Here is a 72,089-nt window from a genome sequence, read left to right on the forward strand (position 1 = left end):
ACCTTCCTTAGGGACAGCAATAGGAAATGTTTACTATAGTGAAAACATATTAAACCTAGCTGATATATATTTGGGAACCTGTCAGAACTGGGGCATCAGATGTAGCACCATGGATTTATTTTACTTTGTCATTAAACAGAGAATAAATCTGTGAAGGTAATTGTGCTTTGAGCAATTTAAAAAAGGTTACATGAAAATAATTTTTACTTAATGGGAAGTGCTTTGCAATAGATTCCCCACTCGATAGCATGACCCATTTTGCAGCTTCTCAAAACAAGCTGATTAATTTTAAAGACAAAGCCAAAAAAAGTTTTATTGTTTTCTCCCTTCAGTGCTTGGAACAAAGGAAAAATTATGACTGTACTTTAATTTTACTGCTACTGAGTCTTTCCTAAATATGAACTGGCAGTCACCACTAGTAGGTTAATTGATTTAATAATGTTCTTATGAATTTCTGACTTAGATTGCTTTTTCAATTGATTGGTGCTCTAAAGTAGGATCCTGTAAAATATATGGAAAGAACGAAAATGAATTAAACTCTGGCTTTTTTTTCCAGTTGTTTCATTAGTAGTTAGAAGTCCAAGAAAATTATCGCATTTTCAATTTCTTAAACACACAGCACTTGTTAGTAATGATTAGGTACTTGCCTGGCTTTTTACAAAGATTCCTCAAGATGCAGCCTTATAAAAGTGACAGTAAAGAATTAAATATGCTAATAAATTAGTACTATATTTATTTTCCAATTGTTCTCACCTTGCAGGAGTTTGCAAGTTGAAAGAAATCAATATTAACTACAGTAACATTGAGGACAGTATGGACCCCGAGAAGAGGAAAAAGAAAAGAGTTTCATAGTGTACAAGTCAAAGGATGGAGTGACTGCCTTAAAAAGTCTTCTCTTTTTTTTATTGGATATTTTTATTTACATTTCAAATGTTATATCCTTTCTCAGTTTCCTGGACGTAAACCCCCTATTCCCTCCCCTTCCCTTTTTCTATAAGGGTGTTCCCTCCCCACCCCAACCCCTTCCCACACCCCAACATTCTCTTACACTGCAGTTCCAACATTGGCAGGACCAAGGACTTCTCCTTCCATTGGTGCCCAACAAGGCCATCCTTTGTTACATGTGCAGCTGGAGCCATGGGTCAGTCCATGTATAGTCTTTGGGTAGTGGTTTAGTCCCTGGGAGCTCTGGTTGGTTGGTTTTCTTGTTCTTATGGGGTTGCGAGCCCCTTCAGCTCTTTCGATCCTTTCTCTAATTGCTCCAATGGGGGCGGGGGTGTGGGTCCCGTTCTCAGTTCAATGATTTACTGCTAGCATTCACCTCTGTATTTGACATACTCTGTCTGTGTCTCTAAGGAGAGATCTATATCTGGTTCCTACCAGCATGCACTTCTTAGCTTCATCAATCTTACCTAGTTTTGGTGACTGTATTTATATGGGCCACATGTGGGGCAGGCTCTGAATGGCCACTCCTTCAGTCTTTGCTCCAAACTTTGCCTCCATATCCCCTCCTATGAATATTTTTGTTCCCCCTTTTAAGAAGGAATGAAGCATCTGTACTTTGGTCATCCTTCTTCTTGAGCTTCATGTGGTCTGGCGATTGTATCTTAGGTAATTTGAGCTTTTGGGCTAATAGCCACTTATCAGTGAGTGCATACCATGTGTGTTTTGTGTGATTGTTTTACCTCAGTCAGCATGATATTTTCTACTTTAATCCATTTGCATATGAATTTCATGAACTCAATGTTTTTGATAGCTGAGTAACATTCCATTGTGTAGATGTACCGCAGTTTCTGTATCCATTCCTCTGTTGAAGGGCATCTGGGTTCTTTCCAGCTTCTGGCTATTATAAATAAGGCTGCTATGAACATGATAATTATAATGATAGATATAATATTTACAATAACAGTAACTTTTAACAACAGGCCTCACAATTATAGAATCTGTAAATTCTAAATTCCTGCTTTATCTTTTAATTAAAGACCTTTGGCTGTGGAGGGCTTAATGGCTGGTCTGCTTTATTATAAACTTTGTTGGAATGTTAGGAATTCATGGAATATGTGGGATACCAACTTGCAAATAGAGGATAGAGTTATATTCTCCCAATCTTCCAGTTAAAGAGAAAGATTAAAAATATTAAGCCATATTGCCTCAATAAAAATCAATTTTCTAAATTTCAATTAAAATATAGCTAGCTTTATAGCACAGTCATATACCAAAAGCTTACTAAAGCCGTCCATCCTCGTAGTTTATGGTTTGGGCATTAGAGGCAAGATAAAGCAACACATCAAACAGGTACAAGAGGGTCCTGCAAAGAAAATATCCACCATAGTATGAAGAGTCTCAGGAACTGCCCATGTCTTTGAAGTACAAAGATAGGACAAGGAGAATGTAAGACTTTACTACAGGTACAACATTTAAGGAGAATCCCTTCTACAAAGGAAGGTTCTACCTTGATATTTTAAAAGGACAACATCGATAGTATTCCATGAACAATTGAGTAACAAAATGAGAATGTGTGTAACTTGGAAATATTAGGAACTGAAGGCATAGGGAAAATATATTAATAGTGAAATTATTGTCACATTTTTGTATGTATTTGTCTAAATCCTAATATGTGTGCATTAATCTATGTAGAGGTGTGCATTCATGGCTATTTAAAAAGCATGTAGAGCTTCATATAGAATATCTTCGTAAGTTGATCTCTATTCTGATAAGTATTTGACTCAAGATCTGTCACTTCACTTAAAATATAATGATTCAAGTAGACAATCTGCCCAGCAAGACCTAGGGATCTCACTGATGAAATTTTTGAGATAAATAAGCCATTTGCCAGAAACTCAGCAATGTACTCTTCATTTTCAATTAAGATTGAAATAATAATCATCATTCTATGTATTCTTTAATTTGCTCATATTTCAGAGAGCAGAGCAATGGTATGGCAAGACAACACTCTCTGTATGTGTTGAAATGGAGACACTCATTTCTCATCTGGAAATTCCCAGAAAAATATTAAAAGAACTCTTTCACATTTGCTGGCCCAATCCACACCTATGCTATTGTGGCGCGAAGATGTCTGTTTATAGTTGTTACCTATGTTCTTTGACCTTTGACACTTCCATTTTCAAGCTACCAATAATAGGTAGCATTCCTATGATGTCTGAATTTTCTTGTTAATGGATGAAGGAAATCTCCAGTCTTTTGGTCCCTTTCTTTTTGATTATTTTAGGGATTATTATTTAATTACAACAACCCTACCTTCTCTTTCCTTCCTCCAAACCCTGACACCTTATTAAAACATCCTAAGTCTGTGAAGGGCTGGTGTAATTTCCATTCCTTTTAGTGAACACTTTTGTCTAATCTAATCTAATCTAATCTAATCTAATCTAATCTAATCTAATCTAATCTAGAAGTAGAGTTCATCATATTCACTGATTCATTGGTTAGGATTTCAAACTCTGGTAACACACTTTAGAATGTGGTTCATGATAGTGTACCCTGACATTTCTTGTTGGAAGGCTAATTCCTTGTGAGTTGCCAGAGCTCTATCGCCATTTCTGATCTTTCCTTAATCATTTGACACTGTCACCAGAAGTTCTTGTCTAGTCATAAATCATCTTCCAGCAGTCCCAGTGAGCATCTGTCAACAAATGTTTTCAGGGAAGGAGAAGACCATTATTTTCTCTTTTACTTGTATAAAGAAGGTATAAGTTATCTAAAGCCTCAATCAACAGCTATTAAGTATAGGGGAAAATGTTGCTTTGGCTGAGAAGATCTGAGATAAATTGAGTTTAGGTCTTAAGAAGAAGGCCAGTTTTCATAGATATTGTTTACCTCACTTAGAAAATTTGTATGGGATCAATCTAGTCTCCCACTCTTCCAAGTCAGGAACTACTTATCTCTAGCTGTCATTAATTGAACATTTATGCATGATGCATGTCACTTTTAAACATGGCTTTTCTATCTATATTGGTTTACTTAACCAAACACCTAGACCAGTTAACTTACAAAGAGTAAAAGTATACTTAGTTTACAATTCTTTTAAGTGAAATTCAGTACATAGCCTTTTATGTACCTTGTAAAATTCTTATGTTGGGACTGAAGACATAACTCAGTGGTTAAGAGCACTGATGGCTCTACTAGAGGTCCTGAGTTCAAATCCCAGCAATGGCATGGTAACTCACAACCATCTGTTATGGGATTTGATGCCCTCTTCTGGTGTGTCTGAAGACAGCGACAGTCCACTCATAGACATTAAATGAATGAATGAATGAATGAATGAATGAATGAATGAATCTTAAAACAAATAAGCAAACAAACAAAATACCCACATATTGCATCCTAACATGATGGAAAGCCTTAGAATTCCAGACCAAAAGACAGGCTATTGCCTACTTTTTATGTCTCTAAGCAATGACTATCATCGTAGGCCCTACACTTATGGCATCATCTATCTAATGGCCTGACTACTGTATGATATTACAGATTTAGAGCTTTTCTTCTCAACATACAAATCTGAAGACTTCTTTCAACTATAGGTTTATGACTTTGGCTAATTGTGATCACAACTGGGCATTGCTTGGCTGAGAGGAGAAAAATTATGACTTTGTTTTATACAGACAACAGAATGGTAAAGAGCAAGTCAGACTTCCATTTAGATCTCATGTGCACTGCTTTCTGTGGTTTCGTTGGAAAGAAAGAAGGGTTCTGTGGTCACACTGTATAATCAACAAGACTGACTCTTAAGTGAGTAATACAGTCTAAGGGAGAATTGTGGTGGCAAGTGGAGAAACACGGAGTTGGATGCTTATCCGGAGAAAAAACCCCACACCTCAGAGTTTGTACAAACTATGTCCAGAACTTGCAGAGGGGCTCCTTCTCTAAAGTTTAAAAGCTAGTAATCAAGTATCACTGCCAAGAAGATCCATTCTTGGGAAAGATGTCATTCTACTAAGAAATAAGCACAGGGATCTAAATATGATTGTGTATGAATGACCTAAAAACTGCAGTAAGAGCAGGGAGTTGACATTATTACATGTGTTCCTTAAGAAAATAGCTGTTTTTTTCTGCTTTTTTGGGACATAGACTTAGCTCTTGGGAACTCAGGATCCTCTAATATCAAAGCTGATGATCTAGTAGGGCGAATTCAGATTCTGTTTTTTTCTTGCCTATTCTGCTGTTAAGAATGACATTAATGCGTGTGTTTGCTTGTTTGCTTTCACTCTCTCTAAGTGGATCTTTAGTATGAGAGGGCAGGGTACACCAAGAATGGGAGCAGTGGCAGCTGCATAGGCCTTTTTTCACTCTGGCTGGACTGGGGGGGAGGGTCATTTCTATGAGGTTGCTAAAAGACAATCCCCCAAAGATATTGGAAAATATTCCCCGTGGCTAGACCAGTTTTTTCCCCATTACTTGGTCTTTCATTTCCTCAGGAATCAACTCCTCAGACCACTGGGAGGACTAGTTCAAGTTGAGACGTAAACACAAGGTTGTTGAAATGATACAAATTTCAATGTATAGTAAGTTCATAAACATTCTGATATGGTTGAAGAATACAGTGCCAAAGAGTTTTAACTTACTGATATAGAAATAATTTGTATAGGTTTTAAAAATATCAAGTGAAAGAGAAAACTATTTACAAATGGTGAAATGCTTTAAGATTCTGGGTAGAAGGAATTCATAATCATAACAAGCCTGTATGAAAGGCACATAACCCAGGTATTTTATTTCCAAGCTATAAGCCTAAATTGGGCAGATCAAACACTATATTTCGTTATTTCCTAGTTATAAAGTCCCTTGTTAATTGCTATTCCTCCTGTTCTTGTAGCCCTGGTTCATTGCAATTTCCACCATCTCCACCGTTCTCTCCTGTCTTCTACCTGCAATCCCCTCACTCGAACCTCCAGTCCCACCTTTCTTCTCCCTCCACTGTCCAACCACAGGCCCTAACCTTTTATTTACTAGTTAAATTGGGAGGAATGTACACAGGGCACAGCTTTGTATAAGTGTGGCAACCACATCTTGTGAAACCAGTATTTAGCAATAGAATTACAAGCAGCCTCGGACCAACCCAATACATTTTTGTTTGGACAGATCCTTGTATATAGTGATAGAAATTTAAGGTTGGAGTTTCATGTGTGGACTAATTGACAAGGGTATAATAGAACTTTAGGTGACACATCTCAAACTACTTTTTGTTTTTTTCAAATAAACTTAAGTAGTTATTTATAATTTGTGAATGTTGCTGCTCTAATAAGTGTAATACTTCAATAACCCTAATTTTAAATGAATGCTAATTGATAAGATATGTAATTACTTTATACCTTTAGGTGTAAATAGATACAATATAATGAAATATACTATCTTATCTTCAATATATACTTGCACATTATTGACAAGAAGAATTTATAAAATCCATGACCTTGAATAATTAATAAAATGTTGTTTATGAACAAAAAACTTTTCTTCTATGATCATTAACCTTGCATAAAATTTTGATTGCCCCAATTATGAACTTAATGAAAACTAGAAGTATGTAATTGACCTTGAATATGTTATAAGTGAATAGAAAATATTCTTCAGTTAACATTGAAAAGAATTAACTGGAAATATAAAAAATAATGCCACTGTAAAATTCTAAATTATAAAAGATCTTTGTAAGTGTCGTAGAACCTTCTGACTGTATGTCATCAATGAGGACCATTTAAAAGTAGGAATTATTATTCTTAGCTAAATATTAATATTTCATTGGCGTTGTAACTAGGAAACTTTTGTTTTCTCTTTCAGACTTTAGGAAAATATACCGATTAATTATAAGAAACACCATTTATACTAATAAAAACGAATTATAAACCTTGAGAAGAATGTCACCTGTTCAATTTATAGGCCTGTTTCAGTTTTTAATCAGAGCTTCACTTAAATGATTCTTTTTTTTCATGGTTGAAGAATGAAGGAATTGTTGGGAATTGACCTTGGTAATTAGGCTCTAAAGATGAAAAATTTTACTGATGGCAGGATGACAGGATTGAATGATTAACAAAAGAAAAGCAAAGTTTCTATTAACTTGCCGTACTTGAAAATTTCTCACTCATAAACATGTCAGTTTACTACTAAACAAGAATTATGGTTGAGGAAAATAGAATGCTCTGTGTTATTTCCCCTGTTAACCTGAGCACAGATAACAATATATCCTGAGAGGACAGAATATTTGTAAAGTTAAAACAGTCAAAAGAGAGGAAAATGATAGGGATACTAACAAGGAAAAGAAATACAGGCATCTTGTTTGGAAATGCAAAGAAACACAGGGAAAAATAGAGTTGTGTATCATTTTAACAGTACACTACTTAGCAAATAACTAAAATTTATTATGATCTTTAAAAAACAGCTGATTAATTTTGCAATTTAGGAGATAGCTTAGATAATAAAGAGCTTATAGACCAAGTATTAAAACCCAACTTTATATCCATAGTCCTCATGCAATGCCCATGTATGGTAGAATTTATGTGTAATCTCAATACTTGAGGAGTAAAGTCCTGAGAATCTTTTGGGCTGACTGGCCAGTTTGTTCAGAAATGGTTAGTTCCAGGTTCATTGAAAAAACTTTCAGCTCTGAATAAGATAAAGAGTGACTGAGAACTAAACCTGATATCATATTCTGGAGTACATACACTTGCATGTACACACCTGCACACATATATGATAATATACAAACATGTATGCTACACAAAACATACATGGAAATACAAGACACATATTGAGCTATGCAGTTTAAAGTCAGTTAATTATTGAAACCATGGATAATACATTAAAATGAACATACATCTTTCCCTTTAGGCTAAGTCATTTTCAACATTTCAAATCAATATTGAGGTAACTATTGACATATGACTCTCCAGAAAAGAGCCTGAAATCTCACTATGTAAAGCAATATGAAATGGGACAAATCAGAATAGTGAGAACCAATTTATGTATTCATGAACTCAACAGGATCTTGCCTGTTGAACTTATAGGCAGCCTCATCCAGTTTTTTTTTTTGTTGTTAAACTACCTTTCTCCTTTAAATAATTGACCCATAATACTACTCACTACTCACTGTCCTAATTATTGGCTAGTAATTGTAAGATATGATTTGTGAAATGGATAATTCATTGTTTAGAAGATAATTTTGTGTCTGAACTTCCAATTATTACTCATGATCATTTCTTTTTGCTCGCACTTAAGAAGTCTAAGGATGTATTAGACCTCTTGTAGAATTGACAGGATAAGTACGTGACCCTTTGGTCAGTTTGCTTATTTTACGTATAGAAAGGCACGCTCGGAGTCTCTAGTTGAGAACTTCCTCTCTGTGCACCAGCTGGCATCAACAGAAACTAGTTATGGTTTAACCGCCGCCTAAGCACGACTTTAAAGATCAGTGTTAAATCAAAAAATATCTAACTTCAATAGGGTAAAACTAAAAAAATAATTGTACTAGAATCAAGTTAGAGTTATCTATGAGGAATTTTCTGCAGCAAAGTGGAAAAATATCATAGCATTCAAAGTAAAAGTGTGCCCATTTCTCTTATGTTAAGACTATCCAAGAATTAATCCAAGAATAAGTAAGTTTCTCAAGGAGTATAATTTTAAATAACTTATAAAAATAATCTACACTTAATTTGACAGAAATACATTTTTACTCCTTAACTTAAGCCTATAGTTGTATCAGCTTTCAAAAGATCAGGATATGGAAAATGAAAAAAAAATACTACCAAGTAATTTACTACATTGACCCAATGACCCAGGTTTAGCCTGAACAATGATTTTTGGGGGAAAATATGGTTGATAAGCATGAATAGTGACATTTTATCTGTGCATTATTTTCCCACAGAAGTCTTATTTATCCCTATAGGTCTAATCATAAGAGAAACAAATTCCAATTAAGTGACATTCTATGCAATACCAGATTAATAGTGCTTATTTTAACAAGGTCCTTAAAACTAGGCCAGACTGATTAAACCCTTAGTCAGAAATAACTTGAAAAAATATGAAAAACCTTTTACAACATAATATTTGGCATGAAATTCTGGGTGAAAATCATGCAAAGCTAAAATAAACATGTTGGAACCAAATAACGATAAGGTTTCAATGATGAATTATTAATTACCACCAGACACAGGAGTAGTCTAAGACTTGTATAAGGAGGGGGAACTTTGCAGTAGAGATCTTGGAACTTCATTCTCTTTGTAGTTATTTTTTTTTTTGAACAAGTGAGTATGCCTCAGTCCCACTTGGGAGAGAGAAGAAAGCAACCACAAGGTGGGAGGAAAGGAGAAACCTGGGAGGGAAGGAGAGGGGGGAGAGGGAACAAGATCTGGTATTGGCTAGGGGAAAAGGACTAAAGCCCTGAGGGCCAGCAGGGAAAATGGAAACAGGCAACTTCAGGAGGTAGGAGGTTGTACCACCAGAATGTACTCTCAGGACGCTAAAAGAGGGACCCTAGATGAAATGCCCTACAATGAGGGAAACTTGTAGAGCCCATCTCCAGCAGAAAGAAAGGGCATCAAGTGTGGGATGGGGTTGCTATTCCTCAAAACCCTAAACCATAACTGTTCATGTCTGAAAGAACTGCAGGGATAAAAATGGAGAAGAGACTGAGGAAAAGGAGGTCCAGCAATAGGCCCAAGGTGGGGTCCAGATCAAGGGGAGACCCAAAGACCTGACCCAAAGGCCTGACCCAATTACTATGGAGTGCTCAAAAAAAGGGATCTATCATGACTGCTCTCCAAAAGACCCAACAAGCAGCTGAAAGAGTCAGATGCACATATTTGCACACAACCAATGAACAGAAGCTGCTGAGCCCTTTGGTTGAATTAGGGAAAAGCTGGAGGAAGCTGAGGAGGAGGGCAACCCTGTAGGAGGACCAGCATTCTCAATTAACCTGGACCCCTGAGATCTCTTAGACACTGGATCAGCAACCAGGCAGCTACACCAGCTAATATGAGGCCCCAAACACAAATACAGCAGAGAACGTCTGGGTTCAGTCAGAGAAGATGCATCTAACCCTCATAAGACTGGAGGCCCCAGGGTGTTTAGAGGTCTGGTGGGGTTGGGGGTGTTGGGTGGGGACATCCTCATGAAGACATGGGGGAGGTTATGAGATGTGGAATAGTCAGAGGGTGGACAGGGAGGGGAATAACATCTGGAGTGTAAAAGTAATAATAATAATAATAATAATAATAATAATAATAATAATAATAATAAATGTACAGAAAATCGTGGGGAAAACTATTCTAAAATAAACATTTCTAAAAAATATCAGTTGACTACTTCCCAAAGTTAACAGTTAGAATTTGTGTAGAAGATTTGAAGATTTGAGGTTTAAAAAGCTAAGCAATACCTTTTCTGTTATGGAACAAGTGAACTGGAAGAGATCGTGCTGCATAATTAAAGTAAGCACGGAGCAAGTTGGAAAATTCAGTTTGTAGTCCAAAAAACTTTGTTATTTCGCTAGTAGCATATTCTGCCCATTCGTGTATCCCGGGAGCACCAAAGGAGGCGTCTTATTATCCATTGCCAGTTAATCAGTTGGTAGGGAGTTAGTGGTGCTTGGGGTCTTAAGGAAGAGAGGTAGAACTTAAAGGACATGCTATTTAAGGCAGGAAAATACCTGAAGGAGTGGTAGTAAAATCCCAAGTGATTTTGATTTAAAATATTAAATAAAATGGTAGTGTAGATGTTAAGCATTTTAGATTCTATAATTATCAATATAAACATGGTCCACTTACATTTGCTTTCAATCTTAAATTTAGTTCACTATTAATGTTGACATGCATATTTAACAATATTGGATCTTTCTTCTTCTTATTGACTTGTAATCTTGTGGACATTATTTTATACAACATTTGAGAGTCTATATCTTTATTTTGGCAAGGTAGAATTCTATTGAGTTCTCCCAATGTAATTCTCACACTCAGCAATCGAGGACAGGTGAAGGTTCTATTAAAAAATGTGGTTGTGAGGCTTCTTGCTTTATTTAGTGGTAAGAAAAAGACTTTTCCTTTGTTTTGGCTTAAGAATTATGTGCTTCCTTTTAATGTACAATTTAGCTCATTATTAACTTTGAAATACATACAAGTAAAATATTCATATATACACATATATGTACACACACATATATGTTCATTGTATAATTTTTAGTGACGTTACTTACTATATTATTGATTTGGAGTAAACAATAGGGAGTATCAACAGTAGAAGTATAATTTTAATTATGTACATATACATAGGAATTCAAATAATACCTGAAGCTCAAAGAAAGCACAGGTATTTACTGCCACACTACCACCCTGCGTTAAAGAAAGGAAAAGATGTGTGACTTCTAATGGTTCAATGGTGAGGAGGTGAACATTGGTAAGGAAAATGGCAGGAAAGGCAGAAAGCAGTTAAGGTTGTTCTGCTAAAGGCATACCAATTAGGCAATAAGACTGCCTAACAGTAATTACCTTTCTGACTAGATTATTTACTAATGCCATTCCCTTTATATATGTAAACCTACTTGACAAATAGGAGACAGTTATTCTTTTCATAGTGGAGAGAACATTCTTTGAGCCATATTGCAGGGTGCTAACATCATAAAACCTCCTAAAGAGAATGTCTTTTTATCATATGCTATATCTTTAAGTAGTACTTAGTAGTAAGTAGTCGTCGTCATCGTCGTCATCGTCGTAGTAGTAGTAGCAGTAACAGCAGCAGCAGCAGTAGTTGTTGTAGTAGTAGTAATAGTAGTAGTAGTAGTAGTAGTAGTAGTAGTAGTAGTAGCAGTAACAGCAGCAGCAGCAGTAGTTGTTGTAGTAGTAGTAATAGTAGTAGTAGTAATAGTAGTAGTAATAGTAGTAGTATTAGTAGTAGTAGCAGCAGCAGCAGCAGCAGCAGCAGCAGCAGTAGTAGTAGTACATAGTATGACTTTTTGCTATGTGATAGGCTTGTTTGTAGATAACTATAGCCTAGTAGTTGACATGTAACTTTGGAAGAGATAATTATGTTTTTAAAATAGCACTCCTTAGGTGTAAGATCCCACGTACGTATGAACACAAGTCATCACTGTCTTCACATCAACATCAGTGCGTAAATATGTCTATAATTTAAAGAAATCAAATGATAATACTGTCTGAAATACTGTGATTATTTCTGTGATTATAATATGACAATTCAATATAAAGGAAACATCTGTTGTTTCTAATTATACCTGTTCTTGAACGTTTTCATCACACTAATTTCAGTTACTGTGTTGGTATAATTGAATTTGCCTTTTTTTTTCCTATATCATTGTTTTTGAGCACACTACCTGAGGTTTCTGCCCACAGGGAAAAGTATAATGAGATGATTTAAGGATATAGCATACAAGCAAAGCTCATTTTCATTTTTTCCCTGTCACATTTCTCATTACTTTCTCCAGAGTCAAACCTATTTTCTCCACTCCACCTGGATATTATTAGGGAAAAGAAAGAGTAAACTGCAACATAAACACTTTCTGAGAAAGTAACTCTCACAGTAAATTAAAGGTGACAGAGGCAAAGGAATTTTCAGAAAATAGTTTTGCTTATTAGTTGTTATAGATTAGGCAAATTATCTCTTTTTGGATGAATTGAATCAGTGTTAAGATCAATCATATTGCCACTCAATGGAGCTCACTGTGTTCTCGCCATCATTGTAGGTCTAATGCATTCAGTTTTAAATCAGTCTGGAATCTAGTTGAGGACAGATGTCCTAATTGTATGTAAGACACTAATACTCTAAAGTAATTATCTGACTGTATGTTATACAAAACCAGTCATACCCTTTTTTTTTCATGAAAGGATAAAAAACTTAATTACATATATACATTTTTAGAATGAGTAAAATAAAGACAGACCCAAAGAAGTGACAAATATATATCAATTGTCAAACAGAGATGTAGGACAAGAAGAGCATGGACAAATACACAAGTAAGGAACTAGATAGAACCTCACATTCTTCTGCTCAAAATTCATAGTCAGTGATAATGACAGGAGCAAAACTCTTTCACAGATGGGCATTGGAAGGTGAGATTATTATAGATGAAGACCGACTATAATGCAAATCAATTTAACTATGAAAAAGGTAAACGAATACACACTACATGCATACCTAGTAGGGACGTAATTGTTAGATCAAGTATGAAATAAGAAGAACCGTTCAACTAATGCCTTCTTGGGCCTTGTTACAAATATATTTTGACTTTAAAGATGCCTAGATTCCACCTGCAGTAGATAGAGTGTGAGGGACAGAGTTACTAATCCAAAGTCAAAATTTTCCTCCTTTCTAGAAGAACTGCAGGGACAAAAACAGAGAGGAGACTGAAGGAAAGGCAGTCCAATGAGCAACAGAACTTGGGATCCCTCTCATTGGGGGACACTAAGGCCTGACACTACTATGCTATCGTGTGCTTACAGACAGTAGCCTGGCATGGCTGTCCTCAGGGAGGCCCTTCCAGCAACAGACAGAGATATCAGCAGATACCTGCACCCAACCACTGGACTGAAGTCAGGGACCTGTCTGGTGGAAGTAGGAGAAGGGTCAAAGAAACTGAAAGGGAGAATGATCCCATAAGAAGACCAACAGTCTCAACTCACCCAGACCCCAGCGAGCTCCCAGAGACTGAGTCAGCCATCAGGAGCATACGTGGGCTGGTGCGAGTCGCCGGGCGCATAGGTAATAGAGACCTGGTTTGTCTGGCCTCAGTAGGAGAAGAAGCACTTAATCATTGAGACACTGAGGCCCTAGGAAAGTGGGAGACCTTGAAAAGTACCCTCTTAGAGGCAAGGAGGAGGAATGGGATGAGGAACTGTGGGAGGGGGAAGAGGGGGCAATGACTGGAATGTAAATAAATAAAATAATTTAAAAAGATGCCTAGATCCTTTCATTTCACGATTAACTACTAAGATGGCCATAGCCCTTGGCGGGTTCTATAAATAGCAGTCACCTCATTTAAGCTTGCACTTCTCTGAACAGCTCAATAGATTTAATACCTCAGAGAAGCAGAACCTCAGACTCCAATATTATAGTTGACTGCCAGAATTTGAAAACCAATCTTCCAAGAGAACATCTGGTCAAACTTGTTAAGAATAAATTTCTATAGTTAGTTCATATGACCATGTTCTGTTGTAGGAGTTAGCATAACAGAAAGAAGTTCTAGAAACATTTTAAATGAGGATGTTTTGTTCCTCCCATAAATAATCCTCTGTTTAAACAGAAACCAGGAATATGAAGAATTTTATTGATATCAACTCAATACTTCTTCAAAAATAACTTATTTTAAAAAAATACAGACTGCTTATTTTATTTGCAATAAATACCTTGAACATCATGGTATGACCTCAGAAATCCCCTATGGGATAACAGATGTATTCCCTACATAGTGAGAAATGCTTCCCAGTTTCCTTTCCAAGTAGACGTCTACCTCATGTGGTACCTCAAGCAAGGTCGCACTTCCTTTCACAGCAGCCATGATATAAGAATTGGCCAGAGCAGGGATAAAGGATACGTCTTCCTCCACATTATGGTAACTCTATAGTTTCACCACAAGTATAGAAGCCTGTGCTTGTGTCAGCAGTGTTTCTTACTGGATCTGAATTACTAGGTCAAAAGCTACACCTAGTTGTATATTGTTACTTCATTAACTACATGTGTGTTTATGACAGGTGTATGACTTAATATTCTTTCTGCATCAGCTTTCTATACAATATAATAGGTGATTTCTATATTTATGGATGTATATGAATTTTAGAATTATTATTTTATTTTGTTAATTGGGCTGATTAATTGTGGTTGAATTTCATCCCCAAATATCTTTTGCTAGAAAGATTATCTTCACAATGTTAAATCTATAAATCTACGAGCCTGCAAAATGTTTCCCTTTTCTGGTGTGTTTTTCTACCTATTCAGAAAATTAAAGCTTCCATTGTCCAGGTCACTCACCACCTTGTTTGGGCTTATTCTTAGATGTTTTGTTTTCTTAGAGGCTGTTGTGAAATGGGATGTATCTATGTATATCTGATATATTTCTATATGATTGTTGTTGTCTAGAAACATTAGTTATTCATGCAAGTGAATTCTGTATTATGACACCTTGCTAAAATTATTATTTAATAATATTCTGATTGAAAATATTATAATATTTTGGTATTCAGATAACCACACAGGTAACAACGAATACCTACTTAAAGCAGGTTTTTAAAGAAAAGCTTTGATAAGAAATTGCCAATTAGATACATCTGAATATCAAAGGAGTAAAATGCACACATCTGAAGAAAGTGAATTTTAAGGAGAAAAAAGAATGCATGTCATGTCTCTCGAGTCGGGGATGACCTTGACGTATTTGTAGAGAGAATATCCGTGCTATTAGAGCACGGAGCTTTTCAACTTCTCATCTCATTTCCGAAAAATTAACCTCAAGGAGAGATTGATGTAGAAATAATTCATTCATGAAGGATCCCCAGGGTTTAGGACCATAGATTTGAATGGAATAAGAATGTTTTCTACAGAAGGAAAGTAGGACATGAATGTAAGACTTAGAATGAACTTAAAGTACAGCATACATTTTATTTGGTAGAAATCTTTTTGCCATCTTTTGGTCTCTATATGTAGTCCTTGATCTCCTGGAATACACTATGTAGACCGGGAAGGCAGATCTTGAACTCACAGAGATGGTCTTAACTCTGTCTCTCCTGTGTTGGTATCAAAAGCATGACCATCTTAAGCAGAGCTGTAATCTCATTATCAGAGTTGTACTTTAAAAGTAACTTTAAAGACTGATGACAAAGAAAATACAGAAAGGCAACAGGATAGAAAAAAAGGGATGGCCGAAGAGAGACACAGGGAGTTAAAATAAGGAGAGAGAGAGAAAGAGAGAGAGATAGAGACAGAGAGAGAGAGAGAGAGAGAGAGAGAGAGAGAGAGAGAGAGAGAGAGAGAATAAAAAGGCAGGAGATAAATAAAGAAGGTAAAGTGAGGTGAGGAAAAGCTAATACAGTGACAAGAAGTAGCAGAACAAACCTAATCTAATGTGAAAGAAGTGGGCTCTAAGGGAACTCAGTTGATCAAATAAATAAACATGTGCAGATGGGTATTTAGCATCTGAACATACCTGATAGGTTTACTTGACACAGTTTGTTTTCTGGGTATATGTAGGCAATTTACCTACAAGGCCACAATCCTAAACAACAACTGCAGGCAAAGAAGGAATGCTGAGAAGAGTAGAAACAGTCTTACCTAGTAAAGGGCTAATGAAATTGTTATTCAGTACCAAATTCCTAGCTGTGAAAGTATCCATACAAGTATCATATATTAAAACAGATTATATTTAATAATATGTATGTGTATATAGATATAATAAAAATCATAAAAAGATGATGAATATGAAAGAAACTAATGAGGGCTTTCTGGAAAGGTTTGAAAGGAAGAAAAGAAAGGGAGAAATGTAATTATACTATAATCTTAACAATAAAAAGTAAAAATATTTGTAAATATAATATTTAGGTATGCATAGCAGCTATGGTGTGATATTTATAAATGACTAAGGTAAGAAAGTAAAACTAAGAATTATATTTTTAATAGGTACAGAATGGGCAGAGAAGTTCAGAACCTCAACAAAACCTGGTATGGCAAATATATTAGAATAATGCACTCTTGAAAAATATCTACAATATGTGATAATACAATTTACTAGACAGAAGGGTTAACATCATTGAGCAGAGTGTTAAGAAAAAAGTAACTTGCAGAAAATAGACTAAAGTGTTTTTTTAAAGGATATAACAGTAATAAATGATACTGAATGAATAAGAAATTTGAACATTTGTACACGATTACATTTTAAAATAACACAACAAATACATAGTATTAAGAAAAGATCCAGTATTAAGTACAGATATTATATAGAGAACACTCCTTTGATGGTGTAGTCTTTGCCAATAATATCAATCTAATTAAAAATAATGAGAGGCGGGTTGGGGATTTAGCTCAGTGGTAGAGCGCTTGCCTAGCAAGCACAAGGCCCTGGGTTCGGTCCCCAGCTCCGGAAAAAAAGAAAAAAAAAAGAAAAAGAATGAGAGGCTAATTAATAAATTACTTCTTGTATTTTTCTAGTCCTTAGTTTCATAATAAGTTCCATTGATAAAGAATCATTGAAATTATGTCTGTTTTCTGTGTCTTAAGAAGTGAAACAGAATCTCTCTGTCTCTCTGTTTCTCTCCTGCTATCTCTGTCTCTCTTTCTCTCTCTGTATCTCTTCTGCCTCTCCCTCTTTCTCTGTCTCTCTGTATCTCCCTCAGTCTCTCTCTCTCTCTCTCTCTCTCTCTCTCTCTCTCTCTCTCTCTCTCTCTCTCCCATTTTCTGTATCCTGAATTACCATCTTTTGTATTTTCTGTTTATCTCTTTGAAAGAACACTGCACTGTGCTGCTGTAGTTGGAGAATCAGAATTCCAGAGTCCTCACATGGCCATTGTGTGGTAGAACTGTGGCTTGCTTTTCTGTGTCTGATATCGTCAAAGAAATGTAATGAAACCATAATATCCAAACTACTTGTTCTCATGATAAACAGTTGAATTAATAAACAAAAAAAACCCCATACTGATTTACTGTTGGTGTAATATATTGAGTGCCCCTTTCCCCTGGTTAGTAAGTTTCCTTCAAGTCATTCCAGAATGTGGGTCCATGAACTCTTTTCTTATTGTCAGGGTCACAGCTGGTTCTTCTCTTATAGATCTCTTTTCTCTGTGTTTTCTTTTATATTTTGGTTTGTTCTTACTGCATATATGTCTGTCCAGAAATGAACTATTTCTTTGGAAGCATTACTATGTTACTATTCTATCTCCTGGCGTGAGATGTAGCCACCCACACTACACCAAAGAATGCAATGTCTGTTATCAGTAGAATCAAGTGGTAATTGTCAAAGTATACTTGCCTGAAACTAGGATTCAATAGAAAATTTGAGTGTTTTTCAGAGGTTCATGATTTTTTTTGTAGAAAAAGAGTATGTTTATACATTCAATCATCATATTATAGGATAAATGTTATCAATGCTCTTCTTCAGACCCTAGGTATTAGGCTGGGAACAACAGTACTTACATAATAAACTTACCTTATTACTAAACAGGAAAACATCTTGTTAGAGGTATGTGATACCATCAAGTCTTTGTAACATTCTTACTGTATCTGCTATGCACTATTCATTTGTATGTACATATCTGTATTTGAAATTCTGCCAGAAACAATAGCAATATGTGTATGTGAATGTGAGTGTGTGTGTGTGTGTGTGTGTGTCTGTGTGCTGTTATTGTAAAATTTTTACAATTAGCTCTGAATGCATAGACAAATATTTGTAGATTGTTGTAAGGAATTGGTAATTGTAGATTCTACTGCAATAACCATGAGTTCACTAGTATTGAGTAGTTGGTTTTCTAATACCAACATATGATTTTTTTCTTGATTAGTAGGTGTTAAGATCAATCAGGGAAAACTTTTTTGTGCAACAGATGGAGACTGCTACAGAATACCACAATCAATTAAAAGCAGAGCTGTGGATCCCGGGCCCAATGGATATGTCTACAAAAACTAATAAAGGCTCAGGGACCATCAAAGGAGAGCATGCAGCAAAAAGATTGCAGGAGCCAAAGAATCAGGAAATGTTCTGTTTGAGTTTGTGTCTTAATTGTGTCAGAAGCTAAACCCATAAAGTCTTATGAACACGATGGTTCGAATGGGAGATAAGTATGATACCAATAGCAATGGACTTGCCTAACTGAGACAGAAAGAGCCTACAAGTGTCAAACCTACACATAACCTATTGGCAACTGAGGAATAACAGGTATGGCGAGGTAGTCTTCCTTAGGGAAGAGAACACCAATAGACTGTCTGGTCCCAAATGGTCATCTCTAAAGAAATACATACAAGTAGTATCATACAGACTGCCCAGATTATATTTAGGAACCTATATGCATACAATATATGCATGCAATAACAATTAATGGAAAACAGAGGCTGTGGAGCATGGAGAGTGGGGGTATCTGAGGGTTTGGAATGAAGAAAGGGAAGTGAACACGTGTTGTAGTTATAATCTCACAAGTATAAAATAGGTTTACAGAACAAATTAAATAAATTTCAAAATTCTGGTTGTTTTTCAAGAGTTTTGGAACTAAAAGTATAGATGTAGACTCGTTTATATATTTATATATTTCTTTTAAATTTATGAGCTGTGTCTTTAAAATAAAGACAGAGGGAAGACAAGTTTGTTTTTATCACAGATACAAAATGATTTAAAAGCATTTATTAAAATCAAAGACATTTAAAAATCTAAAGAGACTAGAGAGACGGTGATACTGGTAAAGTTCTCATTATGTAATTACAAGGACATGCATTTAATCCCCAAAACCTACATAAAGAAAGGCAGGTGTGGGAGTTCACTACAGACTTGTAATCTCAGTATTGAGGCGCTGGAGACAATAGGAGCCTTGGGGTTTACCAGCCAGTCAACCTAACCTACTTAATGAGTTCTGAGCTAGTGGGAGTGCTGTCTGCAAAAACAAACAAAACAACTTAAACAGTGCCTGAGGAAGGACCCCAGGCTATATTGTGAGCTTCATATACACCATTGTACACACAAAAACAAATACATTTATATAGTACCCTTACTACAGGATTGCTTTCTTCAGTGAGCAGATAATTTCAAGTAGGTAAGGCACTCAAGGTACTACTAGTGTCCCCATGAAAGATCACAAGTTTCAGATGTAACCCAATCTAATATAATGCACAAAAAAGAAAAGACAATGGTAATGTCATGACCAGAACTATGGGCAAATTCCTTGAGTCCTTAGTCAAGTGGATTTTAGATTCTCTGTAAAAAGGGAAAAGGCAAAACTGCTAATTTGTAGACCTGCTCCTCATCGACCATTGGACTGAGCACAGGGGCTCCAGTGGAGGAGTTAGAAAAAGGACTGAAGGAGCTGAAGGGGTTTACAACCCATAAGAAGAAAAAAACAATATGAACCAACCAGATGCCCCCCTAACCCCCGCAGAGCACCTAGGAACTAAACCACCAACCAAAGAGTACACATGGAGTGACCTATGGCTCCAGTCACATATGTAGCAGAGGATGGCCTTGTCACACATCAGTGGGAGGAGAGGCTCTTGGTCCAGTGAAAGCTCAATGCCCCAGTGTAGGGCAATGCCAGGATGGGGATGCAGGGGTGGATAGGTGGGCAGGGGAGCACCCTCATAGAAGCAGAGGGAGGGGGATAGAGATGGGGCTTTCTGGAGGGAAAACCCAGAAAGGGGATAAAAATTGAAATGTAACAGAATATCCAATAAAAAGTAAAGACTGGTAAAAGTATGTTCTGTCAAAGTCAAAAGAAACATCTTCCATGTAAAATCACCATTGATTTTCTTGACAACAACAAAACTAAACGAAAAACTAAACAAAAACACCACCACCACCACCACCACCACCACAACCACCACCGAAGAACAACTTGACAGACTTCTTTTACCTCCACATTGCAACCTCCACATACTGTTTCTGGATTTCTTCCCTGCAAGTGACAGTGATTTTGTTTGGTTTTGTTTTCTATATCATTTTCTCTCAGGAACTGGGGTTGGGAATTGCTTTTTCTCTCAAGTCTTTGTGGTTAGCTCAAATCTCCTCACACTGGCCTAAAGTTTTGTAATAGAAACTCAATATATCAAACCTGAACTTTGTTAAATATGTGAATGACTGTAAATAAAATGTATCTAAGATGTCATTCTCCCTTTGGGCTCTTAGGATCTCCCAAGCCAAAGAAGATTCCTTGTATGTTGAGAATGCTGTGAGCTTAGTTTCATTATCCTCAGTGCCAAAAGTGTCCCAGTGAACTAAGTTACAAAAAATGTGCTCATCTTAAATTTTCTAATATTTCAGATCATTAAAATATATATTTGAGAATAAAATTATTTCACTATGACATTACTTACCGAGACTTCTTTTACAAACTAAAATCAAAGTGCAGTGCCCCTTTAATTCAGTAGTACATTTCTCTTTGTTTCTTCTTTCTGTGGTTGCAGAAATAGAGGATTGTTAAAAAAAAAGAAAGAAAGAAAAAAGAAAAAGAGAAGAAGCAGTTTGCAGAAGAAAGTGTTTATTTTGTTAAAACTCCAGATTAGAAAATGTTACAGCAAAATCAGCCACAGTAGCAAGAGTGGAGTGAGCTGCCTACATAATATACAAGGTCCAAAAGAAAGAGAGAATGACCAGTGCATGCTTGCTAGTGTACACTGCTAGTAGCTCTCTTCTCTTTTGTTCATCTAGGGGACTTGGGCTCAGAGAATATTTCCCCACACAATTAGAATGTAACTACTTATATCAACTAATGTAATCAAGATAAGCCTCCACAGACAGTCCCAGAGGCTCCAAAGCCCAGGTGATTCAAGATTCTGTCAACATGACAGTTATTACTATCAACACTTTGAAAACACTCTTTCAATGAAATAACCAATGAATTACTCACACAGTTTTCTGTACCTAGAGTACAATAGTGTATAAAATAAATAACATTCTTTCACTGAGCATAGAATTGAACCTTAATTGTTTGTTTCTTGCAATATATTTATATTTAAACTATTTCTAACTTATAACTATTTGCAAATGAAAAGTTAATTTTCTCCAAAGGAGTTATGGAGAGTATACACAGCTCTACTTTTTAATCTTTATATTAAATTATTTTATGTATGTATACTCTGAAAGTTGTCCCCCTTTCCCAAGTTCACCCTATCCACCTCCCAACTCTGAGAGGGTGCTCCCCTAATTGCTCATGCAATCCCACCTCACCAGGACCAGCATCTGTCTTCCCTGGAGCATCAAGTTTCCACAGGATTAAACTCATCCTCTCTCACTGAGGGCATTTAAGGCAGTCTTCTGCTACACATGTGGCCAGGGCCATGAATCATCCCATGTCTGTTCTTTGCTCTTTTTGGCTTAGTCTCCAGGACCTCTGAGAGGTCCTGGGGTCCTGGTTAGTTGACACTGTTGGTCTTCCTAAGGGATTGCAATCCCCTTCAGCTCCTTCAATCCCTCCTCTAAGACTTCCATATTAGTCCTTGACCTCAATCCAATGGTTGGCTGTAAGTACTTGCATTTGTCTTAGTCAGTTGCTGGTAGAGCCTCTCTGAGGAGACATGCCTGGATCCTGCCTACATGCACAATATGGCCTCAGTAATAGTGTCAGGATTTGATGTGTGCACATAAGATGGATTCCATGTTGGGCCAGTCCCTGGGTGGCTTTTCTTTCTGTCTCTGCCCCATTTTTGTCCCTGCATTTCCATTAGACAGAAACCATTCTGAATCAAAAGTTTTGAAGGCAGGTGGGTGGCCCCATGCTTCAAACTGGGGCCATGTCAATCTACTGGAGATAGTCTCTTCAGGTTCCATTTTCCCATTATTGGTCAGTTCAGCTAAGGTTATCCCCACTGAGTCCTGGTAACCTCTCACATGCCAGGTTTCTGGAACTTTCTAGATTTTCCTCTTATCCCCTAAACCCCACTGCTGTTGATTTGGGTTCATTTTCCTAGCCTTCTGGACATCCCTCCTGTCTCTCCCCATACTTGATCTTGCCCCTCCTTTTCTCATCCCCCGTTCCCTCTCCCACTTAGTTTCCCCCTCCCTCTGCCTCCTGTGATTATTTTGTTCTCCTTCTAAGTGGCTTTCAGGGATCCACACTTGGGCCTTCCTTCTTGTTAAATTTCCTATGGTCTGTGAGTTATATCATGGGTATTCTGAACTTTTTGGCTAATATCAACTTATCAGTGAGGTCACACTATGCATGTTCTTTTGGGTCTAATTTACCTCACTTTGAATGATATTTTCTAGTTTTATACATTTGTCTGCAAAATTCATGATATTCTTGTTTTGAATAGCTGAATAGTATTCCATTGTATAAATGATCCACATTTTCTGTATCCATTCTTCGGTTGAGGGACATCTAGGCTTTTTCCAGCTTCTGCTTATTACAAATATGGCTGCCATGAACATGGTGGAGCATGAGTCCTTGTGGAAAGGTAGGGTAACTTTTGGGTATAGTAGAACAGCTGTAGTTCATGTAGAGCTATTTTCAATATTCTGAGGAACCACAGATTGATTTCCAGAGTGGTCTTACTGGTTTGCAATCCTATCAGCACTGGAAAAGTGTTTCTCTTTCTCTACATCCTCACCAGAATGTACCAAAATTTGGCATTTTTGTCTTAGCTGTTATGATTGGTGTAAGGTGGAGTCTCAAGGTTGTTTTGATTTGCATTTCACTGATAATTAAAGATGTTGAACATTTTTTAATTTAATATCTTCTTAGCCATTGGATATTCTTCAAATGAGAATTTTTCTGTTTAGCTTTGTACCCCATAATTTAATTGGGTTATTTGGTATTTTGGAGTCTAACTTCTTGAGTTCTATGTATATTTTGGATATTAGCCCTCTATTGGATATAGGGTTACTAAAGTATAAACCACTCTTAAGGGCTAGTCCCATGCCTAGTAGAGGGCCAATGCAAAACCAACTCAATGGTATTTTTGAAAACTTTCTGTTATGGTTTGGTTTTGTCTTATAATACCTTATCTGGGCACATTTTCCTGAACTTACATAATTTTTCCTTATATATTATGGTTTCTGAGTTTGTGTTTTTATTGAATTTCCTTTTTCCCAATGAATGTCTACACATTTCTCTTGTGCCTTTTCTTTGATTATTTTTTTATCCAGAATTGTTGATCCATATTTCTATTTTCCTCTTTTTCTTTTTTAGATGCATATTTTTATTCTAATTTATAGAAATAAAGGAATAATATGGATTTTGCTGTGTGGGAATATCTAGGAGGATTTGGGAGAATGGGAAGCATAATCAAAATATGCAAAATCTATTTTCAATATGACTTAAAGTATAATAAACCATTTGTGAAAATGTTTTGAACATTAGAAAATGTTGTAATATCATGACAGTGCTAAAGAATGTCATTTACATTTTTCAAATGAAAGTCATTCTCTTCGTTTCTAACCAGATACAGAAGATGAAAGGTAGCGGCTGAAGCATCTTGTTATGACCATTTTTATTTTCAAGAAATATTATTTCATAGGAATATGATTTAAATTTATAAAATACCAGGTGAAATAAAATTTATACTTAAATGTTGATAATGACAAAACAGTGTTATATGTAGCATATATAATATTTCATAGCATTTATATGTATAGATGCACACATACACACATATGAAAACACTTCCCAAAATATCTGATATAAAAAGATTTAATTTATTTTTACATGTATGATTACTTTGCCTGCATGTATGTATCAGAACCATATGCATGCAGTGTTGATGCAGGCAAGAACTAGGTGTCACATGACCAAGAATAGGAATTACAAGTAATTCTGAGTCTCTTTGTGGGTGTTAGTAAGTGAATCTGGGACCTCTACAGGAGTAACAAGTGATCTTAACACCAAGCAATCTTCCCAGCCCTTTGGAAATTTCTTCTTCATGAATAAATTCACTCTTCCTTAGAAAAATATAATACATTACAAGAAATGTGAAACAATGTTCACATTTAGAATCAAATGTAATATTTTAACTGTTAGTGTGTGAGTAGCATTCTGTAATTTGTTAGGAAAACAATGAAATTTACCATAAAAATCACCATCCTTGGAGTTCACCTGCCTTGCAACACCAGCATCCTCATGTATAGTCTATCCTCTGTATGGAAAAAATTGACATTTTATGGTATATGATGTGACAACTTGGTGGAAACATTAAGTATTCTAATATTCTCTAGTGTTGATTTGTTTATATTAAAGTGGATTCAAAAAATATTCTTGTGAACAAGGAGAAGAAATTTGGAAATGAAGCAGAACTTACCTGCTTTCTTCCTGAGGGGGATGTTTTAAATGCTTCACCTCTGCCTTGTAAGACACACTGCTCTCTCGATACACTGTTCTCTCATTCTCATTTCCTCTTCCTGATCATTTATAGACCTGTGGGGTTGAGACAGACTACAAAGACTAGAGGGAAAGGAAGGAAACAAAACAATTTTTGATTAATAAAACTGGTTACATTTTAGAATTTAGTATAGAATTATGTGTCACCCTTGTCTTTAGGGATCTGGGAACTCTGTTGTTTAAATTATTTTGTTGATCAAAAAGTAAATACCATAGCCAAGAGGCAGGAGATTTTCTTTGGAAATTTTATGGAGGAAGGGCCTGTGGCCAAGAGAATCACTTTTCATACCTCGAATATAATGTAAGTATAATAAGGATCCTGGCAAAGAACATTAACCTAGAGGGTTAACCAAGAAATATCCAACTGTCTTTTGAGTTCACTAGATTCATATGACTTTCTTCATGAAATTCATAGGCAAATGGATGGAACTAGAAAATATCCAGAGTGAGGTAACCCAATCGCTTTCTCTCTCCCTCCCTCTCTCCTTCCCTCCCTCTCTGTTTCCCTCCCTCCCTCCCCCCCTCTCTCACACAAACACACACTCACACACGGTGTGCACTCACTGATAAATGGATATTAGCCCAAAAGTTCAGATTACCCTATATACAATCCATAGACCACATGAAGCTAAGAAAAATGACCACCAAAGTGCAGATGCTTCAGTTCTTTTTAGAAGGGGAACAAAATATTCAGGAGGGAGATATTGAGACAAAGTTTGGAGCAAAGACTGAAGGAATAGCCATTCAGAGCCTGCCATACCTGTGGATTCAGCCCATATACATATAGCCACAAAACCCAGACAATGTTGCAGATGCCAAGAAGTGCATGCTGTTATAGCTGTCCCCTGAGAGGCTTTGCCAGAGCATGACAAATACAGAGGCGAATGCTCGCAGCCGACCTCTGAACTGAGAATGGGGTGTCCATTGGAGGAGTTAGAGAAAGGATTGAAGGACCCAAAGGGTTTAGCAACCCCATAAGAACAACAATACTAACCAACCAGAGCTTTCAGGGACTAAACCACCATTCAAAGAGTACACATGCACAGACCCAGGGCTCAGCTGCATATGTAACAGAGGATGGACTTGTTTGGCACCAATGGGAGGAGAGGCCCTTGGTCCTGTGAAGGCTGGATACACCAGTGTAGGGGAATTTCAGGGAGAGGAGGCGTGAAGGGGTGGGTTGTTGGGTGGGGGAACACTTTCATAGAAGAAGGGAAGGAGAGATGGGATAGGGAGGTTATGGATGGGAGATGGGGAAAGGGGATAACATTTAAATTGTAAACAAAAAATCCAATAAAAAAGACTTTAATAGCTGAGGTAAATTAACATGGTTATATAATAGTCAACAGGTTAGTCTACTTTGACTAGTCTTTATGAATGACTTCTTTAGTTGGCCCACTTCTTGTCCTTTCTTTATGCAGTACCTTTATATTCCAATTTGTCAAATATCCTGCTAAACCCATTTAGACATGTAATCAAAGTTTCTTTTCCCTACTGGGGATGTATTAACCTCAAACCTGTCTTCAGTAGCTATCATCTGTAATAAGTTCAACATGAATATGCTACACTGCACATCTCCTGTCATAAACTTCTCAGTCAGTTGGCCACCACATCCCTAAGTTTCTCCTTGAGTATAAATCTTAACAGTTTAAAACAACTTTAACTGATTCTTTTCCATTTGACAACTTTGTGTGTTTGTATAAAGTGCATCTTGATGATGGTGGCTCTCTTCTTTCTAATGTCCCTCTCACTCATCATCTCCATCCATCTATCATCTATCTGTCTGTCTGTCTATCTATCTATCTATCTCTCTATCTATCTATCTCTCTCTTTATATCCTATATGAGCATATATTTCACTTTGAGTAAAACATAAATTCTCATTTCACAAAAGCTACTTGGAATTATTATTGTTCATGATAATAAATTTGTTAATTTCTAAATTGAATATAAATTAAAAGTTTGAAATTTGTTAATTCTACTAATTTCACTTTGTAGAAATTTATTAACTTGTCTGAATTTCTGTATAGAATAAACAATAAAGCTTTCACTTGCTCTGTTAACTCCAAATTCACAGCATTTTCTACTTTATATTTAAAAATATACACTGTAAGGATCTTCACTCTTGCTCGTCCTCAGGGGTTTGTGTGTGCCTATGAATATATTTCTCTCCATGTCAGCAATATTATGCCTGTACTTTGAAATATATTGAAAGCAAAGCTCTGGCATTTAAATGGAAAATACCACAGATAAATGGATTTTATTAAAGGCTATCTATTTTGTCATATATTTTAATTAGAGAAAATTTATCTTTGGTGTATGCTTAGGCAGTTCCAAATGCAAATGTTAATCTGATATCAGGAATCTCTCACGCATACATCCTCTATTGAGTGTGGTATTCAGTATAATTGCTTAAAATAATTATCCTGTTTTTTGCTGATTAACACTATTTAGCTATATGCTGTACTTTCAAATGAAGGGTAAAAACCCCAACTCTATTATATGTATTTTTACCTGCTCAATTCTGTCAGCCCATTCCTGTTTATCAGTAGGTTCTCTTAATCTAGCCTTCCCACTGCTTCTTGTTCCAATAAGCTGAGACGACAGCAGCACCTGTCTGCTGCAAGGATGCTCAGAATTCAATAATAGAATCTGATGAAAACCAAACAAGGAGAGAATACAATGTGAAGATGAAAATGCTCAAATCTTTTTTTCTCAAGTAGCTCCTGCACGATTTTCATTCAGTCAATACAATAAGAACTGCATTTCACACCACAACTGGCAAAGGTACTACTTATGATTAAACTTAGCTTCGTGGCTTTACAACTAAATATGATTTGAAGTCAAGTCTATTATGAAACTAAAACATGCAAGGAGGCTAGGCTTCAAAATGTAAATCTCCAGATTTTGTTATTATTTAGTGAGAATGGTTCATATTCTTTTGAATAAAAATTAATACCAAGATTTCAAAAGCTCACGAGTTATTTCTCACAGATTGGATTCCGTATGCTTCTCTTAGTATTGCATTAACAGCAGAAATTTCCATTTCAGCTTAGCAGTCGTCTTGCTTATATTTACCGAGTGCTTTTCAAGATTCACTATAAATATCCTCAGGTTTTAAATATGATCTTCTTGAAAATATTCAAAGCAGATTTCAACAGAAATTATATCCTCTCATCCACTGTTTTTGGTAGAGTCAGTAAGCAACACAATGCTTTTTTAAATAAATGAGGAAGCTGCCTACTTCCAAAGTTTCATCTAGGTTGAGTGTACTGAATAATCCAAATTCTGATACACTAATTAGTAATCATTAGCTGTTTAATAATTTGTTATTAACAATTCAGGGTTGATATGAAAAATAAGGTGGTAGAAATGTACTAGAGTCTGTACTTTAGATGAGACAGAGTTGAGTAGAAAAGACATTATCAGATGTTTTATGTGGAAAAAAGAAAAAGATCTTGAGCAAAGCTGGAAAGATTGGTACTTTCCTTAACTGACATCCTTTGTATATATCAGAAATTAAATACATAATATTAAGATCTTCTATAGATGTCACTACATTGACTTGATTTTATTTTTATTTTTAACTTTCTGTATTTTGTTCTATGCTTGACCATACAAGGTCTTCCTCTGTAGATGGCAACAGTATGCTATTAATCAGTGTAGTCTATATCCTACATTCATCATCCAGCCTCATAGGGTTTTGAGATTACAACTGTCTGTCAGAATGCAATTAATTTATCTTTTCATGAGATATAATACTGAGATAGATGAATCATTACGGCAACAAAAATAACGTGATCTCACTTCTATTTTAAAACAGAAAAAATGTTAAAATCAATTTGGATAACAGGGGCTGAGAAATGATTCAGAGTTCAAAATACTCCTGCAGAACCCAAATCCTGTCTCCACAAGGATGACCCCACCCTACCCACCCCACCAGACCTCTAAATTTCCTGGGGTTTTCTAGGTACAACTTCTCTGATTGAACCCAGTGCTAGGAGTCTTCTGCTCTATATGTGTAGGAAGCCTCATCACGCTGATTTACGCTGTCTGGTTGGTGATCCAGTTACTGAGAGATCTCAGGTGTCCAGGTTAATTGAGGCTGCTGGTCCTCCTATAGGGATGTCCTTCTCCTCAGCCTCCTCCAGCTTTTCCCAAATTCCACCATAGGGGCCAGCAGCTTCTGTTCATTTGTTGGGTGCAAATATCCGCATCTGACTCTTTCAGCTGCTTGTTGGGTCTTTCAGAGGGCAGTCACAAAAGGTCCCTTTTTGTGAGCACCCCATAGCCTCAGTAACGGTGTCAGGTCTCAGGATATAGCCTCTTCTGGCAGGCATACTAGCTAGTAGTCTGTCCAACAGAAAAGACCACGTGGAGGGCTCCGGTGCTCTTATCCAGTGGCTCACGCATAAATTAACTCCAGTTCTAGGAAATCAGATATGCTTATATGAATTCTGCAGGTGCTCCTGAATATATGCTCTCTCTCTCTCTCTCTCTCTCTCTCTCTCTCTCTCTCTCTCTCTCTCTCTCTCTCTCTCTCTCACACACACACACACACACACACACACTATACATATTTTTAGCTATCAAACAAATATTCAAACATCAAAGTAATGAGCCCATACTGAATTCTCAAATTTTACAGTTTGTAAAGCCTTGGATTTGAGTCATTACACACAAAATCCTGAGTGAAATAGTCAAGTTTCATTTGATTGTATTTCTGGGTTAATTTGTAAACTTATTTAAGCAAAGATTTGAAAAGGAAAAGTTTTAAATATTGAGTGACAGAGACAGAAATATAGTAATATGCTATACATGCTTGGTAATTCTCTCTGTCTTTCTGCCATTTGTCTGTCTGTCTGTCTCTTCCTTCTCCTCCTTTAATTATTCTCTGCCTTATAAGTTCTTGAGATATAGGAATAAATTTAAAATACTCCCTTTATCTACAGCTATGGAAATATTTTTTGTAATATAAGCTACCTGATAGCACTGTCAAAGAACATATAGAAGTTGTAATATTTATTTCAACTATCAATTTTGTTAATTTTTATAAGAGAACATCAGTAGATGAGTATAGGTAACGTTTACCTGCATATAATGTAGTTTTTTTTGAACACCAAATTAGAAAAAGAAAATGTATTCTGAGAAGAGGAACTACTCACAGTTTCAGTTTTATATCTTGGTACATAAGTCTTGTTATAATATAAGAGCGAAATAAATGTTTTCTTATAATATGCTACATTGTTGCAACTTTTTAAGTTTCAGTTCACATATTCTCACCATCTAAGAAGTTATCTTGCACAGATTATCATTGCCTTACTCTGTTCTGTATCCATGTTTAAACATTACTTGTCATACTCCATTTTTCTATATTATAAATCCTAGAGGGCACATTAGCTATGCCAAAAGTGATAAACTTATGTGATAGAAAAAAAAAAAGAAATGCCTGAAGTACAATTAAAATGCTTTTAAGGATCATCCGTTAAAACAATATACCACCCCCATCCCCAATACACAGAGTTTGGCAAAATAATGTCTTCTATATTTACGTCCTTCCTTCCAGAAGGCTTTAGAAGGGAAGTGTCCGGTCCCATCATTACTTTCAAAATTGGCCAAGATATACTTCCTTAGGCTCAACTGAATCTCCTAGGGTCACCAATTGGACCATTCCTTTAGGAAGTACTTCTTAAGAGAATCCATTCCCAAGCACCTCCCTAAAGAATGAAAAGAAAAGCATTTATTTTTGAAAATTGATCAAATTACACAAGTTCCCTTAAAAGAAAGAATTTAAGTCACAAGTTCAGGAACGAATATCTTCAAAAGAAGAATCCCAACTCTTAAAGATAAACTCAATTTCAGCATGCAGATGTCTTGTCTTCCCCAAAACCTGACAAGTGCAGGTTTGAGCAGCTTATTATATAGTTATTTCTGCCTCTTCAATAACTCATTTTGATATTTTGTAATTTGCCAAAGTGTGCCTTTGTGGTCCCACAGGCTCTTAACTACTTTGTAATGAGTGTGTATGAACAGATGGAAAATGTTTTCAATTTCAGAGAAAACCACTAATGGCTGTCACCAGCTATTAGGAAGGCTCAGGAGGCTCTGTTTGCTAAGGAAGGGTGTTGTCCTGAAACTCTTCATTTTTTAATGAAATGTTTGCTCATTTATACCTAGACTATAATTTAAGACTTCACGAGTCTAAACATCTTAGAACTATAGTTGGAAATTATTCAGTGCTAAATAGCCTGGAAATCTAATCTCTCAAATATCAATTGAAAATGGAAGTTCTGACCTGGGTCATTTGACTAGAACAATGTGAACTGCTATGAAAACAGTTTCACCAAAGAAATAGATGGATATAGTTAAATAGAAATGTGAGATGAATCTTTAAGCTTTGATTGTGATCTTGAGACAAAACCAAGTATGTCTTATCTTCCTAATCTGTATCCCAAATAAATGAGTCTTTTCAAAGAAAACCACATCATAACAGAGGCTCATAGAAGAGGCTGTCTACAAAGCAAACTGCATCCTATGTTCACAGGTATTTCCTAGTTTCTCAAAGTATAGATCCAGTATTCTACATACATACATGTGCATACTTACACACGTGTGTGCATACACAGATGCGTGCATGCACACACACACACACACACACACAGAGATATACACTATCTTGGTGAAATGTACTGTAAGACAAATAGGTATAGTTTTGATCGAAGTAATTATTTTGGTCACTGTTACCTTCTGTTTTACCTATTAAAATTGTTCAAAAGCAGGCAGTTCTTTGTGTTTGAAGCCTGCAATTATATGAGGCTCAATCCAGCACAAATAAGCAGAAATTACATATGTTATACAGATACACACACACACACACACACACACACACACACACATTATAAAAAGGCACTTGCTTTTCTACAAAGAACATTCTGTTAATTATGGTAACTCTATGATGATATGACTTTCATAATCAGAATGTGTTTCATTATTATTAGTGACCTTCCCTTTCTGTCAAATAGGTGGCTAAAACCGTCCAAAAGTCAACAATTATGAATTATGAACACCATGTGAATCTTTATAAACAGGATTGTTGACAGATAAATGTGTCCCTTAATACAATTTTTTTGGTATAGGTATAACAAACACTAAGAGATTTAAACTGGTTCATTAATCTGTCACGGGTAGGCTAGCTGTTATTCAAGCCACCTCAGTGTGAAGACATGCCCTGCACAGTGGTGTGGCAATGCTTCTACTAATACAGAAAATAACCACAATAAAATCTCTTTTGTTCAAATATTTCTTTTGCAGGAAGATTTAGTTATTTGGAAAAATATCCTCAAACAAGATACATTTCATGGAGAATATCAACTGATTATTCAATTCAAAATAATCACTCCTCCAAGTAGACATACAATTTTTTTTTAAAAAGAAACCATACAAGTAACATTATACAGGATGAACTCAACTTATTTGGAATACACATGCATATACATATATGTAGGCAAAGAACACAAGAAATATACTTATAACTTCAAAACTTAAAATATAAAAATCAACATTAAAAATTGTACATCTTTTATATTTAATTACTTTTCAAATGCAAAGAATGTTTTTATTTAATTTTTCTAACTTCTCTTTCTTCATTTCGAAACTAAATTTAGTATACTTTATTTTTTAATGATATACTTGGTAACGTATATCTAATATTGCTTGTAAATTTTAAATAGCATTTTACCATTTTGTTTATATAAGGCTGGAGTACAGTTTAGATGAATTTATTCTTTATATGTTGAATTTTCTTCCCTTATAATATTTTAACTACTTTACATAGAGAATGAAATAGAAATAATAGAGACAATGTCCAAGCAAAACACAATAAAGTTGTGGAAAAAATTTACATTGGTTAATAAACATGATATTGTGAGGTTGAGGTAATTTGAAGAAATAATATTTCAAATAAATGAATGGAAGTTTCTGAATTGCCAATAAACATCCCCACATCCAGATTTCGACCAAACTCAAATATAGAATAATGTAGAAACGTATTCTAATTATGTCATAATCATGTATTTCTGGTATATTATGTGGTGAGAAACAAAGACATGAATATGTTAACAAATTTCTCACCATAAACAATGTAATTGAAAAGATAATAGCATGATGCTCTTAAGTGGTTTTCTTTATCATCCTTTTGCACATCCTTTGATCATATTTTTCCTTGTCTCACCTGATTATTTTTAATACAACAAACTTATTACATAAATGTGTATTTGCAGTGAGCTCTCCTGATATCAAAAGTCCACTGAAATATTGTATATTTGTGCCATGTCCCCCCTAAAGTGTCTCCATTTTCTGAAGCATGATAGCATCCTCACTAGGGATACACAAGCTAACTTTTCAATAACAAGGCTCTGTCACTCTGGGATACTATTCAGCAAAAATTTCTTTTCAGAAAACAGAGATAATAAATATTTTTTAGTCAAAAGAGATAAAAGTGTGTTATATCACACGGTAGCAAAACAATTGTCAAAAGAATAGCAAAGAAAGAAAGAATCACAGAAGAAATGTTTGTTATGTCAGATCGTGTATCCAAATGTATCCAAACTTGTACACTGAGAACTTTAAAGAACAAAAAAGGACACAGGAGGAGTTGCAAATTTGAGCAGCAATGAAACATCACTAACCCCTTTTTACAGATTGAATTCAAGTCACTAACAGAGGTGAGTGTACCACAATGTCACTAGATACACAATTGCTAGTTCATTTCTTAATTAATAATTAAACCTGAAATTATCCCTTTTCCCCTTACCCCATTACATTCCTTTTCTAAACAGCAACCAGTTTTGCTTTTATACATAGGCTAGCAGGCTTATTTCATTGTGTGTTAAAATGAAAGTACTAATTGATTTACAGATTTTAAAATCATTTATAGAGTGCTCCAATAATTGTCAAATCTACGTAGGAACAATCTGGTGAATGAAAATGGTAAAGACTGAATAAGGCTATCTGATTACCTCATCTTATTCACATACAAACAATGTCCAATAGTAAGGAAGAGACCGAAATAGAACAAATACTTAGAAATGTAAAAATTACACCTATGAATTTTATTCTGTAAAATGAGACATTTTAAATAGTCCTGTAGCCCATGCCTGTTATTTTTCCTCAGGAAAACAAAAAGCTGTATTCATGACATCTCCTCATTTCAGATTCAAGAGACAGTGTCTCTTGAAGCTTCAGAATCAGGACCTTATTTTTCAAAAAATAAAGAAAGTAGCCCCTGAAGTTAAGCCCTCCCCAAATCCCTCTAGTTTCCAGTGCCAGGTTACATGATCAGCTCCCACCTCCTGGGGTTTCTGTCCTTCTATCGATCAGTTAGTAGATAACATGAACCAATTCTGGAACTACTAGGAGGAACATAAGGTCTTCACTACACTCACACAGCAGGGAAGAAAGTGGAATCTCAATTCATCCCTGGTGCCGGGCCTCCAAAATTGAAAGAACTTGGCACACCCGGAGCACTGTGTTTGTATCCTCCATGATTTTCAATCTGTTTGGATTCATGGGCTGCTCTTCTTTGATCAGTCAGAGATGCTATTTTTTTTTATTTTGCTCTTCATTAAACTGTGAGTCAAAGCCTGATACCATACAGGATTGTGATTTTGAATGGCTTGAAATACAGCTGTAAAGATCTGATACTCATCAACTTATCAACAGTGTTGCCTTCATCATTGATGACTGTGGAATAGCCTTCTAGACCAGTCTTCTCTGCATCATCTTCTCAAGCTTTGTCATCTCCATGTTTGCCAGCTTGTCTAGCCAGGATCTGCAAATATTCCTACCTATCTTCATCAAGATCATCTTTATCACTCCCCAGGTCTTCAGTTTCATCATCATCTTTGGCATTATCACCACCGCTGTCATCATTGTCATCGTCGTCGTCATTATCATCATCATCATCATCATCATCATCATCATCATCATCACTGTCCTTCTCATGTTCTACATTGATCATTTTATCCATTAAATAAAAAAAAAAGGTGGAAAAATTTACCCTGAAATCTGATTCAAGAGCACACAGGCCAAGAACAAACATCTTCCTCTCACGAAGCCACAAGAGAACAGTCACCATCATTAAGCCATTGTGTGATAAAGTGATTTGTAACAGGTACAACACTATATGGGAAGCGAAGATTTTCTAAGGTATTAGGCAGTCAGTGTGGATTATCATACAATACTGCAATTGCAGCCTCCCTCGTCAGTTTCTCTAAAGCTGCATCCACAGATAGTGGGATACACTGATCAATGCCCCAGCCTTTGGACTGTAGGATGATGACCTCTAACAATTTTGCTGCATGACATGGCACATCTTCTCCTGCAACTCCAGTAAGAACTTTCTTTACACATGCTGTCTATCATCTCAAGATACTTGGTATCAGATAGAAGAGTGTCTATATCAACTGTTACATAGGATTTTTCTTTAAATTGGATATTGTATTTATTTACGTTTCAAATGTTATCCTGCAAAACCCCTATGCCATCCACCCTTACTATGAGGGTGTTCCGCCACCAACCCACCCACTCCTGCCTCACCGCCCTACCATTCTTCTACACTGGGGCCTCAAGCCTTCACAGGGCCAGATAAGGTCATTGATGTCAGATAAGGCCCATTAGGCTACTTCCATCCTTCCCCTAACTCCTCCATTGGGGTTCCTGTGGCCAGTACAATGGTTGGCTTCAGGCATCCACATCTGTTTTGGTCAGGATCTGATAGATCCTCTCAGGAGACAGCTGCATCAGGCTCCTGTCAGCAAGCACTTCTTGGCATCAGCTACAGTGTCTGGGTTTGGTGTCTGCATGTAGGATGGATCCCAGTTGGGGCACAGTTATGTAGAAGAGGCATGATGTCTGTAGGGTAATTAAAGCCATCTTGCTGAAATTCCTCAAATACAAGGGGCAATAACTGCCACATCTGTGGAGACACTTGTTGACATGTCGGACTATGTGCCAAAGAAAAAAATCTCCTCATGGAATTCTAAGACATGCTGTTGGAAAACGGTCCCGGTGACTTGTAAGCAAACTCGCTCAAGCTTCTGGGTTGTCTCTGTGGCCTTCAGCCACACTCAGAAGTGTGCCAATTGCATTTGGAATGTCCATAACAGCGGTCCATGACCGCTTCTTCATCACCTCCTTCCTCATCTGGCCTAATCTGGATTCATTGGTTAAATGTCATTGCCAGATTGCCATTTCTACAGCAGTAAGAGTGACTTCTTCACTATATTCACAGATCATTTTCTGAATTACATTTGTAAGATCATCATTTTCTGTTTCCCTTATAATATGAAGATGAGCCTGCATTACAAGTCTGAGATATGGCATGATACATTCTTTAGCCTTTCCTTGATTGCTGATCAACACTGGTGGTGTAATGGCAGCTTCTACTTGTGCACGCTTTTTGATCATCAGTCAGACATCTTCTTGTCAGCTCTAAAGCTGTTTGGAGGTTTTGATCACTTTTAAACTTCACTTCACAAAAATAGTGAAGATCCCAGCAAGTTCTTGCTCTCCGGTATCCTAGCTCACTGCCGAAGAGAGGAGACACATGATTTTGCGACATGTTTTCCATTTGATCTTTGTAGGTCTTTGTCTTCAGAAGTATTTCAGCTAAAGAGCCAATTACATACAAGGCACCATCCTTTTTACGAGGATCAGCGTTAGGTTCAGTAAGAATTAGATAACGAGATCCCTTAGTCTTTTGCCGCACTTCTTTCCTTGTACTACAAGCTGTAAACTAAAGCATTTGGGCAGCAGTACTAGGAGAAATGAAATCTTCAAACACATCAAACTTCATGCGTATATATTCACAATGACCTTGCCAGAATTCCTCAACAGAATCTGTATCAATGGAAAAATAGAATCTTGGCTAATGCCTTGTATATGAGGCTTCAGCCTCTTTCACATAAGAGTGTGGGAAACTCCTTAATTAATGTAATTTAATGTCTGCTGTGAAACCTGAGGAGGCACATATCGTTTTTCCATGTAATGATGTGACACTCAGTAAAACTTGCTGGACACCAACAGACAAGGCCTTCAGAAAGACTTCAGCAAATTCATTGTACTCTTTAGAACCATTCTCGTGGCTTCCATATCATTCAAAATGTCTTGCTACATGTGTAAGGTTCACTTACATTCCCACCAGGGTATCTCTGGTCTATCATCTTCTTCAGGATGAAGTGTTTACTTAGGTGCATCCCTATTCACAACTGTCTTCAAAGTATCCACCCGGATAGATTCTGTTGGTTTATCAGCTCCAGAGGTAGTGTATACTGAACAAGAGAATAGAAGATTTTTAATATCTGCTTTTGGATGAGGACAAACTGGTCAAATTGATCAGAAAGCAGCTGGGTAAAGCGATCCTTCAGAACTGACAGGAAGTGCTGCACGGCTTCCGCAAATGAATGGACTTCGCTTTTCTGGTTTCTTGTACTCATAATTTTTCGCAAGCTGATAAAGGCAAAGAATTCCAAATCAACAAACACTGCTATCAGACTGTAGATAAAAAGACCAATCTTGCCCACAATGACAGTCCACGGCTTGGATAGTCATGTTTAGTGATATGATGGGTGCATGTATTAAGCTATACCCAGTTAGCTCAGGTGAGTGGATAATGGCTTCTATGATATTTTCTCAAATGCAACATCCGTCTTCTTCTGGAATAGTATATGGGGAGCTGTCCCCTGGTGTGGCTTCCCGATCAGACCAATATTGTGTTATCATATTTTTTCAAATAAATAACACCTGCCTGTCTCACAAGTAAATCCAGTTGTTCTGACATAGTAATCTGGAGCAGTGTTGAATCAAAATCCAGAGATTTCTGTGCCTCATTGAACTGGCGCTCAGAGGCCTTGCTCAGGGCTGGGTTCACAGTGCCTCATAGGGCCTCTATGACAGTGTCGATTGCCGCACTGTTGGTCAAACCCTGGACACCTGTGCTACTTAATCAGATATAGCACCACTCATTGGGCATATGGACCAGCCGCGCTCGGCAGCAACAACTGGCACTAAAGGACAGAGAAGCACCAAATGATTTTTGTACATTTTTAAGAAGGTCTCATAATTCCCACAATGAAATTAGAGAGAAAACTAAAATGAAGTGCTACATTTCGAAGTGAGGATCAGTTTATAAGAAAGGCCTCTATTGTGAAGGGTGTTGTTTCGCTAATTTCTTTCTCAGTCTGTTTATCATTTATATAAAGAAAGGCTACTGATTTGTTTGAGTTGATTTTATATCGTGCCACCTTGCTGAAGTTGTTTATCAGCTGCAGGAGTTCTCTGGTGGAATTTTGGGGGTCACTTATCTATACTATAATATCATCTGCATATAGTGATATTTTGACTTCTTCCTTTCCAATTTTTATCCCCTTGATATATCATTTTGTTGCCTAATTGCTCTAGCTAGAATGTCAAATACTATGTTGAACAGATAGATAGGGAGAGAGTGGGCAACCTTGCCTTGTTCAGAATTTAAGTGGGATTGCTTCTAGTTTCCATTTAATTTGATGTTGGCTGTTGGTTTGCTATACATAGCTTTTGTTATGTTTGGTCATGGAACACAAATTCCTAATCCCAGGCTTCATGCTATCATGTTGATTTTTGAATACTTATTTCTCCTTAACTCTCTGTCATAGATAACTCTCTTAAACTATTTCATGTCTGTTATACTTTTTACTTCATCTATTTCTTCTTTATTTTGCTAAATGTTTCTGTGTAAACATGAAAAGGATAAATAAGCTGTAAAAATGTTGCATTTACATTTGCGTATCCTTTTACTATCCATTCAAACTTCTTTCGGCTTATTATCCTCAAAACAACATTCAATTATTGAGGTTTTCAGAATACAGACCTGGTCTTTTGTTTCTGTGTCATTTGGATTTCTGGAAATTTAATCAGTAACAATGAAGTAGTGTTATTTCTAGGGGACCACTCATTTTCTGACCATTTTATTTGCACAACTTTTGATACTTACTTTCCTTTAATTGACTCTCAGAAATAATTGTCTTCCACTAACCCAAGTTTGTTACAATTTTTTGCTTCATTCTATTCTTGCTTATTTTGCTAAATGTCATTTAATTTGAAATAATTTAGAGAGAATCTTTTAAATTACTAGTGATAGACTTGATAACTACATTACTAATCCCATTTTTGTTTCTAGCAATATTCACCTCTAATTTTATATTAGTAAATTGTATCTAGTATGTAGCATAAATACATTTCTCTAGGCCACTGTCCATAGTTGTCTGAATTGCAGCACCAACTTTTAAACAATTTCCTTCAATTTTATCTCTGTTTAATAAGAGAGGAATTTTTTTGAAAATACTTTTTCATACTACCTGTTTTAATTATAGTTTTCCCTTCCTCATCTCCTACCAGATACGCCCTACTGTCCCAGTCCCCCAAATTCACTATTTTTATTTCATTTTGAGATAAGAAGGGACCAAAAGTAGTAACAATAATCATTATTATAGCCATTATTTTTAAAATATAATTGAAATGATCAGAATAAGATAAAGCAAACCAACAAATAAAAGAGAGCCAAAGAAAAAGCTCAGAACACATATAGACACTGAGACTTAATACAGATATTAGCATAAAAGAAAACACACAAAGATAAAATCAGAAGACATAATATATTAGGCAAATATCTTTAAGGTTTTTATTGTATTTTTTAAATTTACATTTCAAATAGTATCCCCTTTCCCCCACCCAATCACCCACCCCTTCCTGCCTCCCCACCCTTATATTCCCCTACAGTGGGGAGCTCCAACCTTGACAGGACCAAGGGCTTCTCCTCCCATTGATGCCCAACAAGGCCATTCTCTGCTACATATGCAGCTGGAGCCATGAGTCTGTCCATGTGTACTCTTTGGATGGTGGTTTAGTTCCTGGGAGCTCTACTTGGTTGGTATTGTTGTTCTTATGTGGTTGCAAACCCCTTGAGCTCCTTCAATCCTGTCTCTAACTTCTCCAATGGGGACCCCTTTCTCAGTTCAATGATTTGCTGGGAGCATCTGACTTTGTATTTGTCATGCTCTGGCAGAGCCTCTCAGGAGACAGCTATATCAGGCTCCTGTCAGCTTGTACTTCTAGGTATCAGCAATATTGTCTGGGTTTGGTGGCTGTGTGTTTATGGGCTGAATCCCCAGGTGGGGCAGGCTCTGAATGGCTATTCCTTCTATCTCTGCTCAAAACTTTGTCTCGATATCCCCTCCTATGAATATTTTATTCCCCCTTTTAAGAAGGACTGAAAAATCCGCATTTCAGTCATCCTACTTGAGCTTCACATGGTCTGTGAATTTTATCTTTGGTAATCCGAGCTTTTAGGCTACTATCCATTTATCAGTGGATACATACCATGTATCTTTTTTTGTGATTGGGTTACCTCACTCAGGATGATATTTTCTAGTTCGATCCATTTGCCTATGAATTTCATGAGGTCATTATTTTTGATAGCTGAGTAGTACTCCATTGTGTAGATGAACCACATTTTCTGTATCCATTCCTCTGTTGAAGGGCATCTGCATTATTTCCAACTTCTGGCTATTATAAATAAGGCTGCTATGAACATAGTGGAGCATGTGTCCTTGTTATATGTTGGAGCATCTTTTGGGTATATGTCCAAGAGAGGTATAGCTGGGTCCTCAGGTAGTGGAATGTCCAATTTTCTGAGGAACCTCCAGACTGATTTCCAGAGTGGTTGTACCAGTTTGCAATCCTACCACCAATAATGTTAAATAGCTAAAGAAAAAACAATGAAAAGAAAAAGCCTAGACATTGGTTGTGAGGCATATACCTCCAAAATATTATTGAGTTTATTTTTTGTTGGGTGTCTACCACTGTGCATGGGACCTGCCCTTAAGTGTGGTTTTATACCTAATAAGACTCTTTGAAGAAAATAATTTTTTCACTTTTTGAGTCCTTAGCAATTAAAAAGAGTTTCAAAGTTAGGGATGAGGGCACTGTCTACTTCTTTTTTTCCCGCTTTTATTGATTATTTTATTTATTTACATTTCAATTGTTATCATCCTTCCCAGTTCCCCTCCACAAACCCTCTATCCCCTCCCCGTCACCCTGCTCCAAGAGTGTGCTCCTCTACCTGCTCACCCACTTCTGCTTCAGTGCCTTAGGGTTCCCCTACACTGGGTCATCGAGCCTCCACAGGACCAAGGGATCCCCCTCCCAGTGACGCCCACTTCTAATCTCAGTACTGGTACCTCATCTGGCTCAGACCTGTGCTTGTCCTGTGTATGCTGCTACAGTATCTGTGAGTTCCCATGTGCATTAGTCCTGCTGGTCTAGAAATAGAAAGCCTTGCTTCCGTATTGTCTTCCATCCCCAGTAGCTTTCAGAATCTTTCCACCTCCTCTTCAACAGGGTTACCTGAGCTGTGGGAGAAAGGAAGAAACTTCTGTAATGCTAGCTGACCAGATACTGATTTATTGATATAACAAAATGGCATTAGGGGTCATTTTATTTCTATGTTCAGCAGAGGTATACTGTTCAGTTTTCCCCTGGGTCTAGGATGCACCTAGGCTCAGGTTCTTGGCTACCCAGAAAGCATTAATCATGGGTTCCATTTAATGGATTAAGCATTAATTTCGCTCGACGTTGTTTGGCTGGTGCTACAATGTTTGTGCCACTATTGCACAACTATGTCTTGTAGGCAGGTCACCACTGTGGATTTAAGGTGTTATAGCTGTACTGATGGTCACTGTTTTTCTATAGGAATGTGAAGAGTACCTTCAAGTAACATGAACTGTTGTCAGTAGGAGTAAAGACTCTAGATAGGCACCAGCTTGCATTCTCTATGTTCAATGAGATATATGCATGGTGCCTTAAACAATAGACTCTTAGCATGAGTGTATGGGAAGCAACCGATAACCCTGGTAATACCCTGGCTTATTTGGGAGTTCCTATTGGGCCTTTTAGCTAAAACCTGGATTGGATATAAGCCATTCCCTGAACCACAAGTCTCGCTTGCTGGTGAGAGATGTCTAGTTGTGAATTTTGTCTCTGCCATTATTTGGGGATTCAAATTTACATTACTTTCAGATAAGAACTTATTTTAGGAAGATTCTACTGTGGTAAGTTTCCACATGACCCTCTGAGTGGCTGAGGTTTATCTGTCGCTCCCTGCACTCTCTTCCTGCTCTCATTCTTCTCTCCTCCCCATTTGATCCTCCCATTCCAGCTTGCACGAGAGAATTATTAGAATTGTAAATGTATTCAGATTAAAGTTTTAGGAGGCTCCTAAGCTCTTCGATTAAAATTTAGCCTGCCTAAAGTGCTTTATACCACTAAGCATGACTGACTCATGCTAAATCACTAATTACACATACTCCCTCTCTCTCCTCCAATCACCTAGTTATTTATATGGTTGGTTGAATGTATAAATATATTTTGTTAAGTTTAAATAAAAATGTTGAATTTATGACCTTAATAAATATAACCTCAGTCTCCTTTATCTGGTTTTCTCTCTTTCATTCTTATTATTATCCTTCTATGCCTTTTAAACCAAGTAGCCTTCCCCAGTTTCTATTGTTTATTTGTGGGGGGTGTGTGTGTGTGTGTGTGTGTGTGTGTGTGTGTGTGTGTTTACTCTTTTGCCATTTTCAGCGATTACCATTGGTGTTCCATGAAGTAAAGAACTGTGATTGTTTTTGTCTGTGCTATCATTTGTTGTTAAGTATTCTTTGTGGTGTGTAGTAGTGTGTGACTGTAGGTGTTCAGTAAATATATTTCAGACGGAGTGATTTTCCATTACAAATATATTAAACAGCTAATTGTCACTACAACTGACATAAGCAAAGCTTGATGAGATATTTAATGTATCTGTTTTATGTTATTTTTACAGTCACTTAAAATGTTAATAAATTATCTGCCTTCTTTTTCATCTGTCTTCTCTCTTCCACTCCTATTCTTTCTTCCTCTCTCTCTTACTGATAGCTTATTTTTCTTTAATTACTCTGGACACTTATCATACAGAACAAACAAAAGAGGAAGAAAACAGACAAACAGAGCAACCAACAGCATTATTGTTTACCAGGAAGAGGGATATTATAAATTTGTTTAGCATTCCATATGATATATTTATTCATTCCAGTTTTAATTGTATTTCAGAATCAAGCAGCAGTTGTATTATTTGGATATATTTTTCATTTTTATATTATCCACTTTTACATTATCATATAGCTGACCTGTAAAAGAATTTCTATAATTTCCATATGTTTTATTTCATTTAATTCTCAGACATAATTCAGTTTTATATGGTTCAGAAACATATTTGGTAAGTATTAATGGAATTACACATTAGAAAGAGTTTTCAGAGAGTTAAGTCAAATGCCACCCCTCTTATGTATACTGACATTTATACTGCCATCCCCAGACTAAGCCTAATCCTGATTCAGTGAGTAAACAAGCTATTGACTTTTAGAGAAATGGTACACTTACGGATCTGTACACTTCCTATTGGCTGCAAAGGTCCTCGAAGGTTTGCGTTCTTGAGGAAAGCAACAGTTTTTGAATACCAGGAGAAAACATTTTTCATTGTTAATTATTTCCAACTTTCGAATATCCCCAAACAGAATGCTAGACGGATGCTTGCAGTCCCTATTTACAGGTGGCTCAGGCCACCTACGCATACAAATGTCTGTTTGTGATTTTCAAAGCTAGTCTCAGGGTCCCAGTGCATCTCCTGAAGTAAGTTTTCTTTTAGTCATGAAATTTATAACATGTTTACAGCAGAGGAGTTTTCACAGATGAGGATTGGGTGAGAAAAACACTTTTTATTTCTTTTACTACAGCTTAAACTAACACATTGCTGGATATATATTTGATATTTGTCTTCCTGAGACTGGCTTACACTGGTTAATGTTCTGTTTAGAGTCAAGTTCATTTTCCTGCAATGAAACATGATTTCATTTTTTCTTCATTACATAGTAATTTTAACAGAGAAGGTCTGGAGCCTCTCTCCCTAAAGATTATATACTAATATTTAGTTTGATCATTAGCCTCTCCTCCTAAGTATTCACTTCCCGTAGACATAATATTGCTTCAAATCATTGACATGTTCTTCTCAGTATACTGGAATGTTTTCGGTCCACCTGTGTCTTCTCAAAGATACTTTACTAGTTCTCATTTCATCTCTTTCTCCCTAAATTCTGTGAATCCATCTGTGTTTCTCTACTATCTGACTTAAACTGCTTTGTCTACCATTTTTCATGGTAAATGCTCCTGAATTTTTGCATCATTTAATATTTAAATAATTAACCAATTATTCAACCAATTCATTCATTTTAAATCCCATTCGTAGCCCCTCATCCCTTCTCTCCTTCCACTCCCATGCTTATAAACCCCTCCCCTAATGACTCCCTTTCTACTCACAGAAGGGGAAGCCCCCTTTTGTGTACCACCACACACTGACAATCCAGTAGCAATAGGCCTAAGCATATTCCCTCCTTGTGAGGCCCAACCAGGTAGTCAAGGTTGGAAAGGGGATCTAATGACCAGCAAATAAGTCACAGTCAGCCTCCTCTCCAATTGTCAGAGGACCCACATGAAGGCCAATCTAAACATCTGTTACAAAGGTGTAGGGGGTCTAGGTCCAGTCTCTGCACATTCTTTGGTTAGTGATTCGTTCTCTCTGAGCTCCATGTGCCCAGGTTAGTTGACTCTGCAAGTATTCTTGTGGTGTCCTTGAACTCTCCAGCCAATTCAATTCTATTTTTTTTAAAATGCTTTCTAAATAATTTCTTTCTTATTTATTTATTTATTTATTTATTTATTTATTTTTACTCTCCAAATTTTATTCGCCTCTCAGTCCACACCCCCCTTTGAAAGTTCCACATTCCATACCTCCTCAAGTCCCCTCTTCACATCTCCACAAGGATATCCGCACCTCAAACACCCCTCCTGACCTTTAAACTCCTGAAGACTCGAGTCTCCTGAGGGTTAGGTGCATCTTCTCTGACTGAACTCAGACCTGTGAGTCCTCTGCTGTATATGTGTTGGAGGCCTCATCTCAGCTGGTGTATGCTGCTTGGTTGGTGATCCAGTGTCTGAGAGATCTCAGGGGTCCAGGTTAATTGAGACTGCTGGTCCTCCTAAAGAGTTGCCCTCCACCTTAGCTTCCTCAAGCTTTTCCCTAATTCAACCACAGGGGTCAGCTTCATCTGTTCCTTGGTTGGGTGCACATATCTGCATCTGAGTCTTTCATCTGCTTGTTGGGTCTTCTGGAGAGCAGTCATGGTAGTTCCCATTTTGTGAGCACCCCATATCTTCAGGAATGGTGTCAGGTCTTGGGGTCTCCCCTTGAGCTAGAACCCACTTTGGGTCTGTTGCTGGACCTTCTTTTCCTCGGGCTGATGTCCATCTCCATCCCTGCATGAGTTTCAGACAGGGAGAATTATGGGTCAGAGCTTTGGCTGTGGGATAGCAACCTCATCCCTCACTTGATGCCATGTCTTTCTGCTGGAGGTGGGCTCTACAAGTTTCCTCTCCCCACAGTAGGGCATTTCATCGAGGTTCCCACTCCCCTTGAGTCACTCAGCTCACTTCCCAAGTCTCTGGTTCATTCTAGAGGGTCTTCCCAACCTTCTTCTTCCTGAGGTCCTGTTTCCATTCTTTCAGCTGGCCTTCAGGGCTTCAGTTCTTTTACACTCTTTTACCCTACCCAATTCCAGGATAGTTCCCCTCTTCCCCACCCCTTTTCCCTTTCTTTCCCCTAACCCTCTCCCCCCTCCCCATGTGGTTGCTTTCTTCTCCCTCCCATGTGGGACTGAGACATCCTTACTAGGACCCTTCAGCTTGTTGACCTTTTTGAGTTCTATGGACTGTATTTTGGGTATCCTGTACTTTTTTTTTGCCAATATCCACTTATTAGTGAGAACATACAGTAAATATCCTTTTGGGTCTGATTACCTTTCTTAGGACAACATTCTCTAGTTCCATCCATTTGCCTGAAAAACTCAGGGTGTCCTCATTCTTAATAGCTGAGTAATATTTCATTGTGTAAATGAACCACATTTTCTGTATCCATTCTTCTATCATAAGACATCTGTGTTGTTTCCAGTTTCTGGCTATCAAAAATAAGCCCCCTATGAGCACAGTGGAACATGTGACCCTGTGGCATGCTGGGGTATCCTTTGGGTATATTCCCAAGAGTGTTATTGCTAACTCTTTAGGTAGGTCTAGTTCCAATTTTCTGAGGAACCTCCAAATTGATTTCCAGAGTTGTACCAGTTTGCAATTCCACTGGAGGAGTGTTCCTCTTTATCTATATCCTTGCCAACATGTGCTGTCATCTGAGTTTTTGATCTTAGCCATTCTGACTGGTGTAAGGTAAAATCTCAAGGTCATTTTGATTTGCATTTCTCTGATCACTAAGGACTTGAAACATTTCTTTAGGTGCTTCTCAGCCTTTCAAGATTCCTCTATTGTGAATTCTTGGTTTAGTTCTATACCCCATTTTTTTGATTGGTTTGTTTGTCTTTTTGGAGGTAAGTTTCTTGAGTTCTTTATTTATTTTTCATATTAGCCTTCTATCAGATGTGGGATTATTGAAGTTATTTTCACAATCTGTAGGATGCCTTTATTTATCTTATTGACCATGCCCTTTGCCTTAGAGAAGCTTTCCATTTTTATGAGGTGATAAATGGGACCTCAGCTAATTCAATTCTATCCCACAGCTGACCACAAGCCTTCTCTAGCACCCTCTGATGTTTGGCTGTTGGTCTCTGAATCTGTTTCCATACTCTACATCATCTAAAATCATATCAAATGGTTTGTGATTTTGTTTTATGATATCTTTGTCACTCAGTAGGTTGTCAGATTCATGAGGAATTCAATTCCAGTGCAATCAATGCCTACAGTATATTCTAATTGACATTTATTACCAAAAAAGGGAATCCCAGTCACCACACACACATACATACATGCATACATACATACATACATGCATACATACATACTCATACACAGAGAAATCAAGGTTGGCATGTCTTCATAAACATGTGGAATAAACACACAGGGAGAAATTTTATATATATGTTTTATATATATTTATATAAATTTTATATTTAAAATATTATATTTATGTATATGTGTGTGTTTATGTGTGTATGAGTAAAGAGTTTTGTAATATATGCAAAATATATATTTGTTCATTGAATTCAGGCATTTTCTTTTTTTTTACGTTTTTAATCATTTATTATTACTTTTTTACATTGCATCATATTTCTTTTCTTTCTTTATTTATTTTTATTAACTTGAGTATTTCTTATATACATTTCGAGTGTTATTCCCTTTCCCGGTTTCCGGGCAAACATCCCCCTCCCTTCCCTTCTTTATGGGTGTTCCCCTCCCCATCCTCCCCCCCTTGCCGCCCTCTCCCCAACAATCTAGTCCACTGGGGTTTCAGTCTTAGCAGGACCCAGGGCTTCCCCTTCCACTGGTGCTCTTACTAGGATATTCATTGCTACCTATGAGGTCAGAGTCCAGGGTCAGTCCATGTATAGTCTTTAGGTAGTGGCTTAGTCCCTGGAAGCTCTGGTTGCTTGGCATTGTTGTACATATGGGGTCTTGAGCCCCTTCATGCTCTTCCAGTTCTTTCTCTGATTCCTTCAACGGGGGGTCCTATTCTCAATTCAGTGGTTTACTGCTGGCATACGCCTCTGTATTTGCTGTATTCTGGCTGTGTCTCTCGGGAGAGATCTACATCCGGCTCCTGTCGGCCTGCACTTCTTTGCTTCATCCACCTTAACTATTTGGGTGGCTGTATATGTATGGGCCACATGTGGGGCAGGCTCTGAATGGGTGTTCCTTCTGCCTCTGTTTTAATCTTTGCCTCCCTATTCCCTGCCAAGGGTATTCTTGTTCCCCTTTTAAAGAAGGAGTGAAGCTTTCACATTTTGATCATCTGTCTTGAGTCTCATTTGTTCTAGGCATCTAGGGTAATTCAAGCATTTGGGCTAATAGCCACTTATCAATGAGTGCATACCATGTGTGTTTTTCTGTGATTGGGTTATCTCACTCAGGATGATATTTTCCAGTTCTGACCATTTGCCTACTAATTTCATAAAGTCATTGTTTTTGATAGCTGAGTAATATTCCATTGTGTAGATGTACCACATTTTCTGTATCCATTCCTCTGTTGAAGGGCATCTGGGTTCTTTCCAGCTTCTGGCTATTATAAATAAGGCTGCGATGAACATAGTGGAGCACGTGTCTTTTTTATATGTTGGGGCATCTTGTGGGTATATGCCCAAGAGAGGTATAGCTGGATCCTCAGGCAGTTAATGTCCAATTTTCTGAGGAACCTCCAGACTGATTTCCAGAATGGTTGTACCAGTCTGCAATCCCACAATGGAGGAGTGTACCTCTTTCTCCGCATCCTCGCCAGCATTTGCTGTCACCTGAGTTTTTGATCTTAGCCATTCTCACTGGTGTGAGGTGAAATCTCAGGGTTGTTTTGATTTGCATTTCCCTGATGACTAAAGATGTTGAACATTTCTTTAGGTGTTTCTCAGCCATTCGGCATTCCTCAGCGGTGAATTGTTTGTTTAGCTCTGAACCCCATTTTTTAATAGGGTTATTTGTCTCCCTGCGGTCTAACTTCTTGAGTTCTTTGTATATTTTGGATATAAGGCCTCTATCTGTTGTAGGATTGGTAAAGATCTTTTCCCAATCTGTTGGTTGCCGTTTTGTCCTAACCACAGTGTCCTTTGGCATTCAGGCATTTTCTGCCAAGTACAATGATCCAAGTTCAATTCTGGGATCCGCATAACGTAATGAGAGAACTAGTTTATACAATCTCTCTTTCACTTCCGTACACAGATGATGCCATTCATATTCCTTTCTCCCTCCCTCCCTTTTCCCCTTCCTCCGTCTGCCCTCCCACACAAAATTCATGTAATAACATTTTCAAAATGTATGTAAGTATTGAAAATACCACAAACAGGAACAGCTTCCACGGCTTTCATTTTTGTATTGATCTTTGCTCCCATCTTTTGAGACACTAAGAGGCCTTAATTACATTTATGAAAATGTTTAAAGTTTTCGACTGAAGAGGAAAACCTGTGGCTCCTGATGAAGCAGGAAAGGTGATGCTCAGATTTGTGTTTCCTGCAGAAGAAGAGAGACAGTTCAAGTCCTGTGTTCCCAATCATAACTTCTACATATTGGACAAGTTGTGCTTTTTCCTTAGTCTCTCACCCAGCTCATCAAAATCATGAAACTTAAATTACACATGGTGTGATAAATGCCATAGCCTGAAGCAGAATAGCTGAGCTATAAGATCCAGCCTCATTTACAGTCTGTGATCTTGCTTCATGATCCCTTAGCTCTTAAGCTCAGTTTCCTTATCATGAAGAGAATAGCAGCTTCAAACTTCAACCTTTTCATTCGCTATAAACGAGAGTTAGTGGTTACTCTAAACATATTGCATCTCTAAGCTCCAGAAAACAATCATTAGTACTTTTCTCTCTCCCCCTTTTTTCCCTCAGCAAGCAAAGAGGAACAAGACATGTACTGTATCCCCAGGCTTAACATGTTTTATCTTATTCCCTGAGACCAGCCTCCTGGACAACACAAGTCTGCATTCTGCTGTTACTAATGATCGCTGTCAAATGCTTGACCCACTGACGACTGCCTTTCCCCTGTCATGCAGTGGGCCACATGAGAAGGTGAGTGGCATGTGACTAGTCATTAATTGCACTATTCTGCCATAGGGCATGTGGAGTCAGCAAAGCAGCTATCTCTGAATTTTTGCCATCTACCAATGTTCTTAAGGCAGATGACATAGTTAATTATAATAGCTTTCAAAGGCAGTAAAATCAGTAAATAAATAAGTAAAGCCTCAATTATAAATTAAATGAATAAGGTGATCTGCTGGATTCTTTGTGCCACCAGCTCCTAATGCAGACAACATTGTGCTACTGGTTGTATTTGGTTTCTCATAATTCCCTTGTGTCATTATTTCTTTGCCTTTCCACTTTGGTTTTATTACTCTGTTTCTATTATAGATTTCCAGAGACTCCTGTCAGGATAGCAAAATCACTATAGCAGATTTGGACCACATAGTATTATACTGTATGATCTAAGAGAAACAGAATGTGTCTCTTGCTATCTCTTTAAATATTGTACCTGATTCTTTCTCATTGACTTGGATAATTTGTTTTATTAGCCAGACAATTTTGTTTTAGGAAGCCAACCCCACCTAAGCTAGCTAGACAAGAACAGGTAGGTGGTGTGCACATCAATGGGATTTTAAAGAAGGACTGATGTGAAAAGAGAGTTGGGGTCAAGGGAGAAATCAACACACCCAGCACCTCTTTAGATGATAGCTCTTTTGATGGAAATGTCTGATGAGTAGCATGTACACATTTATAATCAAAATTTAGTTTCATTTACTTTCTGCAGCAAAGGAAAATCCATTCTGTGAGAAAAATGGGAGAAAAGGGCTAGTGGGAATTGAAAATAGACTTCTAGGAAGACCTGTAATTTGTTTCCTAAGGATAAACTTGGAGAAGGAGGAAAACGCTTTTTATTGACTCTAGATACAAAATATACATACCATTTTTTTAACTCAGATCAGAGGTAAGAAGATTACAATAAGCTAACATATTTTCCCCCTATGGGCTTCATATATCTTAACAGTAAGTAAATAAGGACAGTGAGAAAATCACTTTTATTATATTTATTCTCACATATACATATTCATGAATTTACATTTACATTTTTGATTATGTATGGATATTATACCTAAATTACACATCTATATGCAAAATGGTATGCAAAATGGTATTACGTTCACTTAAAACTATTTTAGTGTAAATAAAACAACATTGAATGCTTGAAGTAGTTATTCTGATAGTCAAAGACAGAGCTCAGACTCAAATGAAGATTTGGTCCTTAATATCGAGCCTCTGGTTGCATCATTTTTTTTAATGTTCCCATTTTTTAACTGATTAGTAGATGTTTCTGTTATTGTGATAACTGATGTGAACTCTTTACATCTTCAAAGCTCTGCAGGTTTCTAACACTTTAAAAATATTTATTCTATAGGATAGGTTTTAAACCTGTATAAATGTGTGGAGGCCACATGTGGACTTCCAGTATATTCCTTTATTACTCTCCACTTTATTCCTGGTGGTTGCTACATTTTCTTAGCTGGGCATTCCCAAAAGCCCCAAAAGATCTTCTGCCTCTATTCCTATGATACTCCAACTGCAGCGTTAGTGTTATGTATATACATGACAAAAACAATTTTCATTAGTTTGTTTACACTGGGTCTGACTAATCTGTCTCGTGCAAATACAGCAAATATTATTTCCCTTTGATACATATCTCCATTTTTTCTGTTTTTTATATAAAATGTTTTTGGTGTTTGCCTTTAATGATCCATGATAGTTAACTTTTGTCCTTATGTGTTAAAATATCTTCTGTTAAAAATACATTAACTTAAATCAGCCAGGCAATATATAGTGTTAAATTCCTCTAGTTACATTTAGTAATTGTTAGTATAGGGTGAGCAAATGTGGTTCCTCTCCCTCTCATCCCACTATATCACTAATAATTCATTCCAGAACCTCAAATAGTTTTCTTTGAAGCCGATGAATATTCTCTTAAAGGGAGATTTCTCTTTTAAAGCTTGGAAGGTTGGCCAGAAGTAGTTTGGAGGTAGAACTAAGTTGAAATTGTATTCATATGAAATCACCAATTTGGTCACATCTTTTTTTTATATTTCATTTTTTGGATACTTTATGTATTTACATTTCAAATGTTATTCTATTTTTTTTTTCGTAGCTGGGGACCGAACCCAGGGCCTTGCTAGGGCCTTGCTCTTGCTAGGCAAGCGCTCTACCACTGAGCTAAATCCCCAACCCCTCAAATGTTATTCTATTTCCCCCTCTCCCATATCCCTCCCACCGTGCCTGCTTCTATGAAGTTGTTCCTACTCCCACCCACCCACTCCCACCTCTCCTTTTACTTACATATGTATTTTGACCCGTAAGCTGGGCAACTGTGCAGTAGGAATTTGATTCAAGCATATAAAATGCAAAAAGAAGAAAAAATATTTACCAGCGATCAGTAGAAAGAGAAACATATTTGACCAAGGCTGAGAGTGACACTAAGTTACGAGTATAAAGAGAAATATTTAGAAGACAATGTGACAGCGTATCCATTTAGCAAAATGTCAGTGATGGGGTCTATGCACTTGGTCTTTTGCAAGGCTTGCACTGACAGTCATTATTTTATTCTTACAGAGAGACCTTTACATCCGATCATAAAGATGTTGATTACACTCATAAGAGGTAAGTCACTATTACAGCCATGCAGTCATACTGTCTGGTCGATATTGTAAAATGCAGAGTTCACCAATGACATTGTTAATGAGTTTTCTCCAATACTAGTCTGTTTAGCACCTCCCACCGCTATTAAAACTAGCCAGCAACAAAACCAATAATTATCCATAAACATAGGTTAGCTTTCAGCTCAGCTCCAGGTTAATTGCATTATGATCTATAAGTAAAGATGGGCTGTCTTCAGTGGGCAACACATAGTTATGGAACCATTATTCCATTATTGGCCTGATAGTTTGGGAGACATTTAAAATCTCACTGAGCAAACATTGCTCAGTGAAATATTATATGTTTGACACTAGTATTCATAGTTTTGCTTTTGTTTTAATTTTATTTATTTATTTTTACACTCCAGAGTTTTATTCCCCTCTCAGACCTCCCCCAACAGTTCCACATATCATACCTCCTCCGTGCCAACCTTCCCATGTCTCCACAAGGATATCACCACCCCACATACCCCACGAGACCTCTAGACTTCCTGGGAACTCCGCTCTCTTGATGGTTAGGTGCATCTACTCTGACTGAACTCAGACTCGGAAGTCCTCTGCTATACGTGTGTTGGAGGCCTCATCTCAGCTGGTGTATGCTGCCTGGTTGGTGATCCATTGTTTGAGAAATCTCAGGGGTCTTATGATCATTGTCTTAGTGGAACAGTATTATCTCTCCAGGTAGGTTCACCCTTTTTACTTTTTCTTTTTAATTCTGTTGAAATCTCATTCCTCATCTTCATGCATGCTTAAACCTTTACATCCATAGTATTCCCTCCCTCAACTTTCATATCACATGCATTCTACTAACAGCACCATCCTACATACATAATGATTCAAAGTAATTACATAAATGAGTGTTGAATTCTCAATCCTAAATAGGACATTATATCACCCCATCAAGTCTGAGAAATCAGAGAGAATGGATTGAATCTGTAAGAGCCAGAGGATGGATGGACGTGCAGGGAAATACATTTTGGACATTACATGGCCATTTAATTCATGAACTCAAAACAGCTGTAGTATCTGTTTACGATCTACATAAGGCAGGGCTTGTCAACAGTCCGTCATTGGTAGGGTAAAGACTCATGAGTTCCTATCCCTGACTGGGGAAGTATAGACAGTTAATGAATACTGGGGAAAAGTGTCATAGTCCTTTGTGTAGCCATTGGTAAGTTGTCCCTCTCAAGTAACTCCTAACAAGGCTCATGGCTACAACCTTAATTGAATGTTGTTTGAATGCTATGGCACACAAGTGTGCCTACAAGCAAAGGCCACCAGGCACACACACACACACACACACACACACACACACACACACACACACACACACACATACACTTGAAACTGTGATGCAATACATTTAAAACAAATCCAGATATCCAAAAAAGAAAACTGGAGAAAAATCATGTTTAATGGGTTAAGTTGGGAATTTTAACCTCATAATGGAAATAAAGGAAGATAAAATATTCCCCTGATAGCATGACGGTAATTTATCACTCTATATTGTCCCTGTCAATTAATCTTTTATTATTGAGAAATTTTGAGCACCGTGTCTGTGCCAGATTCAATTTTAGACCCCAGAGATCAAATATATACATTATGAAAATAAATTAAGAACTTGTCTTTAGAGAGCTAAAGTTCTGGGTAGCAGAGTTAGAAATTAGCCAGTAAGGATGAAAATATGTAATTTTTATAGCAAAGTCAAAATGGGACTCTTATTCATTTCATGTTTATCATATACTAGTTGTGATCTTAGGTTTCTTATAAATAGAAAGAATGCAAGGGGACAACCACATTTCCTCTTCATTCTCTGTAGTGAGTCTACTGAATCAAACTGACAATGGAATGATTAATAAAAGAAAAGTGCACGAATTTATCATGTGCACATAATCATTACTGCAGTGAATACTGAAGAGCAAACAGAATGAAGTTTATAAGCTTATATTCCTTCTTCATTGGAGAGGGAATTGGGAATATGTGCAATTTAATAGAAGTGTTAGATATCTTTGGGGGACAGGAATGAGTTTTAAGAATAAATAAAATCCCAGGATACATTTTTTTGTCTTGTATTTTCTATTTTGGTATTAATTCTACTACTCTACCTCCCTTCCCCCCTACCCCCCCAGCAGTTTGATGGCACTGTAGAGAAAGAATCAAGGTAATAACGCTCCCTCTGAAGAAACTTGTTTTAGTCAGACATGTAAACTTCAATATCTTCAGTATAAGCCCTTCCCCGGGGTTAAAGAGAGGAAAGAATAATCAATCAAGAGGCAGTAGGCAGTGGACAGGCCAGCCCAAGGGCTGTGCTTCTGTTCAGCATTTCCAGGGACATAACTTGGGATATCTCATACTAAGACCCCAAAGTTAAAAATGCCCAACTGCAGAGAGCTGACAATAATAAACAGATAAGCAAGAAAGATTAAAAACAAAACAAAAGAGATTTGCAGAAAAGCAGGAACCGAGTGTTGAAATTTATGACTTTCTGCCCACTCACAATCTTTCCCAGTTTGTGAGGACTGAGAGGAAGACGAGAGACTAGACCAGCCAGCATCCACAGAACCAGGGACCCAGTTAGAATACAGATCAGCGGCTAGACCCATCTGGACTTCTTACTGCTGAATTCTGAATTCAGATATAGTTTTACAAAGTCAACAGAACTGTAAATGACATAACTGAGTGTTCTCTCAGAGAAGTGAAATCCAAAGAAGAAACAAGATGAAAGTCACTCATATATTTTGAAGTTTTATACATATCTCATTGCTATTACCCTAAGCTTAAATAGTGAAATGTTTCGTCTTATTGTTGACCACAAATTATATAACGTCAACAACTTATTATAAAAATTACTGTTATATTTAATAGATATGTTTGAATTTATAGTTATGTATATATGTGTGTGTGTGTGTCCTGATCATGTATAGGATCAGGAGAGAGTGTCAGATCTAATAGAGGAAAAGAAAGAGAAACCACTGGATGTGGATGCTGGAGAGTAAGGATGAGGGTTCCTGAATAGCAATAAGCTCTCTTGTCCAGTGAGTCATCTCTCCGTTGTGAATACTTCACATGGAACACTTTATAGTAAGTCTTCAAAATCCTGGATTCGTTTCGACTCATGCATGTTGAGCTTGGACCACTGACACTTCCCTTATGATGTAGCTACTATAATCCAGAGACTATTTGCACCTCTCCAATTTCTCCTGCCTGTGAGATTTCTACTTTAATGAACAAAATTGTACTATTTCAGTATAAAACCAGAGGTATCAGTTAGATGAACGATGCAGCTTGCCATTTGGAGGCTCCCTTATTAATCATATGGAACGTATGAATACATTCTACTGATAATGAGGTATGCTTAGCCAATAACCAAGTAAACCCTTTAAAGGGACAAATCCTTATCTGAGAGGGCCTCTTACTTTCCCATTCACATTCTCTCATTCCAAAAATATGTTGTTCAGAAACATCCTTGCCTGAGATATTAAGGATTTGATTTTGAGCTCCACAACGTGGTGGTGAGCATGCCTCCAAATATGTCAGTTTTTATTTCTTGAACCAAACCTTAAGCTGAGCGGCATGTTTTGGATGTACTGACTAAATGAGGATGCTCTGCGACATGTTCTCATGCCTGCTTTTGGTTTCAATCAGAAGAGGTGTACCTGTTGCCTTTAGAAGACATTTGTCATACGGACAAAATGAAGCTATATATAAATTAATGACAATTTGTAAATTACTAAGCATCTCTCTCTATTTGGCTCAATGCTCTAAAACTGAGTGTAAAGAATGAAGCTGTGAAAGTTGCTCTTCCCTCTAAGAAACCAGGTCTTTTCATTTTATTTGAGTAGCAATAAGAATGTGAAGGTCAGGTTGAAATGTTTCAGGACTTTTTGAAATTACCAAGTACCATGAAGCAAACTAGAGACCGGTTTTCTCCTTGCTCCTGGGTTTCATTGTGTTACAGAATCATTATAAGCTGCCAACTTGCTGAGGTGAATGTATTTTTAAGTCCAAAAGGCAAAAGGTGAGTACTCATGAGTGACCTGCTTGTCCAAAACATTGAACAAGTTTTTTTCCAGATAGTGACAGTTTTATATTTCTTGTCCCGACAATTGATGCAGGAGTTTTCTTGCTGTGACTTTTCCACAGCCTTGGTCACAATGCTTGAACTCATAGTCATTATAGGTAATTCGATTTAATGTAGCCATCCCAGAGTCAAGAGCTTCTAACTGAAAAGTAAGATTCTAGCTGGACACAGTGTCACAGTATTGTAAACAGAATCACGGAACTTCCATTTTTTTCATATTGTTTCAATATGACAACAAAATTAGTAAAATGACAACAAAATTTCCTTAATTCCAATCACAATTCAAGCTATTCAAACAGAAAGGTTTAATATAAGTCCAAATAAACTAAATTATATAATACTTTACAACTACAATTTATGATGCATTTAAAGTTTTAACTCTTTGTGAAAGACTAATTTGTAACAACATGAAGAGATTTCATGCTAGCTTACCATATTCCTATATCTTCATGGTCAGTTAGATTTCGAGATTTGATCATTGACTACATTATGGTTTTCATTAACAAAAGTTGTAGAGAATGGTTTGTTTTGCCCGACAAATAAATTACAAATGCTGGCCATTCAGTAGCAAAAGCAATATGCCACTGTCCTTACCTTTACTTTCTGGTGACATCGTAAGGGAATATTCCATTCCTGTAAGTACAGTTATCCAACTTCTATTCACATTATTTTGTAACAGTTTACTTAAGATACTGACTTCATGGAAAAGGGATCCATCAAATTATTTTCTATTTTCTCATAAAATGCATAATTATAAAGACTTTTCTCTAAATACAATTACATTTTACATTTTTGTTTTCATTTAAAAATTGGGCCTTAAGGAGCTAAGTTTTGAATTGGATTACTGATACTTAGGTTTTAAATTAAAGCACTTCTTTAAATGTAATTTTATTTTTTATTGAAGATGTAGGTTAGCAAATCTATTTTTTTCAGCTGGTTAGATGTATTTCTCTCCCAAAGTAATGACTTCGTTTTCTTTCAATGTATTTACTTGTTTTGGTGTTAAGATCCATGGGAGTTTTATGATATTAACATTTGCTGCTATCCTACATTTGTGTCTTCTTAAAAACTCTGCAAATTGTAAAAAGCTCATTTCAATTTTTATTGGTTAACCTTGCGCCATTTTATAACATGAGTAAAATATCCCACTATTTATAAGATTTAAATAAGAAAACAGCACAGTAAAGACTCAGGTTTAGAAAATTCTAATGTTGTAGGCACCATCTAGGGTTTTTCACAATAAACCACCAGGGTTTATTAGTGAGCCATTGCCTTGTCTAAATACAAAACTAGTTGTATGTTTTTGCAAAGCACTTTTGAGCATCGGTTTTGAATAGTCCTAAGCTGTATTACCCAGTTTTTGTTTTGTTTTGTCTGTAACACCATACGTTATCATCCTCGGCTGGCTAAGGTAAGGATTGTGTCCTTCAGATCCATCCAGGTCATTTTTTTGTGGCCACTTGTGACAATTCTATCTTTGCTGTCAGCTACTCCAGTAATATGAAAGGAAGATCACATTGTGTCTGGCTACAGGTCCTTGAAACTGCACTATTTTTTAATTTAGCTCTATATCCTCTCTCTTTCTGATTTATATCTATCAGTGTATGTTTGGGTTGACATTTCTTCCTCTTTTATTATATTCTTTCATTGGGTTCATCCACTGAAATGGTTTTCATTTCTAATTTTATTACTTCTTCAGTTATATTCTTCAAATTCATCATTTTTCTTCATTTTAATCATTAATTTCACCGTTTCACTCTGGTTCAACCATATTTTTAATTTATTTAAAAAAACTTCTTGAAACATCATTATGAGTATTATCATAAATGTTTTAAAGGCACTTCTAACATTTAATCATTTTTATATTAGTGTATCTTGACTGTAATTTTATGTGACTCTTAATGTCCTAGTGATTGTAATGACTGATTTTATTGTATTGTATTTACTGTGTATTATGTTATGGACACACAATACACGATAATATTTATAAAATTTCACACACACATCTATATTTATATGTATGTATATATGTATAAAATCTAGTATATATTATATTGCATATTACATACTACATGTTTATATATGTATAAAATCTAATGTATAATATATTACATGTTAGATACTACATATTACATAATATATGCAGTATACATATTATACATAATATATGGCATATATTACATATATTATGTAACATATATCATATCTAATATATGTGTCCTAGATGAATGATGATTAGGCTATAAATTAATAATGCAATTCTTTAAATGTAATTTTATTTTTCATGGATCTTGTGATTTTCAAATCTCTCTCTATATATATTTACATATATAGTTATATGTGTGTATATATATGTGTATATATATATATATTATGTAATATATATATAGAATTAGAATTTGGTATGAAAGGTTTAACAGGAATGACTATGCAGCTATCTCCTTGTCTGGAGGAACTAGACACTATTAACTCAGACTGATTTCTTTGACCACCTAATTCAAACTCCTGCTCCATCTCATTCACTTATTCCCAGTAACCAACAGATTGGGAAAAGATCTTTACCAATCCTACAACTGATAGAGGGCTTATATCCAAAATATACATAGAAGTTAGATGGCTTGGAGACAAAAACCCTATTAAAATGGGTTCCCCAGTGAACTAGACTGTTGGGAGAGGGGCAGCAATGGGGGAGGGGTTGGGAGGGAACACCCATAAGGAAGGGGAGGGGAGGGATGTTTGCCGGAAACCAGAAAGGGAATAATACTAGAAATGTATATAAGAAATATTCAAGTTAATAATAAAAAAAAAATGGGTTTCCGAGCTAAACAAAGAATTCACAGCTGAGGAATGCCAAATGGCTGAGAAACACCTAAAGAAATGTTCAACATCTTTAGTCATAAGGGAAATGCAAATCAAAACAACCCTGAGATTTCACCTCACACCAGTGAGAATGGCTAAGATCAAAAACTCCGGTGACAGCAGATGCTGGTGAGGATGTGGGGAAAGAGGAACACTCCTCCATTGTTGGTGGGATTGCAGACTAGTACAACCATTCTGGAAATCAGTCTGGAGATTCCTCAGAAAATTGGACATTGCACTACCTGAGGACCCAGCTATACCTCTCTTGGGCATATACCCAAAAGATGCCCCAACATATAAAAAAGACACGTGCTCCACTATGTTCATCGCAGCCTTATTTATAATAGCCAGGAGCTGGAAAGAACCTAGATGCCCTTCAACAGAGAAATGGATACAGAAAATGTGGTACATCTACACAAGGAATATTATTCAGCTATCAAAAACAATGCTTTTATGAAATTCATAGGCAAATGGATGGAACTGGAAAATATCATCCTGAGTGAGGTAACCCAATCACAGAAAAACACACATGGTATGCACTCATTGATAAGTGGATATTAGCCCAAATACTCGAATTAACCTAGATGCACAGAACACATGAAACTCAAGAAGGATGATCAAAATGTGAATGCTTCACTCCTTCTTTAAAACGGGAACAAGAATATGCTTGGGAGGGAATAGGGAGGCAAATTTAGAACAGAGGCTGAAGGAACGCCCATTCAGAACCTGCCCCACATGTGGCCCATACATATACAGCTACCCAATTAGATAAGATGGATGAAGCAAAGAAGTACAATCCGACAGGAACCGGATGTAGATCTCTCCTGAGAGACACAGCCAGACTACAGCAAATACATAGGCGAATGCCAGCAGCAAACCACTGAAATGAGAACGGGACCCCTGTTGAAGGAATCAGAGAAAGGACTGAAAGAGCTTGAAGGGGCTTGAGACCCCATATGAACAACAATGCCAACCAACCAGAGCTTCCAGGGACTAAGCCACTACCCAAAGACTGTACATGGACTGATCCTGGGCTCCAATTGCATAGGTAACAATGAATAGCCTAGTAAGAGCACCAGTGGAAGGGGAAGTCCTTGGTCCTGCCAAGACTGAACCCCCAGTGAAAGTGGGGGGAGTGCAGTAATGGGGGTAGGATGAGGAGGGGAACACCCATATAGAAGGGGAGTGGGAGGGGTTAAGGGAATGTTGGCCTAGAAACCAGGAAAGGGAATAACAATTGAAATGTAAATAAGAAATACCCTATTTAATAAAGATGGGAAAAAATAAATAATCAATAAGATAGTGATATTATTAACCTGGGACTCAAAATTTATTTAAAAATTTGCATTTGCTTCAATGTATAGATCTATTTCATTTTCTTTTTATTTCCATTGCATAACTTTTTCTTCTTATTTTGAAGATACGTTTCTTTTTATCACTACCTATTAGTAAGTTTCAAAACATTCCAGCATTACTCAAGATAATATTCATACAAACCATGATATATATCTCTTGGTGACTGAGGAGTGTGCTAGGTCACTTTGCCATGAAGAGTTTATATGTCTGGGAGTGCAGATACATTTAGCATTTTTGCCAGAAATTGTTTTAGTTAAAAATAAATAGAATAATGAAGAAAATGTCTTTTTTAGCATTTAAAATAAAAGAAGTAACCTACACCTAAAAAATTGTTCCTCTAAAATAGGATATTATCTCATTTTTTCACTGAGGCAGGGGCATCAATGAAAAGAGAAATAAAGGACCTCTTTTATAGGTTCCTTTCTGCATGATAGGGATGGATCTTAGGTTCCCTTGGGTACCAGTGACATGAAGAATGTTAAAAACTGAATTCATACTAAGTGTACCATATCTTCTCCTTATTATTGTATGGAGGGAGTGTAAGTTCAATTGCTCAAAGCTTCTCACTGGTAATAGGGAGAAAAACATTCCTGATAAATCTTACCTAATAGTTCCTCACTAAATCTGTGTGTTTTTTTTTTTTGGGGGGGGGGGTTGGGGCTCAGCTTCTTTGAAGGCCCTGATTACCGCAAAAGCATGTAGAATGCTGGCTGCCATACCTCCTCTGAATATGTCTAGGCTTAAACACTACAAAGTAAAGTTTGAAGCTAAACACCCTGAAAAACCTCTGACTCCCACACTGGGACAGAATTCGTGTAAACAAATTCAATCACTTGTTAGTGATACGTGGGAAATTGGAAATCAGCTTTTTGATTGGGCCATGGAATTGTAGAACTGTGCCTTTGTGCCACAGTGAGGGTGAGAGAGGTACTACTATACTAAGGAGATTGTGACACTACCACCCATGTTTTAACTCTCTAATCTCTATTCTGTAATATAACACATCTTGTGAGTGGTTCTGTTATGTTCTTCTGTAAAAGGGATTTCCAGCTGTAAGTTTGCTGGTCAATTGACATCAAAAGAAAAACAATCTTTCCGTGTCTAATCTTCTTATAGGAACCCTTTAAAGTACCTTTCCTAGTTGGAAAGAAGAGAAAGCATGGGAAGTAGTCCCAGTAATACAAACATATTATATATTTTCAGTTTTCTAGACAGAGGGCAAGGTACACACACTGCAGAATACCTGCAACTCATCCTGTATATACACATTAGTATCTAGAAAATTGGAAATAATTTGTATACAAATACAGATATGAGTTGGGCCAACAGAAAATTATTTTATTCAAAATTCACAAGGAGCCAACTCCAGACAACACTTTGATTTACACATATGGATCTCCTCATATCAGGATTCAGTTTAAACAGACCCTTGTCATTCAGAGTTGAGTTAATATTGAACATGCTGATAGTCTATTTGAGAAATTTCATATTTGGATATAAAATTGGAAGTAGTGCAGCACTCACAATGTGTAAAATATGGCATTAGCAATGATATACACTTTTTCCTGTCCATCTAGCAGTTGTGCTCTATTCCTGGAAGCAAGGTGTTTACAGTAAGGGGGGAATATAACTCTAGCTCTCTTCTCCTTCCTCAGCAACACTTACAGTAGGAGAATAACAATTCTCCTCCAGATTCTCAAATGTATGTGGGAGACTGATGATCTCATCAGTACTCAAACCTAATGATACATAGCAAAAGGAAAAATCCCTGTCTTTTGCTAGTTTACAACACAATTCTTGGTTCTTTGATTAAAAAGAATATCCTTATAGTGTGTGTGTGTGTGTGTGTGTGTGTGTGTGTGTGTGTGTGTGTGTGTGTGTATGTATGTACTGTTGTTATTACACATTATGGCTCCTGCTGAATGTGCTGTAGATTATCTAAAGAGATAGTGAAGATTGGGCTACTCATCCTCACGCTGTTCTTCATTGAATAGGTAGAGTGACAGTGTTCTGGCAACTTCATTAGAGAGCTGCCTATCTTCTTTACCACTATCATGGTTACTTCTATGGGCCTACTTGAATGAGCCATCAACTTCATTGGAAGTTGTTCCAATGTTATTTGAATCTGTCTATGAGGATGTTTCTGCACAAGATTGACATTTGAAGTTAAGCAGATTGTGACTCTGGAACATGGGGCATTTGTGGTTTATTTGGCTAAGAGAAATAACAAAGTCTTAACCAGAGGTGGCATTAGAGTAAATGCAAAATGAATTGGTTTGGTATTCTGTACATGTTCTATCTCTTTTGAATGAGTTATGGTATAATAATGTGAGCTTTATGTAGGAAGATAATTTCTTACTAGTGCTAGTAAATTAGGGTATGGTTATGAACCAATGTCAACAATGGAATGTACAATAAGAAGAATTCTATATGAATGGGAGAGTGTGATTTTAAGACCAGGTTTTGATTTTGTTGTTTTTTTAAAATGGTACATTATTATGTTTCTTAAATAGAATTCTCAGGTCACCACTGAAACCACCCACAGTATAAGGCTTTCTAATATAAAAATGGCAAGATAGTTAACTCATTTTATAAATCTAAGACTCAGTTCCTTAAGCCATCTGAATTATTTAACTTAGTATGATAAATGGTTTCTAATTTATACTAAGTTTTGTAGATTTTAACATGTAAAATTAGTTGGTTTTAATTGAATGCTATGGCAACAGAATATGAATGAATAGATTCATAAATAAAAATAATATGTGAAAATTGATCTTACTAAGAGAACAGATTTAAATATTAACATGGAATCTTTGCATTTTACATAGTTATTTGAAATATGTTGTTGAATGAATTTTGCAGTTGACACTGTTATTACAAAAGCTCAATAATGGAGCTGAGGTGTAAATGCAAAAATAATAATAATAAACTATGGTAGTTTTCCTGCATTCATATTGTTGGTAGTGCAGGTGACAGCAAGAGTATTAATGACAGAGAGGTCAGGAAAAGAAAATAAGAGCCTCTGGTTAAAGATTTCTTAAAGAAGCTTCATTGCAAAGTTGTTTTCATTGACGTACATGATTTACCCATGGGAAAAGTTGAAATTTCAGGGCTGCTGGTCAAAGTTTTAAAACTTATTGTAGTTCAAAAATGAAATATAGACTTTAGTGGAAAATGCAACAATTTCCAGAGTTTTAAAGGGGAAACACTCAACAGTTATATAAAACTAGAAGTAAACTCTATTTACAAATGCAGCAATATGGTTTTCAGACTCAATATCAAAATCTATCAAGAGTGAAAAGCTAAAATGTCATTTATGAGCTATTTCCACCTGGTTTCTTTTTATCCAAATCGTATTTGGAGTGAGCTGTTGTATGGTGGAAAGTAACATTTGCTGAATATACTGGGTGGCATTTGCAATATGCCTTTATTGAAATCCCAAATCATATTTGTAAAGAAAGATTCAACACAAAGTATTTTCAAACTGATATATACTATATAATCTTCATTAGTTATCCTATTTCCCACCAGGTGAGAGTCCTTTTTTTTCAAATTCGCTATGGTAAATAGGAAAAGAAAAAGTTATATATATATATATATATATATATATATATATATTACTTTGCAAGAAAACAACTTTTCAAGGTGATTTTTACATCACTAAACGTGTGTCTTTGGATTGGTTTGTGACAAGAATTTTCTGAAAGGAACTCAAGACAGTTTTCAGGAATTGGATGAAAGGAAATGGACCCTGTGTTTATATCTTTCATGGAGCTATATTGCCTTGCAGATAGACACATTACAGTAAGTGTAACTTCAGAAATAAGTCTGAAGGTAACATATCTTTGAAGTTTATAATAACTACAATGAGTCTGTATGATCCTTCTCAGCACCAATGTGCTAACCTGGGAGCTGGAATCATACACATGTGCAGGATTTCAAAGTGTGGGAGATAGACTTGGTCGAGTTGAAAGCATGTACAAAGGACACAATGCCCCACAAGTGAAGTGTGTTAAAATTAGGATCAATTTTGCCTGAAAAATGATATAACTTTACCGTATTTAAAGCTGTGTGTCTTAGTTTGATTTTTGGTGCTATGGTTAAAAGTGCTGACCTAAAGAAAATTGGAAAGTTTTATTTCAGTTTATTCATTTCATTTCTGCATCACATTTCATCATCAAGGGAAGTCAAAGCAGGAACTCAAAATAGGACTTTGAAGCAAAGGGTTTATAGAGGCTTGGTCTTGCTAGGAGTGTTTTCTTAGACCACCAAAGACCATTAGTTGGTAACAACCACAATGGGTGGAGACCCCCATATCAATCCTTAATCAGGTATAGTCATTGTACTACCTAACAGTGGCAATTCTTACTGAGGTTCCCTCTTCCCAGTCAACTGTATTGTTTTAATCAACTCATAAAATGACCTAGCATCACATTACCATGAATATTCTTGATATAAAAATCTACACTTTGAGTATTTAGTAAAACCTTTCAAATAAATGGAATCAAGGTCTAGGATTCAATACTAGCAGCCAAGATACTTGCCCAGCCATTTGTAAGAAAAATAGTAACCATCATTTTTCATTTTACAAAAAGAGAAAAACTTTACACAAAATAATACTTCTAAACAAATCATGGGTGAATAAAAAGATTATAAAGAAGGACAATATTTTTCCATGCAAATGACTTCAACATTTTAGTCTGTTATATTCAAATAAAATTATCATAAACTTAGGAAGGTAAATGTCTCTGTTTTCAGAGTAAAAGATTCTACAAAATATATGTATCAACAGAGGAACATTCATAAATCACAACAATGTGGTAATAATTTGTCATTAAATTTTAATATTGTATCCATTTATTAAATATGTTTATTTTTATAGCAATAAAACATATACTGAAAGGAATAAATTATCTATATTTATTAAACAATATCTTTAAAGTGTTCTGTGTGGCAATCACAGAGTTTTGTATGTCTCTTATTAGTTATCTAATTGTTATGCGATCATAAATTATTAATTATTATTAGTGGTGAAGCACTTATACATAAGTTTTATAACAAATATAATGAATTCTCATAAAGCCCATAGCACCACATCATCTCCTGTATCTCAAAAGCCATTTTTCAAAAAAACTTTATGATTTCCTTGTTTCCATTTTAATATTTTAATCTAATTTAATATTCTTCATTTGTATTTCTCATGAATAAATAGTGGATTTATTCTCTTTATATGATAATATTCCATGAGATGCACGTGGAACTATCTATTTTTTACTCTAAAGCTATTATACATATTTATTATTGATGTTTTCATTATGTGTTTTGGTAAATGCATTAATTAGGTGTTTTTGTAATATAGAGCAAAAGAAGACTAACTGGGTTCATACATAACTTGGTTTATCTTATTCAGTTGTGTCAAATATTTTATACACATATCTTACACCAATCTAGAGTTCTAATATTGCAAAAGTAGAATGTGCATATTATCACTCTGATAGTTACGTCCCTGTTATAGGTAAGACAATTAAATATAAATATCTACTATATGTCCTCCATTTTATTTGTATACTTATGTAATTATAATAAATTCATAAATATATGTTGTACATTTACATATTAATATATTTTCATATAAATATATGTACTTTTTCTTCTGTGTCTACATAATGTTGTTCTCATGTACAACATTATGATTAGTAATTGTTAAATTGGATTAGATGATTTACCAGAGACGTCATCTCCTCCATGAATGTTGAATTTGGAGTTCTGTTCATATAAAGCTGTTTATAACAATGTATGTTCTTCAACAATTCGATACTTAAAAAGTTCTATGAATAATGTCAATATTGGCATTTGTCTGTAAATTCTGTAGAATGCCTAACAAGCCATGAACTCCCATTACAAGGTAATGCACCAGACATTGTGATATTCAACAACATGATTGCCTTCCAATCCTCCTGCTTTCGAAACTGCTGGTGTTAGCTGTCATCTTAACGACGGAACACAGCTGTTCATAAAATCCAATCTTAATGAGGAATGCCTGAGCTCGTGACAAATGATCATTATGTTTCCATCTTGGTGGAAAAAAATAAAATGGCTGGACATGATGAAGTACTCTAATCGATTTTAGCATCTCGTTTGTTGTCAAAAAAAAGAAAGAATGAAAAAACAAATCTATTAACCTGTGGAGAACTGTGGCCTTAAAGGCCAAAGAACCAGCTATTCTGATCGAGGAAAACCCATCTTTTTGTTTGGCACTTTTGATCAAATTAAGGGACTAAGAAAAAAAACACCCTTTCTTTCCCATTTTGTCAATAGCATGCCTTTATGTCCATCCTTTCTGATTGCCCATCCTGAACAGAAATAGTTTTCAGACAGTTCGATGTGCGTTGTGTGAAACTCTCCTGTAGCGCAGGTATTTTCTGGAATATTGCACTCTTAGAGGGTTCCGTCTGCCACTGCTTCCCTTTACTGCTTTTCAGAAAACTCTCAGAGAAGAGAGTTAGATTTTTCTCCAGACCCCTTGAGTCAGCCAATACTATTTACTCAAAGATAAACATATCATTGTTTAAATTAAATCATTGTTTTCAATCAGGAATCACAATACTGTATGTAGATTTTGGGTTCTATGAAGAGCATTTTTCTATATTTGTATATAAAAATGGAAAGCGTATTTGATAATTGCTTTTAAAAGTCATCTTCAAAAGTCTTTTCTTTGATTTTTAAATTGTTTTGTTTTTTTAATTGGATATTTTTATTTACATTTCAAATGTAAATAAAATTTCAAATTCTCCCACCCAACCACCCACCCATTCCAGCCTCCCTGCCCTGACATTCCCCTACACTGGGGAGGGGGGCTGTCCAGACATGGCAGGACCAAGGGTTTCTCCCCCTACCCCTGGTGCCCCTGGTCTCATTCTCTGAGACGACCAAATAATTGTTCAAAGATCTGTGTCTTAGGAGACATCTTCTCTTCTTGAATATCAAAGGTAACACATCCGAGGACCTTACTAAGAAAAAAAAAAATCCAAACCCAGAAAAAGGCACACCCAACAATCTGGAGTACCATTACCTATGTTTTTCCTAACTCTGGATTTCCTTTTTCCCCAAATATTACTTACACACTTTGTGGCACTATTATAACTGACATTTTCCTAGTACATTTTCTTAGAGTTTTCATTTGCTCTTTGTCATTACTTCTGAAAACTTACTTTCACAGATCTCTTCAGGGTACCTTTCAAATACTAGCAGTTGCATAACTTAAGATGCATCGCTTGGCAGATGCATGGCATACATGCTACCTTGAATAGTAGGGCACAGAGTGTAGTGACATTCCTTTCAATTTCTTATCAATTGCAAGGCTTCCTCCATGACAAATGATAATAATGAATAGTATTACTACGTCTGTAATAACCAGTAGTATTTCAAAATGCTGACACAAACACTGAACTTCACTGAGATTATGCTTTGGTATATGTCTTAAGCATGCAGGACCAAGGTCCATCTAGCATCACTAAGGTTAGCTTCCCTCAAGATCAGGAAAAAAAACTAAATTTTGGAAAACAAATCAGCAAAATAAGGAAATAAATGCTTGATATTGCATGTTATTTTATTGCAGACCTGTAGAAAAAAGAATCAGCTGTTATGTCATCTCCAGTGTTCAGGGCAAACATTTTATTACCTACCTCTTGTTCCCTAAGGATTGGTTTCAAAAGAGGAAGGTTGCCCAACAGTGTCCCTTCACACACACACACACACACACACACACACACACACACACACACACACACACACACACACACACACACGGTAGGGGTCAATGACAAAAATAAAACCTAGAAAAGTGATTATCTTCAAAACTTCTCTTACATGGTCCATGTGCACACTGCACATATTCTGTCACCTCTTGTCACTTGATATGACCCCTCTTGTTTTTTATTTACACAGTATAGAGCGACCACATTTATAATTGTTTAGGCATACAGGTCCTTAGTGTATATGTTACGGCTTCCCGTGAATGCTTGTGGGATTCTTAAGTGTGTGAACCTGAGTGCAATAACAAATGGGTCTCTGCACCTATATCTGTTTCGTGTGTCGGACTCTTTCCCTCCTGTTTATTTTGTCCTATTTTATGTGTTTGTTTCAATTTAATTTAATTTTAATATTTTATTTTTATCCCTTTTAAGACTTTGTTTTCTAATAAAAAGCAGAAAGTTGGTGGATCTCTATGGGAGGTGGGAGAAACTGGGAGCAGTACTGGGAGGAGAAACAATAGTCAGAATATAGTATATGAGAAATTCATTTTTCAATGAAAGAGAAAAAAATTATATGTTATACATATTTATATATATATTTATATATTTTATATATTTATATATAATTGGAATAATATATATCACACTTAAAAACATGATGAAATATATTTATCTTAGTTTGCTTTCTACAGGATGGTAAAAATACAGACTAAATGTAACTTGGGGGAAAAAGGGTTAATTCATCGTGTAGACCATAGCACTTCACCGTGGTAAGTCCAGACAATATCCTAGAGGCAGAAAACAAGAAATTTTGCTTCCTGACTTGCTTCCTATGACCTTCTCAGACAAGGCAAACTACAGGCAAACTAACAAAGATGTTTTTACCACTGAGGTCTTCTCTTCCAAGATGACTCTAATTAGTATCATATGACAAAAACAAAAATGTTTGTAGTAGAGAGATTAAATAGCACCACCATTATTTCTTTCTATATCTTCTTTTACCATCTGTTCTCAGAGTTATTGATGACAGATATTCTGATGGGGTGACGTGGTATCTAAACACACTTCTTATTTGAACTTCCCTTGTTCTTACCATCCATCCATTCATCCTTCTTGCCTTCCTTCCCTCTCTTTCCTTTCCTCATTCTCTTCCCCCTCCCCCCTTTCCTCTTTTTCTCTCTCTATTTTTAAACTGTCTATTCAGTTCACTTGCCTATTTGTTGATGAGAAGTTTTATCTTCTTGATAATTACTTTCTTCAATGATGTAAAAATTCAGGACATTAGCCACTTGTTTGAAGTGAGACTGGTGAAGATTTTCTCTCTCTCTGTGGTTGCCCATTCACCATGCTGATTGCTTCCTTTCTTTTCATGCAATCCTACCAGTTGACAGTTAGGAATGAGTCCTGTAAGGTTTCTGTTCCATATGTTCTTGCTTACCCCAATAACCTGAAGATGTTTTCTATATGAGCTTCTCTAGAAACATCAGTGTTTCAGGTTTCACATTAATGCAATCACAATCATTGTGGAAATATGCTTAGATATTTCTCAAAGAAAATTACGAGTATAACTACTATAGGACACCACCGTATCATTGCTACTTGTCCATCAGCAGGTAAATGGATAATGAAAACTATGTATATATGAATAATATTCAGCACTAAAGAAAGTACAATAACAAAATTTGCAGACAAAAGGAATTTGAATGGAAAACAGTGAATGAGGTCAGACAATATTAAAAATAAAACACTACATGTTTTCCCTCATTTTTAAATACTACACACGAATACTACACACACACATGAATACTACACACACACACACACGAATACTACACACACACACACACGAATACTACACACACACGAATACTACACACACACGTTGTGTGTGTGTGTGTGTGTGTAAACAAATGTTCATATGAGTACATTATAGAACATAAAAAGAGAACAAGAAAGGCTAAAAATTAGGGATGTGGAAGGATTAATTGCAAATAATGACAGTTATGAAAGTCTACACATTCTAATATTTATAACTACCTTGGATTTTTAATGTTTGTAATATCATGCAATAACAATAGTAAGAGAAAAAGTACAGGACTTAATGTTAAACTCTACAAATTTTGTACTAAGTGGCTACTCTGTACAGAAGTTCACTTAATTGTATAGTATTTGAGTGTAGTTAATTTTGGTGCATGACTTTTTATTTACAATGATTTTTATATACATATATGAATGGAAAAATAAAACAATGCGTACTTAAAAGTCTAAATTCCAGTCCAGTGAAATAGATGAAAATATTACGAGCCAAAACTATCCCTGTTCATAATGAGGTTTCGAACAATCAGGTCATAAAATATCCAAGACATTTATTTTGTCACTTGGTAAATGTAAAAGAATTTCAATCTTTGGTAAGGGATCATATCTAGGTCTGTGTACCTGGAGTACAGACAACTCCTTATCACAAACCTTTAATCCCAAATAATGAAAGTAAGGTTACTTTAAAGAAGGAAGCAGTGATGTTTGAAAAATGGCTAGTTGGTAAGTGAGTTCAACTGAGTTCAGGCAATGCAGTGGAGTTCATTGAGTTCAGCTCAGTGCAGTCAGTGGAGTTGAGTTCAAGGAATTGAGAGACAGTTTTTCCACACAGAACAATTCAGTGAGAAGTCCAGAGAAACCAATTTTAATCAGGCAGCTTAGAGAGGAGTTTTGAGACAGAAAGGGTTATTTGAACCAGCCAGCCCGAGCTTAGAAAGACTTAGAAAGGGTGCCCTTACCTAGTGGTCAGCGTCTAAGATGACATTTACATATGGCAAATACAAGTTACATTTACAGGTAAAGGAAAATAAAATTCTTCATTGAGTACACAAGCTTATAAACATTTGAAAATCTAGGCATAAATTGTGTTTATTAGTAATTATGAATGTTCTTACATAATTTTACAGACCTACATAATATATACTGTTCCCCTTCAGAGGCCACTTCCCTGCTACTCCTGCCAAGCACTCATTCACACCAAATATCTTTTATGTTCTTATCTATCTGTTGTTGTTGTTCTATGACATATTGAATTAAACCGGGTCCTCTCATGTAACTCTCGGGTTGGAGATATCCAGTGGAGCTCGATGGCCTACAGGTGTGATTTACTGTCTTCTTGAAGAGTTAGGGCTCTGAGAATCATTCCTGCTTCCACGATGAGTTCTGAATAGAGTTCTTCTGTGGGTAACCAGAGTTGTTGTGTATGAATGCAGTCTAGAGAATAAGATTTTATTGCCCTTCAGTAATAGGTCATCTGCATCTATGAGGTCCCCAGGCCTTGTTGATTAGCCCGCCATATGTATAATATCAGGCATGTGTTTTCCCTCATATATGAATGGGGACCTCAAACCTAGAGAACAATTTGTTCCCCACAAAAATCAAGCCACTATTATTCCAAGGGGTGTAACTCACCTGCCAGATTAGGTGCCTGCTTCATAGGATGCACAGTAGGTGAATTTCAAATGAGCCCGTTCTCCATGAGTAGCTTATATATCATTCCCTTGTGATTTAAGTTCTCGCCCTCTGGAAGGCAATTATGAATCAGTCTGACTCTGCTATTGTTCAACCATAGTATGTAGAATTTTCTGTAACCTTATTTTCTGG

General features: G+C 36.4%; 1 pseudogene; it reads right to left on the reverse strand.

The window, feature by feature from the left end:
- Window positions 1-34,460: 34,460 nt before the first annotated feature.
- On the reverse strand, window positions 34,461-43,601 carry LOC116911971 (annotated as a pseudogene).
- Window positions 43,602-72,089: the final 28,488 nt, after the last annotated feature.

Source organism: Rattus rattus, chromosome 11, assembly GCF_011064425.1.
Source record: "Rattus rattus isolate New Zealand chromosome 11, Rrattus_CSIRO_v1, whole genome shotgun sequence".
NCBI lineage: Eukaryota > Metazoa > Chordata > Mammalia > Rodentia > Muridae > Rattus > Rattus rattus.